We start from the raw sequence: 56699 nt of genomic DNA on the forward strand, positions 1-56699 counted from the left end.
ACACATTAGTTACTTATATAAAATCAGATCACATTCCTGAGGAGCTTCGGGGATCGGGCCCTGTTTACTCCACGGGCCTTCCCTCAACCCTTCCTACTAGCTTCCAGATTAAGAACCACCAATCAGTGGGCTGGCTACTCATTCCTGAGTCTTGGATCCAGAAATTCTTTTTCTTTGAGGCAAGTGTTTGTTTCTTAAGGTCTTATGACTCCTCCCTGAATGCTGGGCTGTCTGTGCCTTCCCTAGCCAAAAAGAAAGAAAAGGTAAAACAAAAAACAAAACAAAACTCGAGCAAAACAAAATCAAATTTAATGGTCTTAAATGCAAAAGTAAAAACAAACAAAAAACACAAAAAAGCAAAAGAAAATTAACAGAACAGAACAACCCAAAATGTCAAGGCAGTTATGAAGAGAATTTTGAGGGTTAATCTTTAAAACTACAAATCAAAGGTTTTTGTTAATAGATAACTGGCAAGAAGTAAGTACTTTTCTGCTGAGTGTCCATACGAAAGCAAAATTCCAAAACAAAATTTGACTAAGATAGAAAAAAAATCTAGCACTCACAAGGAGGGATGCGAGAAATACAATGCTCAAATGTTTATGGGTTATTAAAAAATAGAGCTATCTTATGTAGTCAAGCTATGTTAAATGCTCTTGGAAACTGGAGAAATCATTGTGAACAATAGTATCTGATGTGTGGGGCACTGTGCATGCAATGTGTGGACAGAAATTCGGGATGTCAGAGCAGCGACACATTTTCAGGCGTGCCTGGAGCTCAGGTCTGACTCTGGAATATACTGGAGTTTCCCTGAAACTCTTTGGTCCATTCCCATTGGTGCCTGGGCTTATGAAACACCTTTGTGTCCTTCTCTGGAGGGCCCAGCCTGGCCTGACGTGTGGGACCCTCCCCTCCCTGGTGGTGGCCCACGTCGGACTGGCCCGCTGCCACTCCCAGGACCACTTGGCAGAGCCCAAGACTGAGTGAGCAGGAGGTGGCAGAGGGACCCACTTGGGAAAGCCATTTCCTGTCAACCAAAGCATACATTGCTTAAAATGTTGAAGCGGTTGAGAAAACGCACACTCGGCATCTGTCTAACATCTTTAGATTAAAAACTAAAACTAAAAGATCATGTTTTTTAATCCAGTTTGTGGAGACATCAAATGAAACGAGTGTTAGACAGTCTTAGAAGTAAAGCATGCTTCAGTTTCACCACCATCCAGAGGGACTGGTTAGTCAACGCAGTCTACTTAGGTTTCTGTTTAATATATATTTTAAAGGAAATAACTTAAGAAACTTAAAATTGGTCTAACATTGTGGGATTTCAAACATTTGAACATGTCGGTTGCATCCCAGAGTATAAAAACCTTTTCACTTCTCATTTAGACTAAGACAAACACTTGGTGAAAATTGGCGCAAAATGAGTTGTACACTAACAAAAAAGTTTCAACTTCTTCACTCTTAATTATCTATTCCGTACAAAAAAAGCATGAGCGAGTTATTTGTGGGACTTGTTGGTTTTGAAGGAAACCTGTAAGATTTTGTCCCCCAGGCGGTAGCCATTCAGACTTGCTATGGCCATTGCAGCTTCTTCATAGTTTGTCATGGTCACAAAACCAAACCCTTTGCACTTGTTGGTGTTGAAATCGCGAATCACTTTCACATTGGTGACTGCACCAAAGGGGCCAAACATCTGCCAGAGGATCCCCTCATCAGCGTCTTGCCCAAGGTTGTAGATGAAGATGCACCAGCCTGAAGAAGCGTTTCCTGGGACATTGACACCAGAAAGCCCACTCATGTGATCTACACCCATAGGGGAGAACCTAGCAAACAGAGAGCACAACGTTCAGGTCAAGGTCAATGCAGGCCAGCACAGGAACGCAGGAGGGTGGGGGCGGCCAGGATGGGGACGGACAGTTCAGGCACTCTCGAGCACTGGGCCCCTTCCTGTTCTATGTAGCTGGGTTCCCCCAAGCTTGAGCTGCTCAAGGATGGGGTAGGTACTGTGTGTGTGTCAAAAATGATTTTTCTTAAAAAAAAAAAAAAAAAAAAATCAAACCAAGATGAATTCAGTACAGCAATGGAAGGGTGGGATCTCTACTCCGCAGGGCCTCAACTGCATAGCCCTGTCAGTGACATTTAGCGACAGGTGTGTATGTGTGTGGGGGCCTGTTTAGCTATTCCTGAATTTTAAATGATGGGCACCTCTTCCACTTCCTCCTATGAAAGCAAAAGCCCCTGTAGATGCTTAACATTGCCCATCCCCCCAGGGGATGTCTTCATGTTACCTGCATATGTGTACACGTGAGGCTGAGGAGTTTTCATTTTCCATCTTTGTATACACCCCTCATCATGACACTGCTCTCCCAGGGTCATGGCCCAGAGGTCTCTGGTTAGAGCACAACCCTGTGAGGGGCCACTTGTAGGACATAAGAACTTCCACACACAACTCCAGGCTGGCTCCACTCATCCCCCAAACCCAGGGCTGAACAACTGAAGGCTGTGAACTCAAGGGTCAAGTAGGTAACCCCAGAAACCACAGGTCACCTACTTGACCAATACATGGAACCCCTTCCACAGCAACACTTTTATTTACATAAACAACAATCTTGAAAACCATGGACGTTGCAATAAGAATTAAGATAAATAATAAAACTGTCAGTGTAGCTGTGCTGCCCTCTCATCTAAAATTTGAAAAGTGACAAACTTAGGGCCAAGTACAGTGCAACTGGAAAAGTCTAGCCTGCTCCAAAATAACATTGGGCTTCCAGCATGGGCCCCTGCAGCTCAAGCCTGCTCCCTGCAGGTCCCACTGGGGGATGGGCAGAATGCTTCAGGAGCTACTAGGTAACAGTCACTCTTCTGACAGACACAAAAGAAAAGAGACTGGCCCCTGAGATGTAGCTCACAAGCCCAAGGGTTATTTTCAATATAGTGAAGAAAGAAAATAAGTTAAACAGCCCACACCAGGATGTCTGAATTGGATAAATGTCCCTCATGGCCCTCTGGTGGTCCTGAGGCTGTCTGCGACCACAGTGACACTACAGTGTGACTGACACAAGGTCAGAAAAGGCACCCAGGTATCTGTGGGACACTAAGCCAAGCAGGTTTTCAATGAGAACTGGAAAGAGGTGCCAACTTTACAGTCCTGAGTCACTCATGTCCCCTGCATTTTCACACAATTATTATTGACAGCCCTCCCTATCCATGGGTTTTCCAACTGGGGTCCAACCAACATCCCAGTGAAGAAGACAGGTAGATGGAAACAATGGCACCTGTCCTGCACTTGTCCAGACCTTCCTACACATCATTCCCTAACCATACTGTACAACTATTTATGTAGCATTTACATCCTATCAGGTGTTCTAAGTCATCTAGAGATGATGTGAAGTACAGGAGGATGTACACAGGTTCTACACAAACACTCATTTTAAAAAAAATGTTTTTAGTTGAATATGGACATAATACCTTTATTTTATTTGTCTCTATTTTTATATGGTGCCAGGTATCAAACCCAGTGCCTTACGCATGCTAGGCAAGCGCTCTACCACTGAGCCTCAACCCTGGCCCCGCAAGTACTCGTTTTATATAAGGAAATTGAGCATCTAAGATTTCCGCATCTGAGGGTTGCCCTGGAACCAACTCCCCACGAATACTGAGGGACCACTATGCACTGAAAATAATCTGAGGTTCTACTTTACCATCTTTAATTAAAATGACTCTCATTATCTTTGTTGGCTGTCTTTCTCCTGCTGATGGGAACTGGTTTCTTTGACCCTAACAGGCATGAATGCCTTTCCGCCTCAATCTTGTCTCTAAGGGAACAGGAGGGGAACTGATCCTTACTTGATCTTGGGGCTTTTCTAGATGCTCCAGGACCTAACTCCAGTTCCCTGTTGTTCTGGGTTTCTCTTCCTCCCTTTCCTCAGTCGTCCTTCTGGTGGTGGTGCTCTTTCTCCTTCTCTCCTGACTCTCCCGTGCTCCTTCTTCCTGTCTCTAGCCATCATGTCTCTCTGGCTATTCCATCACTTTCCTGCTAGACCAGTGACGCTGTCTCCTGGTTTCCTCTCTTTTCCAATTCTTCTAACTGTGACCCAAGTCCCCTTCTCCTCCTCCAGCCTCCTCTAGTCCTCCAGATGCTGCAGAACTCCTGCACACTACCGGCCACACATTCCACATTTTTAGGAGCACCGCTGCTTATGCTATTAGATTGCCAAAGTTGGATTTTAAAACCTAGCTTCTGTCCAAAGATGCTTCCCCAGTCCTGTGTGTGAACCAGGAGGCTGAGACAGACCAGTTTTAGATGGAGCCAGGCTGGGAATGCTGTAACTCCACTGTCAAAATGACACTTCACAAGGTGGCATGTGTGCAAATGAGCAGAGTCTACTCAACCTGACTGCCTACCACAATAGTGAGAAATCTGTAAAATCACCAAGAAAAACTACCACTCCCAAGAGAAGCCCTGGGCCACTTCTTGACTTTCTGAGAATAAATAAATAATTAAAACAAAGTGGCAGCTTTAAATTGGGCTCTCTAATATGTCAGAAATTTTGTCTTAGGGCCACTGAGTGAACATCTGAAACCTGTTTTAGAACTCTGGATGGGGCTGGAGGTGTGGCTCAGTGGTATAGCCCAGTAAGCTCAAGGCCCTGGGTTCTATCCCCAGCACAGCAAAACAAAATAAGACCCAAAACTATCTCTGAACCAAGAACAGCTCTCATCTAAAAACACCTCCAGGGGCATTTTTTTTCTCACAGACAGGGAAGGATCTTTTTAAGCTCATGGCTCCACTCACGTGTTACTAGAAACTGCACTGGAACACTAGCCACTTGTCCTCCCCTGGCTGGTGCCATCCTTTCAATTCCAGCAAAAGACAACACCCCAAAGGAAGTATGGTCAGCCCTCTGTATTCACAGATGCAAACCAACTGTAGACTGAAAATGTCAGATCAAGTAAGAATTGATCTGTACTGATCACATAGACTTTTCTCTTGTTCTAGGTTCCCTAAACAATATAGTACAGATAACAACTATTTAAATACCTTTATATCATATCAAGCATCATAAGTCATCTGAAGATGATTTAAAGTATATAGGAAGATGTACACCATTTATATAGTAAGCATCTTGGATTTTGGTATTTGCCCTAGAACCAATTCCTTATGGATACCACGGGGCAATTGTAAATGGCTTAATGGATTTTGTACAGATACTGCTTTTGGTGAGGGGCAGTGGTAGTGATTTAACCCAGAGGCTAGACTCTGGAACTAGACTCCAGCCTTTTTCATTTTGAGACAGGGTCTCACTAAGCTATCCAGGCTGGCTTTGAACTTCCGATCCTTCTGCCTCAGCCTTCTAAGCAACTGGGATTATAGGTGTGTGCCACCATACCCAGTTATATAGTCACATTTTTGATGAAGATAGGGGCAGAGCTGGAAAATGATCCTGAGGTACAACTATCTACTAAGATCAGCTAGCATTCCAGCATCGCCCAGCTTGTATGGTCACCCACCCAGCAGGGCTATGTGCAGCTTGAAAGAGTGTGGCTGGCCCAGAATAGAGAGCCAGAGCGCCAACCTCCAGACCCACCTGAACCTCTGCGCCTGGTGATGCACGGGGCCTCCGAACCGCCTCGCAGGCGAGTGGTACAGCTGCGAGAGGAGCGCCACGTTTTTGTTCTGGTTGGGATTGGCTGCAAACTTCACTGTGATGGGCTCGGAGGAACCTGGGGGTTTATGACCATTGAAACTGGTAATTGCCTCTTCTGCTTCCGACCGTTTGTCAAACCGGATAAAAGCAACCCCTCTGGACAAACCTTTTTAACAAACCAACAAAAATGGAGTTAGGGGGAAAAAAACGCAAGGACTTTTAAAACTGAAAAGCAAAAGTCAAGTCAGTCTACTGTGGTTTAAACTGGATGTCTGGTTAATGAAATAAACAAAAATTAAACCTAAACAGAAAAGCAAATAAATGGATTAAAGAAAACAAACAATGACCAACAAAAGGTTTTAGACTTCCAAATTGAAGTAAGGACTCCATAGTCTCAGTGCCAAAAGACATTTTGGTGACAGATATCCCAGACACCCGAACCTACTTTTTAAAAGAAAGCAACATCAGGAGAGAGATGACATCCACCGTCACTACTGAGCTGCCACCTGCTCACCAATGTGGGTTCACAGACATGTGAGGAAGGGTGGGTAGCCAGGTGTGGCAGCAGGGACCAGGTATGAGAACTCCTCCCTGGCTCTGGGTCTCTGTCCCATGGGTGTGCTGTGAGCAAGGAGCGGAGGGTATGTGTGGTTATGTTTCTTCCCAATTTGCCCTGAAGGCCCCATCAGTTGATTGGTGCCTGGTTCAGTCTGTACACCTTCTCCTTCACCCCAGGAAGGCATGGGGTGGAACCAACTCTCTCCCCAGCTCTTTCTTCCCTATCATCTTACCCCTTGCAAACTCCTCTTTGAGACTATGGGTTCTCCAATGACTCCCATCTGTCCTAAGAAACAGATGAGGCCACTTGTCCTCTTGCCAAAATACTGCTCGTGCATGTACAACAGAGCAGAGCCCACCCACTCACTGGGCGGATCAGTCACTGCTGGAGCTCCCTCTGGTCCCATTCCTGAGTGGGAAGGGTGTACAGCTATCTGAAGGAAGGCCCCAGGCTAGAACCCAGTCCCTCAGCCAAAAAGCCTGAGACCTGAGGCCTGCTGAAAGTAGCATCTATCTGGTCAGCCTGGATGGGGTTTGAGATGCCGACCCAACTGGGTGAAGAGAGCTTAGGCATCCTTTACCCCACTGCCCATCCATACTCCACGGTCCTGGGAAGGAGAAAACAAGTATACCCCATCCCTTAAAGAATTTGAGGAATGGACTGAGGCTGGATACACTGAAAGGAGCAGCCAGCAGTCCATCGGCTCCTTCTGGGGAGAAGAATGATGAGGTCAAGGGGAAGACCACATTGTGGGAAGTGACGGCTACAGTGCCTAAGTGACATCTCTGGATTGAAATCATGGGCATGGTCCAGTGGGAGGGGCTGCCCCCAATTTAGCTAAGCACCCTTATTCCTAAGACCAGCAAAGGTTAAGATGGGGTTTCTTCCTTTCAGCACACAGTGAATGACAATGACCAGAGCAGGACAGCCTGGAGTCTTAGATGTTCTACTGAACAGGCATACCACCAACCCACCCCAAGTTTGCTCCCTACTTTTTGGCACCCGTCTTGTGGGACCCAGGAAGGCCTGATTGCCCTCACAATTGCGACACTGAGCGCCCCATGTAAGCACATTGACAGGGACTCACAGGCCAAGGACTCTTTCTTTACAACTGTGAGATACCAGACACCCCAAGCTAAGTCCTAGAGCTTACACCTCAACTCTCTAAATGGGACTCTCCCCTAATTCTGGGCCATCACTCCTCTGCAGTGTTGTCTTAAAGCTGTGCCCGGCTTGGCACCATAACTGTTTAAACCTGCACAAAAAATCCACCTACCCAGAGTTACTCACTGTCTTAGTAAGGTCAGACCTGGCAATATGCCCGCATGCCAGAAAACTTCTAGGTCCTGAGCTCATTTTCAAACTTCAGGTTAGAAGGAATCCCTGAAAACAACACACTTGGCAGGCACTGTTTTTATTTACTCTTATGCAGCATGAATGACAGCTTATTCCGTCCTGGAAACCTAAACATAAATCTAACTTTAGGCAAATATGATTGAAAGCTGTAGCTGGCTAGTTCTTAAACAGAGCTGCCTTCAGGTATCTATCTATCTATCTATCTATCTATCTATCTATCTATTTATTTATTTTTGGTACCAGGGATTGAATTCAGGGGCACTCAACCACTGAGCCACATCCCCAGCCCTACTTCGTATTTTAGAGACAGGGTCTCACTGAGTTGCTTTGTGCCTTGATGTTGCTAAGGCTGGCTTTGAACTCGCAATCCTCCTGCCTCAGCCTCCCGAGCCGCTGGGATTACAGGCATGCACCACCACACCCGGCTTGCCCTCAGGTTTTGTACAATGGCTTTCGAATGAAAACTGCCCAGATCAAACAAAGAAAACCTGGAAAAGAGAATAGTATTTCATATAGGAAGACAGAAATTCATTAAATTATTTGATGAAGGTATACTTTTTTTCCCCCCCCAGCCCTGGGGGTTGAACCCAGAGTGCTTGACCACTGAGCTATACCCCCAGCCCTTTCTTTGAGACAGGGTGTGGCTAAACTGCCCATGCTGGCCTCAAATGACAATGGTCCTGCTGCAGCCTTCCAAGCAGCTGGGGGTTATAGGCATGTATCACTGCATACAGCAAGGGCAGATTTTGAAGATGGCTCTGCATTTTTATTTTTTCTTGTGTTTTTAGGATTAAGAATAGAGACCAAGAAATGGCACAATCTTAGATGAGTGAACTACTAAAGTTCACAATTAATTTTAGATAAAGAAGCAAAGAAAAAATAAAAATTAATTTCTATTGGCTCAGGATGTGAAGATTCTTTTTTTCTTTTGGAATAAGACATTGAACCCAGAGGCACTTAACCACTGAGCCATATCCCAGCCCTTTTTATTTTGAGACAGGGTCTCACTAAGTTGCTTAAGGCCTTGCTAAGTTGCCTTGAACATGAGGTCCTCCTGCTTCAGCCTCCTGAGCCACTGGGATGACAGGTGTGGGTCATTGTGCCCAATTAGAATGTGAAGATGCTTACGAGAATGTCCCAGTTTCTTTCTTTGAAAGCATGTCATCTGAAGGTGAGCTCAAAACAAACCCACCTGCTACACCTCCTCTCCTTTCCCCCTTGGGCCTTACAAGGACCCAGCAAGAGCAGGCTCTGTCCCCAATGCAGATAGCACTGAGCAGCAGCCTCCTTGAGGTTCACAGCCCTAAGCAAAAGGCTATGAAGAGGGAGATTCCTGGGATACTTCGCTGCTTGGCAGAAGTGTGGGTGGAAGCATCAGAACTTTGCAGAACTGGCTGAGACTGACAAAAAAAGCCCAAGGGAGAGAGCAAGGGACCTTGTGTGCCACCTTGAGGACCATGGCCAACTATGGGGGGCAATACTAAGGTGCTATGGATACCCTGAGAGATACTTCCTTGCAGAGGAGGAAGAGGTACAGATGAGGAAGCTATCTGCAGTATTTCCGGCATGCTGGGTACATGTGTGCTCAAGATGTTGAGGGGAGCTTCTGGGAAAGCCAGGTGGTTGGGATTCCCAGTGGTAAAGTGTTTTACTTGAGAGAATCTGCTTCATTAAAAGAAGTAGTACTGAACCATGGCTAGACAACGACAGGCCACAACAGAGTATCCTGTGTGCTAACTGGTCATCCTACTTAGATGCTATGATGTGGGGTGGGGTGGGATGGGACTAACCCTGTGCACACTGGCCAGCTAACTAAATCATGTTAACTGACACTTGAATGTTAAGTAAAGGGGACTTCAGGGACCTCAGGAAAGTCTTTTGTAACAAGGAAGGGATCCCACCATGTAAACAGCTGTCCCCACTTACTCCAAGGCAAGGGCAGAATGAAGGGGTCATGTGAGGGACCTCAAATTACTCCAGCACAGAGTGTCTACGCCAGACTTCAGATTGCACCCAGAGCCCCCATGACATACCAGTGCCCTGCACCTGGGAGCCCCACTGCAGAAAGTCCAAAGCAAGCCTCAGTTTTGACAGCCCCAGCCCAAGATTATGGCCCAACAGCTCACCAGGCAGAACTGCCACCTCTGGACAGGAGAGGCGACCAGTCCCACAGCAAAAAGCTCAGAAGGATATGGCGGAGTGTGTGAGCGTCCATCACTGACTGTCACAGGCACACCTCAGAAGAGCAAGGGCCAGAGGGGCACTGCTGGTCTCTCAAAAGGGAGGTTGCCTCAGAGCTGGGATTTCTGTATCCCACCCACCCACTGTGATGGAACACCGCAGCCAAGGGTGGTGGGCACAGTTTGCAAGAAGAATGTAAAACCCAACCATGGATGACTCAGTAGGCTTTGCTGAGCCCTGTGAGCAGAGAATCTTCCTTTGAGGTCTGTCAGCAAATCCCCATTCCTGCTGGGAAGACAGTGGAGAAATTCTAAAGCAGAAGTGGCCTGAGCCCTTGTCCTACAGATGGGACCACACACAGGGCCTGGCAGAGAACATCCTGGTGCCCATCTTTAAAGCAGTGGGGCAGGTAGTCAGGCTGGAACAGCCATGGATAGGCATCTGTGTGCAGGTTCTAAGCTTATCTGTGCCTGATGGCTTCACATACAGCTCAGAGGCCCAAGACCTGTGATGAGATGGCCTAGCAAGGACCACCAGGTGGCCAGGATTGCCAGTGAGGAACTCACTGCCCTTGCACTCTGCGCTTCATATGTACTCCTTGGAGTGGGGTAACCCAATCAGGGAGCCTGAGGAAGGGCATCTGAATCAGCCAACTATGTTACCTCAGAGTAATGAAAAATGGAGACTTGGGACCATAAGAGACAGCTGCACACCATCTGCCTGCATTAGGACATGCAGTGGACAGCGGAGCAGCAGCCTTTCTACCCCATTCACAGGCCCGACTTTGGGTGCCTAAGAAAAGGTACCGGGAGTTCTTGGTGTTTACACCATAGAACACTGGCCTAATGCTGGAGGCTCCTTTTAATGCCATCTTATTAAAAGCCTCAAACCAAAGTGACTGTCTTGTCGTTTCAATTTTGCCCTTGTTAGGAGAATAACTAATGACATCTAAAAACCAAACAGTAATGTATCTTCCCTAGAAAATCTGGCCCCGACCTGGAGGAAAGCCCTTGTCATCTGTCCCAGACTGCCTGCCGTACCTGTGGTCTGATCCACAAGGACCCGGGAGTTGATGATTCGCCCGAACCGAGAGAACATGTCCTCCACATCCTTCTGGGTCATGGTCCTTGGGAGCCCGCTGATGTACAAGTTGGCATCTTTGATGACCTCTGAGCTTGGGCGAGCATATGACACCTTAAAAACAAAAACCGACTTCCTGGGATTAGGGCAGATACATAGTCAAGGCATTGAGGATAGGGGCATCTATGTGCAGGTTCTAAGCTTATCTGTGCTTGATAAAATCTAGGGTTAAGAAACAGCACACAGGACACTTTCTCATTATAAACACTTGCCACCCACAGTGTTTTCTCACTTGGGCCTCTCCAACCCCAATAAGGTGAACATTATTCATATTTCACAAAATTGAGAGAATGAGGGCCTCCTATTGGAGGGCTGTAGTCCAAACCTGGTCACCTATTCTCCCACCAGGGCCTTATGCTCACTTTAATGTGCTACACAGTGAACCAGTGCTGAGGACAGGACCTGGTCTCTGCCTGAAAAGAGCCTGTGGGGTGGCAGGCACAAGAACTGGGGAGTCCCTTCAAAAAAATGTATTACCCCCTGCCAATAATCAAGCTTGTTACTGAATCCCAGAGGGGACCCATAAGTTTTGGGGGCACCTGAGTCCAGCACTTAAGCATTCAGTATTAAATTCCTGTGCTTGAGGGGGGGGCAGGGGACAGCTGGAAAAGGTGTTCAGTGCTTTCCCTGGCCAAGGCTGATGGCTCTGTGGACCCCACAGCCTAGAACAGAAACACACTGCCCTTGTGCTCTGTGCTTCGAATGTACTCCCTGCAAGAGCATGGAATGGGAACTAGGCCACCCCTGATGAGAAGGAGCAGTTGGAAGGACAGGGCACTCAATCTAGTCAGAAGGCTGGGGAGTGAGGAGGGAGCGGGGAGCATGTGCTCTAGAAGGGGTAAGGCTTGGAACTGTGCAGGAGAAAAAACATTCCAAGGGACACAGAACCACACAGCACAGGGAACAGACGAGCTCTCAGATGACAATAGAGAAGGATACTAAGGGGCACTGGGTTCCCTCAGGCAGCTGGAGGTCCTTGAGTGGGCAGAGCTGCATATGCTGGACATTCCCTGTCAGCTTTCCTGTCTGCTCCCAGGCCCAGGGTACCTTGGTTCAGCCTTGGCTCTTCTGAGGCCCTACAGTACATACCTGGTCACTCCATTTTTTAGGTTGGGGGTTGTTGCACACACAGTACTGTCTCACCATGGCCCACAGCCTCCCTAGCATCCCTCTCCATAGAGGCTGCAAGTGTCCAGGTCAACTGTCAAGTCAGTCCTAAAGAATACCCTACTCATGCTATTGCCAGAGGACTGCATCCCCAACCAGTTACCTCCAACTTTTTTAAAAGTCTTAGTGAAAGGCACTATACCTTGACAGGATAGCTGAAGAAGAAAGGGAGCCTTCCTCACCCCCAGGAATTCCAGCTATTCTGTGCTTTCCCAAGATCAGGATAGATTGGCAAGGAGCTGTCTAGACCTCCCCGTGCTGGGCACTAGCCTCTGCAGACTGTCTAGCCTGGGCTATACTTGGGACCATTCCTTAGCTTATAATGGACTTGCAGGGGGAACAGGCATTCCCAAACTGTAATCCTTTGGCATCAGTGAAGCACAACTCAGGCTTTATTACCATGCTTAGACAAAGACCCGAGGAGAAAGCCCTTTTGGAGACAAATGTTGGAAAAAACTTCCATGCCACTTCTAGGACATCACATGTCTTCAAGGACTGTGATAACTACTTTCCTCTTCTCTCCAAGTTCAGAGTCAAATTAGAATCAAGGACATACCAGAACACCTGGTACTCAATAGGTGTGCATGGACCCTGTGGGCTCCCTGGGTGCTGCTCTAAGGCACCTTGGCCAGGAACCCTCTGTATGAAGCTCCTGGTAACACTTATTACCTCAATTTGGTCTCTTCATGTCCTGTTCTCAGGAAATCTTTTGTAAGGGGATGAATTTTGTGTCCCCATACCCCAATCCCAATTCATATCCCAATTCATATTCAGGGTCTCAGAATGTGAACTGATTTGGAGATAAGATACTTGCAGATATGCATTGTTAAGATGAGGTCACATAGGAGGAGGGTGTGCCCTAGTGTCCTTATACAAACAGAAAATTCAGGTATAGGCACACACCTGGAGAATAGAATGTCAGGTGACAATGAAGGCAGAGTGAGGAGATGCTTCAGCCAAGGAATGCCAAGGACTGTCAGTGACCACCAGATGCTGGTGCACAGACAGATCCTTCTCTAATGCCTTTGTAAGGAACTAGTTCTGCTGACACGTTGACCTTGAACTGCAGCCTCCAGAGCTGGGAGCTGCCTGGTCTGTTACAGCTGCCCTAGCAAGTTCATACATTCCCCTGACCACATGATTTCCATGAATCCCTGCACCCACTCATGACCCAGCCCCCTCTCATCCCTATTTAGTTAGCTCCACTGTATTTATCGCACTGTGTATTTTAATTAACTGATTCCACAGGGCAAAACATAGGCAATCACTGATGCATCCCCAGCACCCAGAATAGATTCAGATGAAATGCAGACATTTAGTAATCACCTGCCAAATGGGTAAATGACAATTGCTGGTGGTGTTGAGGATGCTACCTGTCTACATTTCCCCTGGTGCTCCACTCCATGGGGAATAGGCGTTACACTGCTCTGGCTCCTGATGCAGGGTCTCCTTCAGTGCAGCTGCCTCTGCTTTGTCTGTAAGAGGCACCCCTGGCTCTGAAGGTCCAGCTGCCTGGTACTGTGCTGGGGAAGCCGCCAGACACTGGTGTTTAGTGCCCAAAGTCACAGTACATCTTTATTTACTTATTTAACTTTTTTAGTTGTAGATGGACACAAAACCTTTATTTTATTTGTTTATTTTTTTAATGTGGTGCCAGGGATTGAACCCAGTGCCCCATGCATGTTAGGCAAGCTCTCTACCACTGAGCCATAACCCTGGCCGTACAGTACATAGTTTTAAGCCCTGACTTTAAAGTTGATGTTTCAGCGTTGACAACAGTGTGTACCTCAGCACTCTCTAAGAACAGGCCATGGGCCATAGAAGCCATAGGACCTGGTAGTGGGTATGGACCCATGTCATATTTACTGTATGGTAAAAAATTTGGTCTTTGGCCTGTGTTCCTGGTAGGGAGTTCCTAAAACCCTTGGAAGTCCCTTGTTATTCAGGAGACCTTGGATCACAGCTGGTCAGGGTTAGTGCTAAGAGATGGCTCAAGATGGGGTTGGTCACCAGAGAAAACAAGCACATGGTTAGAGGGTTGAAGCTTTGAACCATGACAGCAGTTCATCCACAGGGCAGGGGTGTAGAGGAGGAGGACTAGAGATGGAGTTCAGTTATGTGGCCAGCAACTTAGTCATGCCTACAGGAGACCCCAATAAAAATCCTATATACTGAAGCTCAGTGGGACTCCCCGATGGTCAACACATGACAGTGAAAGGAGGGTGATGCCCTAATTCCACAGAGCAAGGACTCTGAAGCACTGTTTGGGACCCCCCCCCCCCCAATCCTGTGTATTTCTTCATTTGGTATGCCTGAATTAAAAATAATCAGAAATGTGAGTTCTGAGAGTCATTCTAGTGAATTATGGAACCCGAATCCCCAAATTTGAGCCTGTGGATCAGAACTGCAGGCAGCCTAGGGAACCCAGAAGGGTATGTGGCATGTAAGTGAGCACAGTCTCGTTGGGGACCATGCTCTTGAGTTGCAGGGCCTATGCTAACTTGGTGGCAAAAGTGCAGGACACAGTTAGTATCGGATTAATACTGAATAATCTGCAAGAGAACAAGTTCACAACTCCGTGATGGCTTTAATCATATTGTACAGACAAGTTGTCCTTAACCCAGGGGCTCTCAAAGGCAGGCCAGGGCAGGTCATTTGAAGTCTCTTGATCTCCAAGTACCTGCCCAGCACCAGGCAATGGCCATGCTTCAGGAAAGGTTTGCTCTGAATAAAGGAATACACTCTCAAAACAAAGAACATCAGGAGAACTGCTAAAAGATCCAGGCCTGTACAGTCTCAGGAGTGACAGAAAGAGAAACAATGACGAAGGGCTGTCATGTTCACAAGGGACTGGATTCTAAAGAACTAGATAGTGATGGGAAGTAACTGGGAACCAGGTTCCACTGGCCAAAGTCAGGGCTACCAATGGTGGAGTGGGCTTTCATGGGTACTTGGCCAGAGTTGTAGGGAGAAGCAGACCTGCCCAGGCCTGCTCTCTTGGAGTTCTGTGAGCTCCTGGTTTCAGCCTTCAAAAAGGCCACTTCTGCAAACATCAATTCCAAAGAGGTAACAGGATCAGATTCACACATGGCAGGTGAGTTTTTGCATTTGTTTTTTTTTTTTTTTTAAAGAGAGAGAGAGAGAGAGAGAGAGAGAGAGAGAGAGAGAGAATTTTTAATATTTATTTTTTTAGTTCTCGGCGGACACAACATCTTTGTTGGTATGTGGTGCTGAGGATCGAACCCGGGTCGCAGGCATGCCAGGCGAGCGCGCTACCGCTTGAGCCACATCCCCAGCCCGAGTTTTTGCATTTGAGGAAGCAGAACTCCAAAATGGTCTGCTCTCCACTTTGACTTAATGCCTCAGAAACGAGAGTGAAGGCACTTCCCCAATGTGGGAGACAATTACTAAGAGGTGGGAAACCTTAGGTCAAGGATAAACAACCCAGGGCTGGGTTTGAAAAACCAAAGCCTCTGCTCAGGGGCAAACACAGGACACATGGCTGCCTTCATCAGCTTCTGCTTTGGAAAGGGCCTTTGGGAGCCTGTGCAGGGTACAAAAAAACAAGAGCTACGCTCTTGGCCTGGGGAGCTCACAGCATACTTCTCGCCCACATGGCACAGGGCCTGTTGTGAGTGAGCGGCTCTAGGAGGGTTTGGTCACTGAGTTAACCAAGATGGTAGAACAGTTAAAGAGTAGGAACAGAAGGCCACCCACCAGCCTGAACGGGCATGCTCCAGCCAGGTCAGTGTGCTTCCCTGGTAGACTAGCACAAAGGTTCCCAGGGCCACCCCACAGACTGATTGGGGAAACTGATAGCAGCCCTGGGTACCTGTATTTTATAACTTCCAGGTAGTTCTGGTGATTAGATTAGCCAAGGAAGCATGCCACAACGAAAGTACCCGACGTGAACTGAAGAAAACACCTTATTAAGGAGTGGGATGAAAAGGTCAATCTCGTTCTCAATGGCTTCAGATCAAGAGAGATGATTCCAGCAGGCGTGTATCTTAAGAACAAGAGGTCAGGGGGCACCTTGTGAAAGCTCACCCTGACATGCAGTAGCCCTGCGGATGGCTAGCTGCTGCAGGAAGCCAGGTCACAGGGAAGGGCCATGGTCAGAGAAGCCAAAAGGCAGACACTCAGGGTTGAAGAGGAGGTAGGGTTCCAGGCTGAGAGAATTACCATCCAAATGGAGGGAATGGCCAGGGGCAGCAGATTCAGGAGAGGAAGGAAAAGGAATCTGGCCTGTGTGACTAGAAAGTACTGACTATCCCAGGAGGGCCGCTGCACAACTGGCTCCCTCATCACCTGCCACCACAAACAAAGCCTTACCATAATACCTGCCACTGTCACATGTGGCTTTTCTATTTCTGGTTTACTATCTGCCGCACTTATACCCCTGGCCTCAGGTTCTACAAGGACACTGAATCTGTTTTGGTCACTGCTTGGACAATGGGTGCTCAATAAACAAGGATTCAATGAATGTTAAACAAACTGGCCAGAGAATGGTTTTGATGGGATGTGATAAAGTAGGGAGGGAGTGCTGGGCAGGGTGGGACTATGCTGCTGCCCCCATAAGCCAGAAGCCCATGGCAGGAGGGCAAAATGGGCCACACACTTGCAGGATGGGAGGCACATGGGGATGAAAAGATGCCCAGGTAAGCCTAAGAGACAGGTGGGAGGTCTATGGAGGAAACCGCTTGTGAGCCAGCATCCCCTGGAGACACTCTGGGCTAGGGGACTGACCCGGTGTACATTTCTCTCTTTTTTATTTTTGGTGCTGGGGATCTAACCCCGGGCCTTGTGCATGCAAGGCAAGCACTCTACCAACTGAGCTGTATCCCCAACCCTGTACATTTATCTTCATGGGACACTTTATTGGTGGGGCTCAGGGAGGCCACAAGCCACCTATATAAAGTCTGGGACGGTCACCACTGAGTGCATATCTGACGGAACCCCCAGATTCCCTGAAAGCATCAGGCCTTGGAGGAGTAGTCATGCTAACAGTCCCTGAGATAGTGAGAGAGGGGCCAACTAGGACTTAGCCAGTGCAGAAACAGATGAAGTGTGAACAAATCTCTTTACCTTAATGGTTTTTGACTGAAGCCTCAGGCCATTCAGCGTGTTGATCGCTCTTTCCGCGTCCTTGGCAGTCACGTAGTTCACAAAACCATAGCCCAAGCTGTGTCCTGTGGAGAACAAGAGGACACCAATAAACCAGCAGGCAGGTGACAGTCATAAGAACAGCCAATGGGACTTTTCAACTGGGGAAAAGGGCAAAATCAGAAAAGAGAAGACCCAGGTGACACACCAAAATGTTAAGAACAGTGGCATCTAGGGGCCTGGATGGTGGCAAACCTGTACATTTTTGCAATGAACATAGATAACATTTATAATTTTAAACAAGTTATTTAAACAGTAATAGCATGCTACTGACTGTATCTGTAGAATGCTGACGACAGTACCATGGATGCTGGCTGGGATGACCTGGGTGGGCGAGGACAAGAAGAACCACAGAGGGATAGACTAGGGGGCAGAACCTGAAGGATGATGGTCTGTGTCCCCATTGATTCACTGCCACCTCATCCCCCAAAATGGAAAGGCTTGCTGAACTCTGGCACCACCTAGTGCCTGTTCCATTTACCTTACCAAACATAAGGCCAACTGGACCTAGTGGGAGGAGCAAGACAGAAAAGGGAACACCCAAGAAGAAGCTAGAACTGAGAGAATCCCAGCTAATTTCTAGGACTTCTCCCAACAGCACAACAGGGTTTTGCTAAGTTACTTAGAGCCCCAATATTGCCAAGGCCGGCTCAAACTTCTAATCTTCCTGCCTCAGCCTCCTGACTTGCTGGGATTAAAAGTGTGTGCCACTATTGGTCCACTGTACCACCACCATTGGCTCAAGTTTAGGGGAGTCATAAGGATGTAAAAACCCGAGTTCTTCGAAGAAAATTAGGGTGACAGGTAGGGTGATCCCAGCCTCTCTTTGTGAAATACACATGACAAGCAGGACACTAAAGAAAGACATGGAATGGCAGGAGGAAAGCCCAGAGAGACAGCTGCAGGGGTGTTAGAAAGGAGCCTCAGGGCATGTCCAGTCAAACCCTTTCACTGAAGGAGAAATGAGAGGCCCAGAGATGAGCACAATCCACATCCTCCCACCCAGCTCACGCCAAGACCTGCGATGCCAGTTAGCACCCACTTCATTCTGTTCCAGAGACAAAGCAGCCCCCTGTGACAAAGGCCTGAGCCATGTAGAGCAGAGATCCTCTCGGCTGCTAAGCTGGCTGCAAACAGAACCCAGACCTCTCTCACTGATAACAAGACCACAAACCTAGCACTCACCCACTGTGAGAATCTTAGGATCTCTACCTCTGTGTGGCTCCACGCTTTTGTCACGAGATTTCTGTGTCTCCAGTCAGCAGAGCAGAATGAAGCAATGAAGTGGGTGCTGACTGTACCACAAGTGTCTGCATGAGCTGGGAGGATGTGGATGGTGCTCATCTCCAGGCCTCCTTCCTTGCTGATAACAAGACCACAAACCCAGCAGAGAACCTAACCCAGTTTTTATTTATTTTAAAAAATTTTTTTGGCAGGGGACGGGAGTTCTGGGGATTGAACCCAGCAGCGCTTTACCACTGAGGTGCATCCCCAGCTCTTTTTTTTGGAGAGAGAGAGAGAGAGAGAGAGAGAGAGAGAGAGAGAGAGAATTTTTTAGTATTTATTTTTTAGTTTTTGGCGGACACAACATCTTTCTTTGTATGTGGTGCTGAGGATCGAACCCAGGCTGCACAGGCGAGCACGCTACCGCTTGAGCCACATCCCCAGCACCCCCAGCTCTTTTTGAGACAGCATTTTGCCAAGTTGCTGAGGCTGTCCTCAATCTTGCGATCTTCCTGCCTCAGTCTCCCGAGTTGCTGGAATTAAAGGTGTTTGCCACTGCACCTAGCCTAATCCAGTTTTGCTACTTTCTTTTTCAAATAGTTTAATTTTTTAAGATAGTTTTAAGATTTACAGAAAAATTATAAAGGTAACTAACACATGTAGAGTTCCCAAAGCCCCATCCCCTCCACTTACTCTCCCCTATTAGTAACATCTCATATTAGCAATGGTACATTTGTTATATTTAATATATGAAACCACTACAGGTATGTTATTAACTAAAGCCCACACCTGGTTGTCTTTAACTTCTCCTTTAAGGTTTTTTCCCTTCCTAGGACTCCACCCAGGATTCCATACTACATTTGGTCTTTGCATCTCCTCCGACTCTCTGGGCTGCGATGGTTTCTCAGACAGTCCTTAGTTTTGATGACCATGACAGCTTGCAATAGGGCTGGTCAGTATTTTGTATACCCCTACTTTGGGCCTATCTGGTGTTTTTTCTCAGGGTTAGACTGGATGATGGACTTGGGGGAAGAAGTCACGGGGTGAAGTGCCCTTCTTATCATGTCCTATCTTGGGCCAAAGACACAGGCCATCAACATGACATCGCTGTTGATGCTGAACTTAATCACCTAGTTGGGGCAGTGGGCTTGTCAGGTATCTCCACTGTCAAGTTCTCCCCTAGCCCCTACCATATTATCCTCTGGAAGGAAGTCTTAATGTGCATCTAACACTTAGGAAGTAACCCTGTGAGTTATGCTCCTTCTTCTCCTCCTTCACAGTGTGCCAGCTACATGCATTATCTACAATTCTGTGCAGGCCATTTTCTTTTTTAAAGAAAAGAACACCTCTTCTGAAACACTTGTGGAAAAGAGGAAGGGAGAGAAATAAAAGAAGGGAGGGAGGGAGTAGAGAACAAAATCTGATCCTCTACACCCACATTTCTAACAAAAACTTCATGGGTCTGAGGGATTCAGTTCCACAGTCCTGTCACAGTAAGGAGCTACTGCAGCAGCCAGGGACCATTGAGCACAAGCAGTTCAGACTAGAGTCTGAGAGCAGATTGTCTGTGGCAAAGACTACCAACCATCACTCTAGCCAGGCTGGATTTATTTATATACATACATATACATACATACACACACACACATATATATATATATATATATATTTAGTTACACATGAACATAATATCTTTAATTAACTAATTAGTTAATTCATTTTTTAAGTGGTGCTTAGGATCGAACCCAGGGCCTCACACATGCTACACGAATGTTCTACCACTGAGCCAAAACCCCAGACTGAATTTTTATTCCCAAGCACCTGCTCTAACCCTTCTCTGCTGGTCCCACTGTGCCCAGGCCAGAGAGCTTGTCCTATCTGTCCACAAACCCCAGAGCATCTCAGCTTCACTCTGGTAGGTACCACTGCTTTGGGGCCTTCTTGTCTTTCTGATCCACCCATGACCCTGGACCACCTGTCTCCTTTGCTGCCAGTTCCTTAGGTGGCCTATGGGATTCTAGGGAAAATCAGACACCACTAAGGACTAGTGTCCCAGGCTCTGTCCCTATGTCTTCCACAGTTCATCCCTGCCTACCCCATTCCTGCTTCCTCACTTCCCACCAACTTGGTGGCCCCCCTCCTAGCTGGTCCCCCAGGGTGGGTCACTGCTGCCTCTGGGGTGCCAGCCCATGGGTCTTCCTGAACTCTTGGCAGCGCTGGGTACTGCTCACCTCTTTGGATGCCACCTCTTCTAAGGCATGAAAATACCACCAGGTTTTCTTCTCCTGACTATCCTCCTTGGGCTCCTCAGTCATATGAACCTCCTGACTATGCTTGCACCCAAACCTGCCAATGTCACCAAGGAAATCACTCATCCTCAGATGGTCACAGCTTTGTGGGGCACCTCCAAATGCACACATCTTTAAATCCTGATGCACCATGGGGATCTGAAAGATCACTATAGTCTGGCCCAGTAGTGCCATGACTCCTGACTCAGGCTCTTCCCTCACTCGGGAAACAAGGTATGGCCCTAGGAGTAGGCAGCACCCAGAGGGGTGCTGTTCTTTGTAATCCAACCCCTTTGCTCTTTTTGGGATAGAATGTTCCATGGAACCTCCCCTTGTGTGTTCCCTATATAAGAAGAAAGAATCCCAGTGGCTCTCTCTCTCTTTCCACAGACCCCTAAGGTCGGAGAGCTGTCATAGGACCCAAAGAATAAGGTATTTCTCTGTTTCTGTGTGATTATTTCATGCAGCCCAGTTAACCTGGAGCAACCCTGAGTGTTTAGTCATAAGATGCAATACAGCTTCCTTGGCCTGCTTCTTCTCCATCCTCTTCAATGAGCTGACATGCAATTGAGCACCTATTATGGTGTCAGGTCCTATGCCTTGCTAGGAAACTAATGAGCAGAGCCCCCCAAGATAAAGCTTGGTGGTGAGGCCTGCCTAAGTCACAGCTGGGGATAACCAGGGCCCCTGAGATGAGCAATTCGGTGGAGAAGATGAAGCAGGGAGATGAGGGAAGGAAAGAGGAGGGGACAAGGAGGGTAGGACAATAAATCTTACAGGTAGGATTGAATAAATCTTACATCTAGGATCTGAAGATGTCACAAGCCTGTGCTCTCCTGACTCTCACTTCCCAGAATTGCAGAAACACAATTCTGGCTTCAGGTAAGGTTCTGGGCTTTGGTTCTCTGACTTGTCCATCATTAGCATTAATCTCCAAGAAGTTAAAATTCAGATGTCAGTGGTGATTTGGTATATCTAGGTGGAGCCTTAGATTTACACTTTTCCAAGTCCGCAGATGATGTAGGGGTCACTGTACACAGCATGTGGAGACACACTACTCTGGAGAAAAAGAGGCTGCTTCTCCATGAAGCATCATTTGTGTGGTCCTGTCAGGCTTCCCTAGGCAAACCTGGACCAGTGTTCTTGCATTGCAAACATATTTTTCTCTGACTTTATACAAGGGTTAAGACTGAAGAGACAATTTTTGGCCACTTGTCTTATGTTGCCAGACATAATACTTTATTCCCTTGATGCTTCTTGGAACTGGGAGCCTTGGCTTGATCTGTAGTGCGTAGCTAAGAGAGGTGAGGCCTCCTCTGCAGTGTGAGATGGCAGATGCTATGAGCTCATTCTTTTAAAGGTCTGGGGGCTCCAGGAAATACTTCACTGAGAGACAGAAACTGGATCTTGGGGTGGTGAAAAGAGTGAATTAATTAGGTAATAAAAGTAAGAAACAGGTAAGGGCCCCAAAAGAAAGAAAATGGGCAAAGAATAAGAAGAGTATGTTACAAAAGCAGAAATACCAATAGCCGGTAAATAGATGAAAACGATGATGAACTTCACCAGAAATTTGAATCAGTGCCACGATCGAATGTCATCTGTTACTTCAGAGGCTGGCAAAGAGGAGAAATCCTGCTAGGCTCTGGGGACAGCAGGGTTGAGTAGAAGAGAGGGCAAATTGGCAACAGGGACCAAGAGTTCTTAGAAGGAACAATCTCCCGTCCACTGTTTCACTTCCACGAAGGCTTTCTATGGAAATAACCAGCGAGCAAAGATATATGCCAGGATATTTATCTTGGTAGGACATAATTATAAATATGAAAAAATGGAAAACAGATTACTCTGTACCCACTGTGGTGATGGGATAGTGCAATGCTCAGTGACAGGAAATGTTCAGATGCAAAGTTTACTGTATATCTTGTGGGGGTGCCAGCTCACTTCTATAAAAGTGCAGGATTATTTATGATAATTACTTAAAGTCTGGAAGGACATGAACCCAAAAGGTAACAGTGGAAGGATTATTGGTAACTTAAACCTTCCTTCCTTTTTATCTCATGCTTAAATTTTTTCTGTAAGAAACAAAGACATGGGCTGGGGTTGTGGCCCAGCGGTAGAGCTCTTGACTAGCATGTGTGCGGCACTGGGTTCAATCCTCAGCACCACATAAAAATAAATACATAAAAATAAAGGTATTGTGTCTTCATTACAACTTAAAAAAATTATATATATATGTATACACACACACACACACACACACACACACATATATAAATAAACAAAGACATATCAAGGAATAAAAGTGCGTAGGCAGGCCAAGTGTGGGAGGGCATTCCTGCAGAGGGAACAGTGTTTGGGAAATACAGAGAGCCCAAAAGTGTGCATTACTGGGAAATGACGGCCTCAGTGCAGCCTGAGAGAGTGGTGAGGGAACAGAGGATGGGAAGAAGGAGCATCTAGGGGTCTTGAGAGCCATGGGTGGGCTTCATCCAATTAGAGGTACATGGCCAAAAGACAGAAGTCAAGAGGGCTTGAGGCTGGGTCCATGAGGTTGAAGGGTGGACTTCCACTCCATGTGGGTCATAAAGAGTCACTGCAGAAAGACTAAACACCAGAGCCAAGAGTATGGCAGGACTGGGCAGGAAAGTACCGAGCAGCAAAGCTGGATGCCAGAGGCTCCCTGAGGCTAGCATTTATGAATGGGACAGCCACAACACACACCATCAAGGGGACTTGCCCCTGGCTGGCCAGAAACATTCTGAATATTGAGGCCAGAACACTGGACATCCCTTTTGTCCCTGACCCTCAACAAAAATATGGTAAACGAATGATGTCTGCCAGCATGCACTCTCCTCAATCCCTAGCTCCTTTCCCTCTTCACTTACTCAGTCACTCATTCAGCACTGCGGCTTCGTGTAGGGCTACAGAGTTAATAAGGCTCCTGCTTCCTGGAACTATTGATGTACTAGATGAGGAAGTTGTAACCTCAGTGCAGTGTGGAAACCTCTTGGTGCAGGCCTTCCTGGTTGCTATGGGAACCCATAAGCAGAACATCTGCCACAGACCAGGCAGGGCCAAGAAAGGCCTCCTCAAGTAAATTCAACTCAAGACCCAAAGGGTTTTAGAGGAGAAGGCTGAGAGGGTCACACTCAGGTTAGGGAAGATGTTCCTTCACTGCAGTGAGGAGATGATCTGGAAGGAGGACGTAGGACTAGTTAGGAGGTCACAGTGATGATATGCAGGCAAAGGCAATGGTGTGCTAAGTAGGATGGTGCCTAGGGAGATGCAGGAAAGGGGTGGACTGAAGAAACATTAGGAGGATGAGTGTTAGGTCACAGGTCAGAGGCTACCCTGATTTCCAACCACAACCAGTGGGTGAACAGTGGTGCCATCTACCAAGACAGGAACACTGGACACAAGTGGCCAATTTGCAAGATAAGATCAGTTTTGGATACAATCCATCTGTGGTGATGAAGAACATGGAGTTCAGGAGCACTTTCTGGTCAAGACAGAAGTGGCAAACTTGGGATATGCTGAAGCCAAGGGGATTGAATCTGCTCCTCCAAGTGCCAGCTTTGAAAGAAAAGGAGGGCTATGAAGTAATTAACCCTGGGGACTGCCTACCTTCAAGGCTGTAAAAAGGAATAGCTGCAAGAGAGAAAGCAAGTGAGCACGGCTTCAAAGGTAGAAAGATAGCCAGGGTGGGTGGTTTACAAAAGCCAGAGTAAGCCAGAGTAAGGGGATGCTTCTAGAAGGAAGTCATGGGGAAAAAAAGAAAAACAAAATGGAGTGGAGATGGAGAATTTGACAGTCTATGCATGGAAGAATATGCAGATCCATGGCTCTCACCTAGGGGCCATTCTGCCTCCAACAGGACACAGAGCAGTGTCTAGGGACATGATTGGGTTTTTACAACTCCAAGCAGATGGAGGCCAAGGATGCTGCTCAACACCCTTCAATGCACAGCCTGGCTCCAGATAGAATTATCTAGTCCTAAATGTCAATAGTGCTGACACAGAAAACCCTTGAGCAAGAGGAAGTTGGAGCTGGGCATGGTGGCACCTGCCTGTAATCCCAGTGGCTTGGGAGGCTGAGGCAGGAAGATTGAGAGTTCAAAGCCAGCCTCAGTAACAGGGAGGTACTAAGCAACTCAGTGAGACCCTGTCTCTAAAGAAAATACAATAGGGCTGGGGATGTGGCTCAGTGGTTGAGTGCCTCTGGGTTCAATCCCCAGTACCCTACCTTTGCCAAAAAAAGAGGAAGTTGGGAAGTCTAGAAAGAACTCTTAAACAATGATGGGGTGATCCTGCAGAGACCCAGACAAGCTATTGGTTCCATTATGAAGTAGGAGGTAGTCATCAGCTGAGAGTGAGTGTGGTTATAGGCCAGAGGAAAAACACATTGAAATGGTAGTCATGGAGGCTGGAGACACCCATAGAATAAACTGAGTAGGCCAGGATTGGACTCAGCAACATGACTATCTGGCTGGGGGTAAAAGACTTTCTTGCTGGGGTGGGCAGCTGTAGTTCTGATCAGTATAAAGCAAACTAGTGTCACAAAATGACAGACAGTGAAATTTAAGTCCATAGCCCCAGGATCACCTAGTGAAGAAGTTACCATATGCTGGTAGCAAGAGGAGAGAAATGAGGCTCAGCAGGTACAGTGGTGCACACCTGTCAGTCATCCCAGAGGCTTGGGAGGTGGACACAGGAGGATCGAAAGTTTGAGGCCAGCCTCAGCAACTTAGCAAGGCACTAAAAACTTAGCAAGACCCTGCCTAAGAATAAAAATATAAAAAGGGCTGGGGATGTGGCTCAAGTGGTTAAGTGCCCCTGGGTTAAAAAAAGAAAAAAAAAAAAAAAAAGAAGAAGAAATGAGGGCTCACTGAGCTTTAGATAAAGCTCCATGTGAGGACTCTAAAGATGACGAAGTAGAGCTGGGGGCCCATGTAAATCTCCTCTACAACCCCTAGCTCGCTGACCACTGCCTAAGAAGAAGATAAAACTTATCTCTGAATTTTCATATCATACTTCCACTGGATTCTTTGGCTCCCAAAATCAGTTCATCAAACCTAGTTGTTCTATTTGCATAGCTTATATTTCTCTGAAAACCACAACAGATCAATGAACATCAAAGAAGTCAGATAAAGTCAGGTAACCCTTACAAATCAGATTCTAATGCTGGGAATATCAATTGTGCTGATATTCCCTTCCACCAGAACACAAATGGGGAAAGGCAAGACTTGTTAGAGGCACTGAGGCACTGGAGAGTTTAAAACCTTTCTGACAGGATTCTTCTTCTTCTTCTTTTTTTTTTTGTGTGTGTGTGTGTGTGTATGTATGTATGTGCTGGGGATTGAATCCAGGGGTGCCTTACTTCTGAGATGCATCTCTAGCCTTTTTTTTTTTTTTTTTTTAATTTTGAGACAGGGAGAAAAAAAAAGTTGTCCAGGCTGGCCTCAAAGTTGCAATCCTTCTGTCTCAGGCTTCCAAGTAGCTCAGATTATGGATGAGTACTACTGTGCCTGGCAGGACAGGATTCTTATTTAGAATGGTGTTCTAAAACATTCTAATACTGTTCAAATTTTCCTTCTTCTTCTTCTTCTTTTTTTTTTAATATGTGGTGCTGGGGATCGAACCCAGGCTCTTGTGCATGCAAGGCAAGCTCTACCAACTGAGCTATATCCCAAGCCCAAGTTTTTATATGATCTAAAGTTTCTCTTTAGAAAGTGTTTATTAAATAAGACTCTCAGATTAGGATGAAGAAGAGGCTTTTGGGTTCAATGCCTCCATCTGATGAGCTAATTCTCTGGATAGCCATTAGACAAACTTTATAGGGGTCATCCAGGGGTCAGGTGTCTTGAAGTTACTGGGAAAATGTTGAAGGTTGATGAAGCTAGACCACGAGTACACTGAGTTCAATATGTTACTCTTTGTTCATGTATATTTGACATTTTTCATAACAAGAATGAAGGTTGTTTTTTGTTTTTAAACTTTAAATTTGTTTATAGGATAGAGAATCCTCACTCCTAAGAGGACTGCTCATTCCCCTCATTAGGTAGGGGAGGTGGGGGAGGTGAGAAGGAGCAGGAAGAAGATGAGAGCTCCTCAGAACAATACTTCTCTGAGGAGAAAAGAAAGAAACAGTGCTTTGGAGCACTGGGTCTTTTCTTTGCTGCAGAATCCCCAAAGCCATACTCTCAGAATGGAGACCAACTCTTAGGTAGGGCCTCAACAGAAACCTGGCCTTCTCCAAACACCTGCAAGCCAGGGAATATCAGGCCATAAGCGCTGCCACCTCTGTTTCATGGACAGGGACAGGGAGCCTAGAAGTCATACGGTGAGGGAGCAGAGGAGCAGGGATGTCAGTTGCTCTGCTCTTGCCCCACAGTGTTCAAGCCGGGTAGAGTGCAGAAGTTCAAGTTGATGGCGTGAAAATGAACGACAGGGTCCTGCTGCCAGCTGGACTGTGCATGGGGATCTGTAGAGACACAGGCACAGGCCTGACAGTACCTGCCCACAGCAGGGAGTCACTCCCACACATGGACTTGATTAACCTGTGCAGAACAAGCTGTTGGCCCCTTTTAGCTTTCAAAGTATTCTGTTTCTGCTGGCTCCTCAGTTTTCCTCTGCTCTCATGTCTTAATTTTGTATGTGTACTCTGTTTTACAAAGAATCTTTCATCTTTTAGAAACCTATCCAATCTTATGCAAGGGCAGTGGAAAAAGAGAGTTTGAGATTAAAAATGAAACTTGACAGCCATTGCTCCACAGCTATGGCTATTCTGCACTGAGGAATGTGACAGAGTCACAGGCAGGCAAGTGAGTGCTTAATAGGACAGCCGCCGGTACCTGCTTCATAAAAACCTCTCATGTCTTTACCTGCTACTTTATCCCGAATAAGTTTTGCAGATTCAACTTCACCAATGCTGCTGAATAGACTTCGCAACTCGTCCTGGGTCATGTTCTGAGGGAGGTAGTTGACAATTAGATTTGTTCTCCCAATGTCGTCCCTGCAGTCTTCGGCCATGTGGTCTTCATAACCATTAGACATTGTATTTCTTAAAAATCTGTAAAGAAAAATAAGATCAAGTAAGTTCCAAATGTTCACACTGCAATATATAAAGGTAAAACTAATGACTAGGTTCATACTTGGGAGATTTTGACTATGGCAACAGAAAAACCTGACCATGAATGCTCATGGCAGCTTTACACATAACTGCCCAAACCTGGAAGCAACCTGAACACTTCTCCTCAATACATGGACAGAAAATAAACTCCATTCCTATGGTACATCAGAAAATGAAGTATTATTCAGTGTTTAAGAGAAATGAGCTATTAAGCCACAAAGACCAGGAGGAACTTTATTTTTTGTTTATTTTTTATTTTTATTTTTTGGCGGGCTGGGGATTGAATATAAACCCTCGCACGTGCCAGGCAAGCACTCCACTATTGAGTTACACCCCCAGTCCAAAAGGATGAATTTTAAATGCATATTGCTAAGTGAAAGAAACTATGACATTCTAGAAAAAAGGCCAAAGTATGGAGACAGTAAAAAGGTCAGGGATTGTCAGGGATGAGGATGGAGAGGGACGAATAGGTAGAGCACAAGAGATTTTTAGGGCAGCAAGGGTTCTGTAGTATTTTCTAATGGATGCAGGACATTATATGTTTGTCAAAGACCACTTGACATATAACACAAAGAATTAAGATTGATGTGAATTACAGGCTTTAGTTAATAACAATTATCAATATTGGCTCATTAATTATAACAAATGTACCACACTAATATAAGATGCTTTTAGTCCCAGGTGTGGTGTACACAGGAGAGGTCTGAGGGAACTCACTATAGTTCCTGTAAACCTAAAACCACTCTAAAAAGTAGTCACAAAATAGAACAACTCCAAGTTCACCTACGTCCACTGACAGGGCTTTAAAGTAACTTAGACCCAATTCCAGTACCATGAATCAAGTTCCTGTGAAGAGTGTTTGGGCTTTCTCTCAAAAGCTTCTGGCTGCTTTCTCCCTGTATCCAGTGCTGATTCTGGCTGGCTACTGCAAGCCTGTGATGTGTACCCCAACATCCCAACCACGGCCACCCTGTCTGTTATCACGCAGGCAGGCAAAATTCCTTGTGCCCTTTAGCTCCAAAGACCCAGGGACTGAGCTGGAAAGAGGTTGGTGTTTCTCTACCAGTCAGAGGAGACTGGTTTTCATGGCTTTCTTAGAAACACCCAGCCTGCCACAGTCTTCAATTTCAGTGACCAACATCGAAGCCCAAGATGGATTTAGAGAAATGTCTGGAGTGATGTAGCCTAGAGCAGGAAGATCACTCTTCTTAAGTGTAGCCTACATTGGCAAGTCAGAGTGATGCCTAACATAAGCAGTTCCACGTCCCTGCCTCTGAATATGTAGGCACCACCCACCTACCACCCAGAGGTCTCAGAGGGCAGCCCCCCTTTTTCTGGATCCCTGATGTGCAGTGTTATGTTTGAATACCCAGAGCCCACGGTCATAAGCCCTTCTTTAAAAATAGCCTTGCCAGAGTTACATAAAACTCTAAACATCTCTTGCAGAGATTTCCCACCTAGCCCTTGAATCAACACTAGGAGAGGAATTGGGCCTGGTTGCTTTATTCCTGGTGGAAATGTTCAGGTCTTCCCTAGCCTACCTACTCTCAGGCAAATGTGCATAATTAGTACACTTTCCTAGCATTTCTGCTACTTATTTGAAGGTATCTCTGTTCCTTGCTCTTTATAAAGTAGGTTCACTTCGAAAAAAGACTAGAAAGTTAAACATCATAAAATTAAAAACTTTCTGTAGGGCAAAAAGCATCATAAACAAAGACAAGCAGCAAAAAACAGAAAATATTTGCTGCACATTATTTACATCAAGGGTTCTCACAGGTTGGGCAATTCTGCTCCCAAAGGACACTGGGCAATTTTTCTGCAGCCATTTTTGGTTAGCACCACTTGGGGGCAAGGATGCTACTGGCATCTAGTGGACAGAGGCCAGTTTGCTATCAACTAAACCTTCTGCAAGGTGCAGAAGAATGCCCATAACATCCAGCCTGAAATGTCAACACTGCTGAGGTTGAGAAAACTTAATTCACAGCATCTAATTTAAAAAACGCAACATATTACATAGGCAGGCAAGACACAGCAAAGTGGACAAGGATATGGTCTACAACTTATGGATGCTGGCAATTCCTATGATGCTAAACCCATGAAAAGCTCAACTTCATGAACAATGAAGAAAAATAAAATGAGACGCTGCTTTCTGCCAGTCAGAAGGAATAAAATCCAGGATAGACAAAATCTACTGTAAGTAAGGATAAAAGGGAGAGACAGACTCATTGACTGTTGACAGGAATGGAAGATGGTCCAACCTTTTTGGAGGATAACCTGGCAGTGCCTACCAAAATTTTTCAGGTAAATGCTACCACAAGACTCAGAACTGAAGGAATCTATTCCACAAAAACAAGCACACATGTGCAGGTTAATAAGCAAGAACACAACACACTCTATGGCTTGTAGAAGTATAAAATTGAACATAACCTACATATATATTAAAAGGGGATGGCTAATAAATATCAACTTTCAACAGAAAGTATTAAAGTTTAATCAAGAAAACCTCCATGAATCTGTTAAATCATCTGTGGCTGTGAGATTTTAAAATAGATCATGAGCTATAAATGATCAAAAATAAACAAATGAACAAAAACATCTGCTGAAGCCTGATCCAAAGAACACAGGTTAATGTGAAATTAACCTATGAAAAATTAAAATGCACAATGAAGTTTTGTTCAAGATGTATTCAAACATTTGTCTTCTTTTATCCTTTAAAAAGTTTTTAATTGTAGACGGACACAATACCTTTATTTTATTAATTTTATGTGGTGCTGAGGATGGAACCCAGTGCCTCACACGTGCTAGGCAAGCATTCCACCACTGAGCTACAATCCCAGTCCCCTTTCTTCTTTATTTTTTCCTCTTTCCTCTCCTCACTTTTTCTCTAAGAGTTAGGCATCTCCTCTTCTGTTTTTCCCTCATCCTGCTTTCATGGAGGATAAACTGGACAATGGTTACCCCCACTCTTATCATTCTCCTTGCCTGGTAAAAAGTAGACCTTCTAACATGGGACTGCTCACCATGTTCTGCAGGATGAGTCCAGTCCACTGCCTGTTTATATAAAGTTTTATTGAAACACAACCACTCTTACTTGTTTACATACTGCCTGTAGCTACTTTTTGCTATCATGACAGAGCTGAGTAGTAACAACCTAGTACCGACCATATGGCCCACAGAGCTGAAAATATTTACCATCTGGCTCTTACAGAAAAAGTTTGCTGACCTCTGTTCTAAAATGCAAAAGTTTCAGCTTTACTAGAGAAAAATCTTTTGGATTTTGTGACATTGAATTAGGCAAAAATTTCTTAGAATACCAAAAGCTTTCTTTTCTAAAACACTGATAAACTGGCTATCATCAAAATTTAAAATACAGTGCTGGAAGAATTAAAATCCAGTCTGGAGAAAATATTTGCATAAAAGAGCTTGTATTCAGTGTGTGTGCACACACATACACACACACCCACACACTCCACTTTTTCTTTCAGTGCTAAGGATCAATCCCAGGGCTTCATGCATGCTAGGCAAATGCTCTATCATGGAACTACCTCCCCAGCCCCAGAATGTTTTTTACAAGTTCTCAAAACAAACAAACAAAAATCCAATTTCAAAAATACCAAAAGATTTGAACACTGCATCAAGTAAGATAGACAGATGGCAAATAAGTATATGAAAACATGTTTAACATCACTAATCATTAGGGAAATGCAAATCTGGGGGGGAATGCAAATTAATTATCAGAATGGCTAAAACAAAATTAAATAATAAATGATGACATAATGGACAATGTCAAGTGCTGGGAAGAATGGGGAGAAATCACACCTTTCATGCACTGCTGATGGGAATACAAAAATATAGTCACTTTGGAAAGCAGAGTAATGGTTTCTTAGTTAAATACAGACTTAGCATATGATCCAGCAATCCTACTCATAGTATTGGTGCAAGAGAAGTGAAAACTATGCTCATACAAAAACTTACATACAAATCCTTATAGCAGATTTATTCAGTCACCAAAATTTTGAACACCACAGATGTCCTTTAAGCTGCTCACAGATCAATTATGATATACCATACAATGGAATATAAGTCAGCAACAAAAAAGGAACTACAAATTCATGATACTTTTATAAATCTCAAATACATCATGTTAAGTGAAAGAAAACAGACTCAAAAGGCTACATACAGTTTGATTTCATTTTTATGACATTCTATAAAAGGGCCTAAGCACTAAGCACTGATGGTCCCCAACTTATGATGGTTTTAAGACTTTTCCAGGCTGGGGTTTGGCTTAGTGGTAGGGTGCCTGCCTCGCACATGTGAGGCACTGGGTTTGATTCTCAGCACCATATAAAAATAAATAAATAAAATAAAGATATTGTGTCCATTTACAACTTAAAAAATTTTTTTTAAAAGAGTTTTCAATTTTATAATAATTTGAAAATCTCGTTCTCACTTGGATTATGGATTTTATTCTTTTCCTGAGCTAGTGGTATGCCATCCAATACTCTCTTGTGATGCTGGACAACAGCAGCTCCCAGCCAGCCATGTGATTATGAGGGTAAAACACCAATACTCTACAGTGTACTATATGGTGGTAATAGTGTATTACATGCATTTTTCAACCATCATTTTCAAATAATGATGAATTCATCAGTATGTAATCCCACTATAAGTCAAGCAGCATCCATGTAGGGATAGATCATGGTTGCCAGGAATAGGGAATGAGGGGAAGAATTGACTAACAAGGACAGCAAGAGGCAATATTTTTGAACAATGAACTTTCCAGTATCTTGATGGTAGTAGCAGTTACACAAGTTTATGCATTGTCAAAACAAACTAAGCCAGGTATGGTGGTACGTGCTTAATAATTCCAGCCACTCAGGAGGCTTCAGGCAGGAGGATCAAAAGTTTGAGGCCAGCCTGGGCAATTTAGCAAGATTGTTACAAAATAAAAAGAGACAGGAGTATAGCTCAGTGATAGAGCCTGTGACTAGCAAGTGTGAGGCCCTGAGTTGAACCACAGTTGTGGTGAGGGGTGGGTCCCAAAGAACAACAAAACAACAACAAAAACAAACAAACAAAAAAACCCTTCAAACAATCCTATACCAAAAAGAATGAATTTTCCCCACATGCAAATTAAAAAATAATGATTTCAAAAGACAACTTCTGCTTTTCTACCCTGCTTCACAGCCCACTCTCTTGTCCTGACATGCAATCAAGGCTGAACAGCCCCATGCAGGCTAAGGCTCTGGCCAATGCAACAATGGAGAAACAAACCCCCCAAAGTAGTCTCACTGGGGTCATTATGCCCTGCTCTCTACGGCCCTGTCCTTGATCTTTTTCTTTTCCCTAATATTTTTTTAGTTGTAGTTGACACAATATCTTTATTTATTTTTATGTGGTGCTGAGGATTGAACCCAGCGCCTCACACGTGCAAGGCGGGCGCTCTACTGCTGAGCTACAGCCCCAGCCCCTGTCCTTGATCTTTTCCAAGTCTGCATGGCCTGTGACCTGGGCCCAGCCAGTCTTGGTATACACTGGATCTAACCACAACCTTACCACCATAACCAGGCCTTGTAATCACCCAATTATCAGTGATTCCCAAGTCACTGCTGCCTCCTGCCAGTTCCAAGTCAATTTGCTCAGCCCCTCTGGTTTTCCCTGTTGGCAGTCACAACCCACTGAAGCTCAGAGGTCACACTATTTTCCTGGTTCTCTTTTGAAATCATTATTTTTTTTTAATTTGCATGTGGGGAAAATTCATTCTTTTTGGTATAGGATTGTTTGAAGGTTTTTTGTTTGTTTGTTTTGTTGTGGTGGTGGTTTTATCGCGCTATTAATAAGTGGCAGGACTTGGTCTGAGCTGTTACTACAGAGCAGTCTCCCCAGCATGAATCATAAGATTTCTGTGATGAGGCGCCCACTGGGTCCTGCCTTGGCCTTGCCTGCCCCGGCTTCGCCCCAATGTGCCATCCTATTTTGGGGCCTGTTTTGGCTTCTCCCTTTACACAGCACATCCACCATCCTTCTCCCTGCTCACCTTTTAAAAAGTCACCTCCACCAGAACAACAGGTGGCAATAGGTCTCAGTGCCTTATGCCATTGCTGTAAACCTTTATTACTGCTCTAATCATTCTGCACAGTAATTTACTTGCTTTGCACCACTGTCAAGGGGAAAGCCTTGAGGGCCGAGGGCACACTAGTATCGTTTAAGGGTTTCCAGGTAAACCTAAGGGGCCTGGCAAATCCAGCATACATTACACAAAGAGACTCCCCATCTTCTTTGGAATCATGTGTATCAGGAGCATATTTTTTTATGCTAAAGAAGGCCAGTCAGAAACTGTCCTGTCATTCTATTAACACATTTATTAACCAAACTTTCTTGGGATCATCAGTAAACATTATCCCAAAGAATCAGAGTCAACTGCAGGAAGTAGAAAGGGAAATTTTGTGTTAAGCAAAATTATTTCTGCTGATTTGGAAAGGTTCCCAGTAACTGGAAGCATCAGGGAGAGAAGTCTTGCTTAGATGATCTCAAGGTTTTCAACTCTATCACAACTATTTCAAACAATTTTGGTTGTGCTTGTGTGTAATACCAGTGATATCCACATGTGTGGAAAACTTACCCAACACAGAAGATACATGATATTTATACGTGACATAAAAGCATACACAGGTGGTCTACCAGTAAGTTTGCTTTCTATTAGGTATACATAAGAATCTGTCTCACTTTATAGTGATGGAGCAGGCTTTTTAAATGACTTAAGCCAGAACAAAACTAGAACAGTCAAATATACCTTCAAGCTCAACCTTGACACTTCACACATCATCTGACAGGGCTTGGACTCAATTTCTAAGGTCCTTTACAGATGTAAAACTCTGAGTCTTCAAGGTAAAAGTCTCAGGTCACCAGGAAATGCTCTGGTGCCAGGGAAAACTAAGGATACCACCTGACCCAATTACGAAGGCTTGGGTGGATACACCGCACACAGCAACTTACTGGCCTCTGTCTGCAGCCTACAGAGGGGAAAGCAGCCTGGTTGGGGCGGCTCCTGCTAAGTTAGAGCAATTCTATATCAGCCAGACTGAGAAGCCAATGTGGGGGCAGGGAGTGTGTGTGTGGGGGGGAGTGTGTGGAGAAGCAGGTCAGATGCAGCCAGAATATGGCACAGTCCAAATGCTCTGTGCACCATAGGGGACCTGATCAGCTCCAGAGCCCTGCTAAGAGTCCCAGCTCTCTCTAGCTGTTAAAGCTCTGTAACAAAAGCAACACAGCATAGCAGGAAAAAACATGGGCTCTGGAGTCTGACAAGCCTGAGCTCCAACACCAATCCTACTGCTGACCAACTTAACTACAGTAAGTCACTTTCTTCCCTGAGCCTGTTTCCCAACATTCAGATGGAATATCAACACCTGCTATACAGCACCTGGCACTTGATAAATGTGTTTCCCAACCTCCCTGTCTCTAGATACAAGAACCCTCATCTCCTCTCTTCCTAGTTCCTCTTCAAATCCCTCCACCCCAAATTACTCCAAGGGTGACACCTCCAACCTGTCCTTCAATTCACCTCTCTCCATTCTTTGTACCTCATCAAGCACCAAATCCTGCCAGTTTGACATCTGAGATATCTCTACCCCGCCCCCACCTCTCTGCCATCATCCTTAATCAGATCCCTGTCACCTCTTGCCTAGACCAACTCCTAAGGGGGGGTCTCTAAACCCTCCAAAGGCTCCTCTTCCTGTCTCTCAGTGTCTTGTTCACAGTGACACCAGCCTTGCCATTGAGTTGTTCTGTGCTGTTCCCTCTCCTGTGAACACTTCCTTTGGCATAAAGGTCTCTTTGATGGGTAGCTACATCCAGCCCTTTCTGAACCCACTGCTAACCCTGCCTTTCCTCAGCACAGATGGAGTGCCAACTACGTGCCAGGCACAGAACAAAGCACAGGGCATACAAAGCACAAGAGCACTCTTACCCTGCCACACAATCTTCCAGGATCACTTTGACCAGGCTGAGAAACTCACCTGACCCTTCTGGACCTGCCTGGTCAAACCAGTCCACACAGGGCTCCAAAACTACCTCTTGGTGCCTTCCTTCTCTCTTACTCTCTCAGGCCACTGGCTACCCCTAGACAGCCCTCCCCACACCTCTCTGGTCACAACAACATATTCAGACAAAAATAAAACCTCAACAACAGATAATCATTCCTTTCAACACATCACCAGAGACAGGCCTCTTCATCCTTAAAATATGGCACATCAAGATCTCTTCTCCCAATCCAAGTTCTAAGTCTTTAAGGAAGCAATTTCTTCTTCTTCCCAGTGATAATGAACACGCAGCTAAGTTCTGTGTTTCCAAGCTACGACAGTGCGAGTGCTTTGCGACTGACTCTGAGGCTCTGGGTGGAGCGGGGATGGATCACTGGGCATGCGAGTGAGTCTCTGTGCATAGACCCTGTGCCTTGTCCCACACCTAGCACGTGGTTAGCACTCCATCTGTGCTGGGGGAAGGCAGGGTTAGCAGGGGGCTCAGAAGTGCAAGCAGACTCTTCTGCCACCTTCCCACTTACTGCACTCTGCTCCAGCGATGTGTTTCTTGTCTCAAAACTCACTAAATCACAACTCTTGCCTTCTTGGTTTCTTTTAACAACCACTCATCTTTGGGTCACTCAAGTGTATGCACTTGCTCACTTCCCACACCTAAGCACCCCCAAGTCCTGTGACTCTGAACCCCTAATTATGTCTCAGCACTTTCCTCTCTGTCCTGACCACTGCAGCCTTGAGCCATATTCCTAACTTTTCTGACCTGAAGGAAAGAACTGCCTCCTAATTGGTTTTCTGACCTTCAGCTCTCTCTCTCTTCTGCTCTTTCTATGCATATCTAACTGCCTCTTTGGGGACTAATGGTGCTCAGTAGTCCCTCATAACACACAAGCCCTATGCCCAGCAGACCTGCAATTATGGCCACTATTCACTTCATCCTTCTTACCCCAGAAGTACCACATCCCATGGGTTTCTATAATAAATGGAGAAGTTTCCACCTCCATGTTTATTTGCCCCTATGATCCTGCATCCTACAAAGCCCTTCCCTCTGGCCTTTGCCTGACCACCAAACCTGTTCTCCACTCTGGGATTCTGTGCTCACCTAAGTCTGGATAACAATTCCATTTTCTGTGCTTCCACATCAGGCCGTGTATAACCATCACACTCAGCAGAGTGGCTGAAATGATCTACACAGCCATCATATATACCACTGGCTCCCTAAAGCCTACTGTAGGGCTTGGGACACAGCAGTAGAGCAGAGAGATTCATTCAAACCAGGAAAGCCAGGCTCACTTCCTTCCATAGGCTTGTTTCCTTTGGTCTTCCCCTGACTCCACAGTCTCAGGTTAGGCTCTCTACTTCACTACTGCCATCTAGGGGTGAGAAGCCAGCATTGCGCCTCTCTAACCATTCAGCATTCAATTTGATTCAATAAATTGAATGGGATGAGAACACAAACGAGGAACAGTTGATTCCCGTTGGGGTGGAGAAACGGCGGCAGTCAGGGTTGGCTTCAAATGATGAGTGTGCTCTGGGATGGGCTGTGTAGATCACCAGGTGATAGAGAACAGCATTCCAGACAGAGGAAGAAATAGGCATAAAGGGTCAGAGTTGGGAGTCTATATGCAGATGGGCAGAATAGAAGGGAGGGTTTGAGTATGTAAGAACTGGCATTCTAAGCTCAGGGCTTCTGACTCTCTTTCAAGTTACTCAAACAGATCAACAAAATTTGCTTTTTCCCACTCAGAGTTTTAATAAGGAGGGACAAAACCAGATCCACATTTACAAAAGACAATCTTGCTGCACTGTGGAAAGAGGACAGAGACGAGAAGCAGCAAGTGAAAGAAGTGACGGAGCAAGCATCAGAAGACAGCATTTTCATAATTCTTTCCTTTTCTACCTGATGCTCTGTTATCCCAGACTCAATATAACCAAAATGAAATTCTGCTCCCTCAAACAAGTGCTTCAACAGAAACATTATTTCCTGCCACATCTGGAGGTGTTTATATATCTGGGCCTCTTCGTGGACCCCCAAGTTTCAGCATTTTAAAACAGACCTCAGCACAGTTTTGCACACAGATATTCAATGGCAACAGAATGGGACTCCCTAAAACACTGCCTGAAAGGGTGCCCTAGACCCCTGTGATTATAAGCAGTGAAGCCCAGTGGTTCAGGGTAAGCATCAGAGTTCAAATCCTGCCTCAGCCACTTTAGTGCATGAAACAAGTTATACCACATGATCCATGTAAGCCTCAGTTTCCTCATCTCTAAAATGGCAACTATAACATTTCCTACCTCTAAGGCTGGAGACAAATGTCTGTGAAATGTCAAGACTATGGTAATCTGTCAATAAATACTGGCTAAATAAATAAGTACTGACAATTATTTATAACATCAGGTATTCCATGTTGGCCATGCACAACACAAGGGACTCCTCACATACTTAAGTGTGCACAATACTTTTGTCCTTACCATTTCAGAGATAAGACGACTAAGGCTAAAAGCAGCTGAGCTTGTTCAAAGTCTTGGGAGCATCTCCCATGGTAGAGGGAACTTTTAAGTTCAGGGATGGTTCTTATGGGGGTGGGGAGGATGGAGACACCCCAGGTGTCATCTGGAGATATTCTGGTCCTCACAACTGGGGGCAGGGACAAGGATGTTGCTAGCACCTAATGGGTTGAAGCCAGGGATGCTACTCAACTTCCTGCAATGTACAGGGCAGCACTCCACAACTAAAAATTATGTGACCCCAACAGTCAGTAGAGCTGAGTTTGAGAAACTCTTTTCTGGCTGGTTCATCCTCCCCATCTTCCCCCTTCTGCAGCACTGGCCATCAGGATCTCATATGAACACTTTTGATGAGGGGGCTCTGTCGCTCCGGGGGCAGCCCCATACAAAAGTTCTTCTCCACCTGCCCTGTAAACAGTAGGTACCAAAACCCATTTTAGTAAGCCTAGCAGGAGAAGACAAGGCAAAAGGAAGACCATCCGTCCCCCATTGTTGAATGCCGTTTGTTTTCAACATTACATATATTTTACAAATCTAAACATCCCACGCCCCACTAACAGCATTGTTAGAAATGGCGATCAGAAAAAAAAAAAATTTTTTTTTTTTTTTTTGTTTTCTAAGACTCCCATAGGTACTGAAAGGTTTACACACTTCTAAAAGCACTTCAGACCGGCGGCGGGGCTGACAACGACCACAAAAGAATCTGTAGGATTTCCCGGGGGAGCGAGCCCGTGGGCCGTGACCTCTGCGCGGTAAAGACTCTTGCCCCACTCCCCCGCCTCTGGCTCCACTCTCCCGCCCCCGGATGCCGGGCTTCCAAGACTACCGGGGCCACCGCTGCGGAGCCCGGCCCCCAGGCGCGTGCCCACGCCGAGTCCCCCTCGCCCGCCTCTCGTGGCGCGCGAGGAATCCAGTCCTGGGCCTGTCGCTGGCCCCCACGCAAGCCGGCTCCCGCCCGCCCGCCATTCTGCCGCGGCCCGCGCGCGTCCCCTCCCGCCTCGGCGCGGCCTGGGCCTCGGCCGGTGCAGGCCCGCGGGCGCCCGCGGCCCGGCCAGGCGAGCTCAGGCCTGCCGCGGCCTACCCTGTCGGGCGCCACCGAAGGTTCCCCGCCTCACCTGGACGCGGGCGGGCGGGCCCGGGGCTGCTCCGGGGCGGGCGGGCGGCGGCGGCGCGGCGCTAACGGCTCCGCTCGGCCTCGGTAGCGGTGGCGGCGGCAGCGGCGACGGCGACGGCGGCGGCGGCTCCTCCTCAGCGCGCACGACCCGCTCCGGCCCGCGGCCCGGACACGCCCCCCCGGCGCGCGCGCCCATTGGTCGATGTCCGCCACAGCGCGCTGTTCATTGGTCGGCGTGGCTGTCGCGGCACCCTGGGGCGCGCGGCGGAGGCGGGACTTCCGGTCGGCGCCGCCTGCGAAGAGCTCGGCGGCCGGCAGAGACGCGGGTGGCCAGCGATGGCCGCGGAAGGGGCGAGCTGGGGCCCAGTCCACAGAGACTGACTGGGCTGAGGATTGGAGACCCTTGTCGGACGTATACCGTGTGTTTCTCACCTGTCTGTTCCGCCGCCGCCGCCTCCCAGTAAGGTAGGAACGGTCAGCGCGCCAGGGGTAATGGGGACAGGACCCAGGTTCGAATCCCGGCCCCCGCGTTGGCGCACTACGTGTGGCTGGGCACGAGCTGACGTCACCACACCAGGCCTCAGTTTCCTCATCTGGTGCTGTGAGGAGGCGGGGCATGGTCGTGGTCACCACTCCATCAATTTAGTTATTAGAGCAAGCCGGTTCCCAGAAGCTCAGTCTCTCATTCATTCATTACAATTTTATTGAGAGCCTACTAGCTGCCACATACTGTCTGGGCAGCAAACAGATAAAAACGTACCTGTCTGTTTGGATTGACATCCTGGGTCGGCGCTGTCCAGGAGAAATACGTACAAGCCACATGCTTAATTTTAAAATTGTCTAGTAACTGATATTCTCAATCATTGCTGTGCAGTAGAAATTTAATCCGGCCACAAGTTTGTCAGTTATACCTACAGTTTAAATTGATTAAATTGTGGGCTGGGGGTGCAGCTTATAGTAGAGCACTTTCCTGGCATGTGCCAATCCCTGGGTTCCATCCCCAGCACTGCAACAACAACAACAACAAAATTTGTTGATTAATTAAATTATTACCTATGTTTTAAAAAAGTAAATAGTTGCAGGTGATGTCCGATGTTAATAATATGTTTTATTTAACACAGTGTGTCCAAAATATAATTTCAACATGTGATCATTGTAAGAAATTAGGAGATGTTTTACATTCTGAACTTCTTTTTTTCTTAATATATGCTTTTGAAAGCTTTTACATTTCAAATTGAACTGACTGCATTTCAGGGACTCATCAATCATCTATCACCTGTCACCACCTGTGCAGTGGAGATGGGGAGGCAGAAGAGAAAGCAAGTGGATCCCACCTCAAGTGATGAAAAGGGTAAGAAGAAAAATAAATTGGGGGGCTGGGATTGTGGCTCAGTGGTAAAGCGCTTGCCTAGCACATGTGAGGCTCTGGGTTCAATCCTTGGCACCACGTAAAAATAACGTAAAGGTCATTGTGTACACCTACAACTAAAATAAATATTAAAAAAAAAGTAAATTGGGGAAAGGGCAAGAGAAACATGGGGTTGCAATTTGAAAGAGGGTGGTCAGCAAGATTGAAAAGATGGCCTCTGCAAAAGGAACCAAGGAGACAAGAACACTGAACAAATAATCACATTCTTCATTGTTCAGTGATATCCCGAAGAACTTTCTGATAGGATGGCATGTTCTATATCTCGACACTGTTTAATCCAGTAGCCTCTGTCTCCATGTTGCTTGTGGACATTTGGCTAGTGCCACAGAAGAACTGAATTTTTAATTGTATTTAATTTCTAAATAGTCACGTAGGGATAGTGTCTGGTGTCGTGGATGGCACAGGTTTAATGCTGTGATAGCAGATGCTCAGAACTGAGTATGTACTTGATGCTGAAGGCTTCATGTACAATCCCCTGTGGTGAGTGCTATCATCATTGTTACCACGAGTAAGAAGGAAGTCCTTAGTTCGGACGAGGTAGTACTCGTCTATAGTCCCAGCTACACGGAAGGCTGAGGAGGGAGGGTTACTTGAGCCCAGAAGAACCAGCCTGGGTAACGTAGTGAGACCCATTTCAAAAAGAAAAATAGAAAAAAAAAAAAGCAGTCAAAGTCCATTCATTCATCTATACTCTATTATTAATAATAGACTATTTTTAATTACCGTTTCAGATTCTCAGGGATAATAGAGTTACCATTATTCACTCCACCTGGTTCCTGTTAGTAGCATCTTTTATTAATATGATGCCATTAAAATGGACCAATACTGATAACTTTGGTTGTGTTCTTTTTCTTTTTTTTCTTTTTTTTTTTTTTTTAGTACTGGGGATTAAACCCAGGGGGTGCTTAACCACTGTACTCAGTGATACTTTGTTATTGACTAAAGTTTATAGTTGATTTATACTTAACTTGTTTTTCCTCTGATGTTCTTTCTCTCCTCCAGGATCACATCCAGGATCCCATGTTACATGTAATTTAATTGTCCTATCTAATCTCTTGCCTGTGGCAGATTCAGATTCTCCTTGTTTTTGATGGCCTTGACAGTTTTGAGGAGTGCTGCTCAGGTATTTTTTAGGATGCTCCTCTCTTGGAATTTGTCATGATAAGCTGTGATGGTGGGTTATTGGCAGTAAGACCAAAGAGGTCAGTTGCCATTTGTATCATGTTGTGCCAGGTCCAGCAGTCAACATTATTTGAGTCTATTGATGTTAGCTTTGATTACTTGACTGAGGTAGTATTTGTCGGGTTTTTCCACCATCAAACTACTTCCACCCCTTTCCTTATCGTATACTTTGGAAGAAGTCAGTAAGTGCAGCCCACACTTAAAAAATGAAGGGTTATGCTCTGCCTCCTGAGGGTGAATATCTATGTAATATAAATTATTTAGACTCCTTCTGCATGGGAGATTTATTTCTTCTCCATTTATTAGTTCATTCAATCATCTAGTTATATTGGCAAGGACTCCTAGCTATTTATTTTATGCTGTAGGTTATAACTCAAAACTACTTTATTTTGTTGCTCAAGCTGTTCCAGCTCTGGCCATCTTTTGGCTCTGTTAATTGGCTCCTGTGACCCTTGGGTGTGTCCATCATTGGGTTTTTTGTGTATTTGGTTCCCTCCCACTCTCCACAGCATTTCCTTACTCCCTGGCATTATAAGATGCTACAGTTCTGGAATCAGCCATTCCTGTAAGGGACACTGGTTCTTTTTTCAGAGAATGGTATTTGAAATTGAGATCTGGGCTCTGGGAGTGCCTGTGGCTAAGGGGTGTTGTTTCTTTTAGATCATCAATACTTTTTAACTGCCCATAGTACATGAGGTGTGAGTGCCCAGCCTCAGGGACACAACAGTAACCATGTCACACGTGGCATCTAATCTCATGGACCTTGGTCAACTTGAAGAGACAGGTTTGAGAGCATAGCTCCCACACTCACTAGCAGTGTGGCCTTGGACAAATTGTTAATCTCTGAGCTTCAGCCTCCTACTCCATAAAATGGGGATGATGTACTTCCTGAGGGCACTATGAGAATTCAATGAAATAACCCACTTTTAGAAATTCTGGAACAGAGCCTGACATGAAGTGCTTATTATGTCTTATTCTTATGAAGAGTAACAATGAGTTACACAAATGACTATAATCTGCAAAAGCCAGAGTTCCAGAAAAGCATGCAATAGGAAGAGTTAACTAATTTGGGGGTATCTGGGAAGGCTTCCTACGTCAGCAGCCTTGCAGCTGAGGCATGAGGAAGCAGAATGTTACAGGCAGAAAAAAATAGCACATGCAAGGGCCCTGAGTCAGGCGGGGGCCCAGCACACTCAGGAGTAAGAAAGGGCCAGCTGTGGAGACACTGGCCACAGACTAGACTTGTGGAACTGGCAGGGGCAGGTCCTATGAGGCCTGATTGACTGGTGAGTTCGGTCCCTGTCCTGAGACAAGAGAAGTGATTGTCCCTGTGCACATATCTGGTAAGGGCAGAGTGGTGCTCTGAACCCAGATCTGCTCAGTCTTAGAGATCTTTTTTTACTGGTTGAGATTTGAGATATGAAGTTGTTGTCTTCTGTTTTGAATTTGTTTTTTGTTTTCGTCAGAAGCATAGTATCAGCCCTCAGGGTATCAGGAATCAGAGCGCACTCCAGCCAGGGTTATTCCAGGTTGTCCTTGCCACCCCTGCAAGTCACCCTCTCTTCCTCCAGCACAAGCTGTGGAGGCTCCCTAAGTCAAGATACACCGAGAAGGCCCAGTTGGGACCTGGGACACTGTTGCCCTGAGGGAGAAACAGCCACATCGGAACACAAATCCATCTAGTGTGACAAGGAACGGGCACAGATAGGCCTCTGGTGGAGGGTAACATCTGACCAGATTAAAGCACAAGAGAGGGTCTGCTAGGTAGAGGTGGGAAGCTGGGACTGGCAGGAACAGAGGCACAGATGTCCAGGAGGATTGTTCAGGGCCAGGGGTGGAGGTGGGAGGGGAGAAGGGAGTGACTTGGGACTAGAGAGGTGTGTGTCCCCAGCTTTGAAGGGCCCCAGAGAGTCAGAAAAGTTGGAACATTATCCCCTAGACTAGGCATCAGCAAACAATGATGGGGTTCTGCCCATGCCTGTTTTTGTGCAGCCTGGAAGTAAAAATGAGCTTTACATTTTTTATGTGGTTGGAGAAAAAAAGAACAGTTAGTATTTTGTGACATGTAAAAATTCCATGAAATGCACATTGCATTGTTCATAAAATTTGACAGTTACACAACAGAGCTGCTCCCCTGTGCATTGCCTATGGCTGCTCAGAGCTACCGTAGCAGAGGTGAAGTTGCCCCGGCAGGGCCTGTGTCAGAGGTGCATACTGTGCATGGAACTGACCGTTTTGAAGTTTGTAATAATTATGAATACAGGGCCCCACACTTTTGAAAATTAGGTAGCCAGTCCTGGCAACAGGCCATGTGCACACAAAGCATCAAATATTTGCTCTAGGACCCTTTCTAGGAAAAATTTGTGGATCCCCGCTGTGGCAGGCAGAACCATGGCTCCTTAAAGATGCCTGTGTCCCAACCTCCTGGAAACTGTGACCATGTGACCTCATACAGCAAAAGGGACTGTGAAGTGATTGGAGTAAGGAACTAGAGATTGAAAGATGATCCTGGGTCATCGGGGCCCAGCGTCACCACAGTGTCCTTATGAGAGGAAGGCAAGAGGGTCAGAGGCAGAGAGGAACTGGAAGACACAGCAGTGCTGGCTTTGAAGACAGAGGAAGGAGCCACGAGCCGAGGGATGTGGGCTCCTCTAGACGCTGGGAAGGGCAGGATGTGGGTGGGTTCCCCCTGAGCCTCCAGGAGGGACTGACTTGCTAACATCTTGGTTTTTAGCGTGGTGAGTCTGATTTCAGACTTCTGAAGCCCAGGGCTGAGACATAACGAGTGTGTGTTGGTGTGAGCTGCCAGGGTTGTAGTGGTTAATCACAGCACCAGCAGGGAGTAACAGGCAACAGGCCTCTGAGAGAATTCATCCTTTAGCCAAAAGGATTTTTAAGTGGGAGACTTATGTGATTTTTGTCTTTCTTTGTCGGAAGGAAGGGAACAGAAGTAAACATGGAATTCAGCCTGAGAAGGAGGGAGGCGCAGAGGCTGTGTGCACGAGGCAGGTGGAGTGTCAGAGCACAGGTGAGCTGGGGAGTGATGGGGGTCGAGAGGAGGGGGATTCCAGATGTTCACAAGGTGACCAGTCAGATGTGGACACAGGTGGCTGTCAGATCAATTGAATACAGAGATATGGGGAAGGTCATTCTATCTCAGCCATTTATAGATCTCAGTATGTGGGTTGGGCTGACTTGGGGGACGTCAGAAATGGATGTAATGAGATAAGTTCACTGGTCAGTCCCCGGACAAAGCTGAGGCGGAACAGCAGGAACAGCAGCCAGGCAAGTTCAGACAAGCCCAGAGAACCTTCAGGAGGCTCAGGATCTCAGGGGACCTGACTTAAATCTGATTCCTCAAGTGCTAGTAGGTCAGTCACAGGGGAAAATAGAAAGCTTGACTCGTTTTTTTCTTAGGCAGCTGAGTTGACTTTCAGGTTAGCAACAGCGTGGCGCTGTTTCCCTGGTGAAGTCACACTTGAGGTAGCCTCAGTCCCCACCTTCCAGGCATACTTCATTCGCCATTCCTGTTTGTGTACAGTGTGACCCAAAGGGGTCAGCCCTGGAGCAGTCACAGAAATGCTGGCTTTCCCTTAGGAATTCCTAGGCTAATAAATTCACTTCCCCCAGCTCAGGGTGCTTATCTGTGAATGCAGGTGTTACAGCCACCTTGAAACCGTGCAAAGCAGAGACCGAGTACTTGACACATCATCACAGCACCCATCCAGTAAACACAGCTGTGGTCAGCATCCCCAAGAACAGCAAGGGCTGCCCACCTGTGGTCTTACCATTGCAGCTGTAGGTAAACGTGGGTCTTGGAAGTCCCATTTCCCAATTCATCCCATGTCATGTTCCCCACGACTAAAACACTCAGGGTCACTCCAGGGGAATGGGCAGCACGAAATAACCACGCAAGGGACAGAAAGAGAAAGAGCGAGCTCTTGCTGAACCCTTTTATTGAAGAGAAGCCATTCAAATGAGGCCAGGGGTCAGATTTCAGGGGGCTGAGTCTAGCTTCCTGATATCTGCTGTCAGCAGGTTGACTGACATCTAGGAAGGCCACACCCAAAGGCAGAGCAAGAGAAGGGGATACACAAAGGCATTTCCATGGAACATTCTATCCCAAACAGGACAAAGGGGTAGTATCACAAAGGAACAGGTGAGTGTAGCTCCATCCATGGGGTGACGCCTACATTTGAAGATGTGTCCTCAAATTTCTGGGACCAAGGCAATGTCCAGGTCACTCATTACAAGATGTAGTGACGGTCAAAAGCCTCTCCACTCCAGGCCGGAAGACACAGATCATTCAGAGTGGCTCCCCACAATCCCACTGGATCCAGCCTGTGACACTTGCATCCAGTGTCTTTGTGGCGAGAACAGCAGTGGGTATTTTATCCTCTCTAGAGTCAAAGGATAGGGAAAGCCCCACAGCTCTGGTTCCTAGAGTCATTGGAGTAGCCTGGTCTGTCCTGTTGTCCCAGAGCAATATTGACCTCATTCACTCTCAGCGTCCCCAAGTGGACCATAGTCAATAAGTCACACTCTTGCCCTCCCTGCTTCTACAGGGACTTAGTTGGCAGGAGCCACCACCACTCCTCTTTGTAAGATTTCTGTGTTGTTTTTGTATTTAACTTTTCTTTTTCATGTCATGAGTTCTCTTTCTTGTGGTGTCTCTCACTGTTTCCCATGTGTTTGGTGGTCTTTTGCAGGCTCCTTTGTATTTTCAAGTGAAAATTCAGTGGTTTCTAATGTAGTCGCAAAGGAATGCGACTGCCAGCACTCTCATTCCAGAACATTCTCATCTCTCCAGAAAGAAACCCTGTGTCCCTTAGCTGTCATTCCCTGTTCCACCCCCCACAGCCACTAGCAACAGTTAATCTGCTCTCTGACTCTCTGGATTGCCTCTTCTAGATACTTTGTATAAATGGAGTTTTATAGTATGTGGCCTCTTGTGACTAACTTTTTTTCACTAAGCATAATGTCCTCGGTGTTCATCCATGCTGTAGTGTGTCACTGGTTCATTCCTTTTTATGGATAAATAATATTCCACTATATGAATAGACCATGTTGTGTTTATCCGTTCATCCATTGCAGGACATTTGGGCTATTTCCACCTTTTTTTTTTTTTAGTTGTAGATGGACACAATACCTTTATTATTTATTTATTTATTTTTATGTGGTGCTGAGGATCGAACCCAGTGCCTCACACATTTGAGGCAAGCGTTCTGCCACTGAGCCACAATCCCAGCCCCATATTTCCACCTTTTGACTACAGGGACTAGTGCTGCTATGAACATTCATGTATAAGTTTCCATGTGAACATAATGTGTTCTTTTTTTTTTTTTTTTTTTTTTTTTTAATATTTATTTTTTAGTTCTCGGCGGACACAACATCTTTGTTTGTATGTGGTGCTGAGGATTGAACCCGGGCCGCACGCATGCCAGGCGAGCGCGCTACCGCTTGAGCCACATCCCCAGCCCCATGTGTTCATTTTTCTTGGGCATATACATGGGCACTCTGTTTCACTTTTTTTTTAATATTTTTTTTTTTTTTTAGTTGTAGATGGACACAATATCTTTATTTCTTTAATTTTATGTGGTGCTGAGGATCAAACCCAGTGCCTCACACATGTAAGGCAGGCGCTCTAGCACTGAGCCTCAGCCCCAGCCCCTGCATTTCACTTTTTTTCCACAATACTGGGAATGGAACCCAGAGCCTTGTGCATGCTAGGCAAGTGCTCAACCACTGAACTGCACCCCCAGCCTTTATTTTCCACTTTTGAAGAACTGTCAGGCAGGTTTCTCCAGTCTGCTATTTATAAATGAGATGAGGACTTCATATGCTTATCAGTCATGGTAAGCAGTTTACAATTTTAATGTCTCCATCCTAGGCTAGAGAAATAGCTCAGTGGTAGAGCTCATGCTTAGTATGTGCAAGGCCCTGAGTTTAATCCTCACCCCCCAAGGAAAAGAAGGGAGAAAAGGAATTCTAGCCTTGTTCCTCATCCAGCAACCTAGAGGAAGACCCACAGGCATTGCCAGGTCTTCCACAGGTCAAGCAGCCTGGATTCTGGGAGTTTGGACACCTCTTTCTCTTACAGATGAAGCTGACTTGGAGGTCTGGTGGAAGGACTAGTCACTGTACATCAGGGACTCAGCCTTAGTGAGGGGCCATCTGCAAATCTAGAGACTGACCAGGGCAACTGCACCCTTACAGCAGGGACAGGGACCTAGGAGCAGGCAGCTGGACTGGATGTGCCCAGGTGGGAGCAGCAGCCATCTCCCTAGATCAGCTTTCCTACTCCCAGAGGTAGGGCCCATGAATTTGCCAGAGTTTACTTGCAAGATGGCTGCAAGCTGCAAGAGCCCCTGGGGAAGGATGAGCACTTAGGATTCCAGGTTCTGCCCTACCCTGGCAACTTCCACACTCTGTATCACAAGACCCTCTCAGTCCCTCAGATAGGAGACCAGAAAGCCAGATAAAAAACCACAGCTAGTAGCTGGGTGCAGTGGTGCTCGCCTGTAATCCCAGTGGCTTGGGAGGCTGAGGCAAGAAGAATCACAAGTTCAAGGGCAGCCTCAGCAAAAAGCGAGGTGCTAAGCAACTCAGTGAGACCCTGTCTCTAAATAAAATACAAAATAGGGCTGGATGTGGCTCAGTGGCTGAGTGCTCCTGAGTTCAGTCCCTGATAACCCCCCGCCACGCCCCCAACCAAAAAACCCCTGCAGCCCGAGCATTTCTTGGAGCACTCCACAGGCTCACCTCCAGGTGTTCAGAATGAAGAGCAAGTTACTGGATGTAAGCAAAGGCAGATGTTTTCAGTCCATTTAAAGCTCACACAAACTGATAGGAGCCAAAAGGGCAAAGGCCAGGAACAGATAACTCACCAAAAACAGGAGTCCACTAACCTGAGCCTGGGTTAGCAAGTGCCAAGGTTGGGGCCCAGAAGTGGGGATTGGCCAAGGCAAAGGCTTAGTCCAGCACAGGCAGGACCAACCCTCACTTCCTCAGGGGTGGTGCCCACTTTAATCAGAAAGACCCTTTGAGGACATTTACCCACCATATTATAGGGTTTGTGGTCTAACAATGAAAATCACTGGTGAAAGGGCTACCCACAGGAGGGCATTTCTTCCCATCTTTAAAAGGTCATCGTCAAGTGGAGCCTAGTTCAAAGCCCAGAGATGGGACTGGTTTGGTGAGTCAACGTAGTTTCCACTAGAAACCACAGTGAGGAAGCCTACAACCTGTGGAGTGACAGTGGCCCCCAAACCCTGCGCCAGGCGCAGTCCAGATGTCCCTCAGCACACACTTGCTCACACACTCTGTCTCTGAAAAGTGGCCAAAAGGGGTGGGGGCTGGGATCAGCAAACCCTGGAACTTGGGTGTGGAACCTCAATGCTCCAGTGCACATGGTATAAGAGAAAGGAGCAGGGTCCCAAGTAGCACCTCCCCCCTTCATGGCCTTACTTATGGCTGCAAAAGGTAAGAAGGGCAGTGGAAGAAGAAATGGGGGACCAGCTGGTGGGCTCCAAGGGCAGCACACAACAACGGACTGATGAGAGGTGTAGGGGTCAAGAGAAGAGAGGAAGGGGCTAGAGGGACAGTCTGAAATTGGCCACTCAGGGGGAGGAAAGGAGCCCAGGAGGGTGGGTTCCTTCATGTTGGCGTTGGTGGGTGGAGATTTCCACTCCATCCAGTCAGGGCCCCACAGCTTCGTATGGTTGAATTGGAGGGGAAAGAGGCATCCTTAGTAGTATGGTTACCGCTGTGGCTTCAGGTGCAGCTGAGAGGGAAAGGTGGGGATGGGGAAAGCACCTTTATCTTTGGTCCATCTGTTAGACAACTCATCCACTTGTCTCACTGGGTTGCACTTTGGGTGGTGGGCTCTGCTACAGCCCAATGGGTCTCAGCAGGAGAGCTTGGGTGGCCCTTGTCACCCACAGGCACTGCTGGGTCTTCCACATGTCAAGGAGCCAGAATTCTGGGGGCTGGACACTCCCTTCTCTTGCAGATGATGCTGGCCTGGAACCCTGACTGGGGGACCAGGGACCATACATCAGGACTAAGGCTCAGTGAGGAGCCCCTTAGAAGTCCAGAGGCTGACCTGGGCAACTGCAGCATTGCAAGGACAGGGACTGAGGAGCAGGCAGTTGGATTGGGTACACCAGGTGGGAGGGGCAGTCCCCCCCTCTCACCTTCCCACTCCCAGAGGTGGACTCACCTCCAGGGCCCAGGCTTCCCTGGGCACATGCTTGCCTTCCTCTTCCTCCCCCAGATCCCTGCTGCCTGCCTTCCTTCCTCCCTCTGGACTGTCACCTCTGTCCTGCCCCCAGGAATGCTGCTGTTCTGCTCTGGCAGAGAATGGCTGTGAGACACCTAGCATAGGATCTGGCTCTCCACTAAGCTGTCAGCAAACCGAAATGCTGCCCTTCCTGGTCCCTGTGGCCTGAAGGAAAGCAGCTCAAATGTGTCCATCTTGGCCTCTCCAGCTCCCTACACCGGGCCTGGTGCTCAGTAGGTGGCAAAAGTCTGTTGACCAAATGAACAGCAGCCAACCCTTGCTCTTAGTGGCCAAGAAAAGGATACCACCACCCATGTTCATTACAATCCCACACATTGTAGCTGAGCCCCCACCCTGTGGATCAGGCCTCCCCAACTCTACAGGAAATGGGAGGGCACCCTACGCCCACTTCAGGGGGAATCTGTCAGAGTCCAGAGGTGGCAGTTGTAGAGGGGATCAGTGACATGAATCATGTAGAGGAGGCAGCATTAAGGAGCTCAGAGAACAAGGCAGGGCAAAGGAGGGGCACCCTCCACCCCAACTTGCCATCTCCTTCACTGACCCATTGCCCACTGACCATCTTTAAATGAACTAGCTCATACCTTCATCCAGTGACTGGCACAGGGTCAAGAAGTTTCCCCAAGACATTGTCCTCCCCTGCCTCAGCTCTCCCAGTATATCAGGGGCCTGAGACCCAGAGGCTGCGCTCATCAGGCCTTTGGGTGGGAGAGAAAACATTATTATTATTATTATTACTAGATCTATCTTCCTCAGGGACCAGGCGTGCCGGGACTTCACGTTCCAGAATAGCAGCATGTTCATCCCACACAGATGCTTCTATTCCAGGGGCAGGCCAAGGTCATGAGGAACTAAAAACTGCTTTTCCCAGAAAGGCAGTTGGGGAATATTGAGTGGAAGCCTTCCAGCTGTCTGTGGGGTCAAGCCCCTCTGAGTCCAGTAGAGGGGGTGGAAAGCTGTAGGCAACATACTTTAAAGAAGGGCATCTCTCTTTACACTGTGCACATCTGGGCTGGGTGACTCCTTGCCTCAAGGGACTGTCTGATGCATGATAAAGACATTCGGTAGCATCTCTGGACCATTCTCCCCCGTTGCAACAGCCAAATATTTCTCTGGGCATCACCAGGTACCTCTTGGGAGCCCTGGTGAGAATCATCACTGTGCAGATGTTGAGGGCCTTGTGCCACATTCAGGTATGTAGGGAGCCTGCTATTCACTTGGATGTTCTTTGATGCAGGGGACCAAACCCAGAACCTTCTGCATGCTAAGCATGAGCTCTACAGCTAAACTATACTCCTAGCCCCAAGCCTCCTGTTTTATGTGCCCTGTCCCCTCTGCCTGGAGTCCTGCCCCAAGCCCTACCTGCCATCTTCCAGAACTGAACCCACATCACCACTCCCAAGAATGTTCTGTGGACCTTCTTATAAGTTTGATCAACATGGTATTGTGGAAGGCAAAATAGTGCCTCTTCCCCAGATGTCCACATCCTCATCCCCAGAACCTGGGATTGTGTTCCCTTACTTACAAAAGGGAGCTTGTGGGACTGAAGATATGACTCAGTTGGTAGAGTGCCTGTCTCACGTGCACAAGGCCCTGGGTTCAATCCCCAGCACCGCAAAGAGGGGCGGGGGGAGTTTGTAGATGGAATAAGTTAAAAGAATTTGAGATGGGGGGTCATTCTGGATTATCCATGGCCCAGTGTCATCACAAGGGTCTTCATAAGAGGAAGACAGGAGGGTCAGAGCTAAAGAGGGAGACGTGGAGGTGGAAGCACAGGTCAGCAACTGGAAGACACAGCACTGCTGGCTCTGAAGACGGAGGAAGGGGCCACGAGCTGAGGGATGCAGGCGCCTCTAGAAGCTGGAAAAGATAGGAGAGAGAGGTTCTCCCTGAAGCCCTCAGAAAGAACCAGTCCTGCTGACACCTGACTTTGGGGCTTGGACCTCTGGCACTGTAAAATAACAAATTTGCCTTTTTCTCGCCAATTAGAAAAAAATAAGTTACCTACAAAGTCTCCGTGTTAGCTTTGCATTGTTAAAATAACTGGGGCTGGGGTAGTGGCTCAGTGGTAGAGCACTTGCCTAGAATGTGTGAGACACTAGGCTCAATTCTCGGCACCACATATAAATAAATAAAGTTCCACCAACAGCTAATAAAATATTTTAAAAATATATTCAGAAGCCTGGGGCAGATGATGATGGGGTATGGGTGCTCCAAGAATCCCATTTCCTGGTAGAACCATGTGGCTCCATTCTAATTTATTTTCTTTGTGGGGAGGGGTTCTGCACAGAATTTAAGAGTTGCACACCGCCCCTCAGACTTGACCTCCCCAACCCTGTGGAAATGCTGTGACAAGGTGGAGGCCTCAAAATGCAGAGGGTGGGGGGGGTGGGGGGCGGGGTGCTTGGCTGGGACTGCCCTGAGGGAGGTTACAGTCCTATGGTGACAACCAGAGGGAGCTGCAGGTTCTGACAGAGTTTCCATGGCTGGATGGCCTCAGCCCTATGGGAGGAAAAGATTGGACCTGCTTCCAGTATTGGCGGCCTTGGGCTTCTGTTTGATTGGCTATTGGAGGTCCCCTGCAATTCTGTAAGAATGTTAGGATCTGTTTTTACATTTCTGAAAAAAGAAAGAAAGAAAACATTAGTATTCTGGTACAGCTTGCTTTGAATCTGTAGACCAATTTAGGGAGTATTGCTAAATTAATCCTGGTAGGTCTTCCAATCCGTGAACATAGGATGTTTTTCCATTGATTAGGTTTATTTAATTTTTTTTTTTTTTAATCAGAGATTGAATTCAGGGGCACTCAACCCCTAAGCCACATCTCCAGCCCTATTTTGTATTTTCTTTTTTTTTTTTTTAAAGAGAGAGAGAATTTTTAATATTTATTTTTTACTTTTCCGCGGACACAACATCTTTGTTTGTATGTGGTGCTGAGGATGGAACCCGGGCCGCATGCATGCCAAGCCAGCGCAATACTGCTTGAGCCACATCCCCAGCCCCTATTTTGTATTTTCTTAAGAGATAGTGTCTCACTGATTGCTTAGCACCTCTCTGTTGCTAAGGTTGGCTTTGAATTTGCACACAATCCTCCTATCTCAGCCTCCCAAACCACTGGGATTACAGGTATGTGCCACCATGCCCAGTTTTCACAATGCTCTTTAGTGTTTGGTGTATTAATCCTGCAACTTCTTAGTTAAATTTATTCCTAAGTACTTATTCTTTTTGATTCTATTCTGAAATTGATTTTTAAATTTCCCTTTCATTGCTCAATGCTATTGTATGGAAAGACAACAGATTTTTGTTGGTTAATCTTGTATCCTGCAAATTTCCTAACTTCATTTTTTAGCTTTAATAGTCTCTCTCTCTCTCTCTCTCTCTCTCTCTCTCTCTCTCTCTCTCTCTGTGGATTCTTTAGGATTTTCTACATAGGAGGTCATACCATTCATGAATGGAGAGTCTGTCCTCCATGGGTTCTGATCTAGATATTCAACCAGTTGTAGACCAAAATATTCTTTAAAAGTTGCATCTATTCTGAACATGTGCAGACTTTTATTCTTGTCATTATTTCCTAAACAATGGAGTATAACAATTATTTAGATAGAGTTTACATAGTGTGCATTCCAAGCCATCTGTAGATGGTTTAAGTATGCTGGAGGATGTGTACATTTTTTATGTAACTGCTCTGCCATTTTATATAAAGGACTTGGGCATCCATGGATCTGGGTATCTTCATGTGTCTTGGAACCAGTCTCTTCAGTTCCAAGGGGTGACTCTAGTTTTGCCTCTGTTACCCCTCATGAATGGGATTACTGCCTATCAAAGAGCCAGAGTGAACGAGGTAGGTCCTTTTATCCTTCTGCCATGAGAAAATGCAGCATGGCACTATCTTGGAAGCAGAAGATAAGCCCTTAGCTTCAGAACCAAGTGCAATAAATTTCTATGATTTATAAATTACCCTGCCTCAGGTGTTGTTTTACAACCACACAGACTAAAATAACAGGTCTTCCCATCCATTCCCTTGACTTAGGGTGTGGCTACATGATTGGCTTTGGCCAATACAACCTGGGTGGAAGTGACCCCCACCAGCTCCATTTGCAAGGCTGGAGAATCATCATGTGCTTCTGGTGCTCCTCGCACATTCCCATTGCCACGAAACAAACACCTGGGAAACTTCCAAATGAAAAGACACATGCAACAGTCATGAATCCAATTCACAGACCAGAGCAAGGCCCTGCAGGGCTGCAGTCACTTCCTGGACCCACAAGGGAAAGTAAATGTTTGTCCTGTGACAAGAAACAACATAAGCCTGCTTCAGCTGTCCTGTTGCAATCACGAAGTCCTCTCTGAAGGATGGGACAAGCATATTGCTTGTCACTGTGAGGCTCAGGAGGAAAGCTGTACATAGTTAACCCTGAGCAGGGAGGGCACACAATTAGACTGAGCGGAGTGGGGAGGTGGCAGGTTGGGAGGGCTGGGCCTGCGGGAGCTCCCCTGGGGCTGGCAGGAAGGAGAGGTGGCCCATTGTAGAGGGTTTGCTCAGACTCTGTCCACGAGGGTGCATCTGTTCCATGAGACCCGATGGCCGCAAAATGGAGGTGGATGTGGATACATGATACCATTTCAAGGAATGAAGCCAGGTAAGCTCAACGTGGGGCCCAGGCTGTCAGGGTAGCAGGGCTCAGAAGCCTAAAATAAAATCCAGGCCAAGCTGGCTGCCTAAAGATGCTACTGAGTGAGTGGGGAGGGGTCTCAGGCTGAGGGCCCTGCTTGGCAAAGGCTGGGCAGGAGCCCTGGGGGAGCAGCAGGAACCACAGGGGTGATGAGCCAGTCTCCCTCCCCAGTCCCTTAACTGGCGTGTGCTGAGGATGACCGGAAGCCAGGGAATTGGGGCAGGAGACATGAAAAGGTAGATGGGTAGAAGCCTGTTGCTCTCCTTAAACCTGTGGGCACCAATGGCCTCCTGGACCCCTTCTCATGCATGGCTGGTATGCACTATACTGCCAAGGTCCCCAGATTTGAGATGACCCATAAGCAGGACTCCCATGGGTGCAGTCTGCTGCTTTTGCCTGCACTTTTGGGTCTCCTGCCCAGTGCTTCCCTCTCCAGTGCATCTTCCGCAGGACCTTGGCAATGCTCAGACATTTGACCACAACCTTCCCCTGGCTAAATGAATTTCGGCAGCTCCCCTGTCCCCGTGATGAAGGTCACCTTCCTTGGCTTAGCATGTGAGGCCCTGAATAGCCTGTCCCTCCCACCTCATCTTCCGCTGTCCACCCCTGCCCCGCTCTCCCACCCCGGCTGTTGTGGAATTGGCAGCTCCTTCTAGCATCCTGTTCTGCTGGCCTCAAACACCTGCTCATCTTTCAGGTCTCCATTCAGCTATTGTTCCCTATGGAGGCCCGGTGGGTGCCCTAGGCATCCTGCACCCTGCGGCTACCTTCTCCAGGGGGCTGACCTCCAAGCCTTGCTGCATCCTGTGAACATCCTCTGGAGAATGGAGTGTCTGTTATTCCCCTCATACCCACCTCCCTGCACATTACTTGCCACCTGTTTTTAAATGTAGACTTTACAATTATACAAATATGGGGAGCCCAACGGATTAGGAGATGATTGACATTGAAAAGATAACTTTGTTATTCTCAGTTCCCAAGAGGAGGGGCACACCATGCCACACAGGGCCACGTGGGGCAGCACCAAGGGCCCATGAGGAGGCAGAGGGTACAAAGGAAACCCGTAGGCACAAGTCTCCTCCACAGAAAGGAGCAGGTGAGGCAGGTTAAGGAGCTTAGGCTGGCCTTGTTTAAATCATTTCCTAGGATCTGGGCACACAGAAGGGAATTGTCTGGTACCTGGCCCTGAAGTGACTAAGGCAGGTGGATCAGAGCTGGGAATGCAGCTCAGTGACAGGTTTCACCAGCAGCACCACAAAAATAAAAATAGTTTTTTTTTAAATAAAGATATTTTTGTTTTACATTTAATGATCATTAGTAAGCTGGGTGCAGTGGCACTTGCCTGTAGTCACACTCCAGAGGCTGAGGTCTGAGGACGGCTTGAGCCCAGGAGTTCAAGGCCGGCTGCGTTAGCTTTTCATTGCTGTGACACCTGAAAAAACTACTTAACTGAGCAAAGACTCCTTTTGGCTCATGGTTTCAGAGCTTTCAGCCAATGCTCTGCTGGCTCCATTGCTTTGGGCCTGAGGGAGGCAAAACCTCATGGTGGAAGGGCATGAAGGAGGGAAGATGTCCTAGTGGCAACCAGGAAGCAGAGAGACAGCGAGGAA

General features: G+C 46.7%; 1 protein-coding gene and 2 long non-coding RNA genes across 12 annotated transcripts; 1 reads left to right on the forward strand and 2 right to left on the reverse strand.

The window, feature by feature from the left end:
* Positions 1–287: 287 nt before the first annotated feature.
* Positions 288–39678, reverse strand: ELAVL1 (ELAV like RNA binding protein 1). Its single transcript, XM_081284988.1, has 6 exons — positions 39508–39678; positions 27601–27788; positions 17134–17237; positions 10782–10935; positions 5586–5811; positions 288–1820 (listed from the first exon to the last, which is right to left on the reverse strand). The coding sequence occupies exons 2-6, from the start codon at positions 27770–27772 to the stop codon at positions 1496–1498; spliced, it is 981 nt and encodes a 326-aa protein (XP_081141114.1). The 5' UTR covers positions 27773–27788; positions 39508–39678; the 3' UTR covers positions 288–1495.
* LOC308644176 lies at positions 2008–2929 on the reverse strand. Its single transcript, XR_014020914.1, has 2 exons — positions 2791–2929; positions 2008–2740 (listed from the first exon to the last, which is right to left on the reverse strand). It is a non-coding gene; the product is annotated as an uncharacterized lncRNA (long non-coding RNA).
* Positions 39679–39785: 107 nt separating the features above from the next.
* Positions 39786–54356, forward strand: LOC308644586. 10 transcript variants are annotated; one of them, XR_014021044.1, is made up of 6 exons: positions 39786–39971; positions 40761–40857; positions 41938–42058; positions 45055–45145; positions 51543–51609; positions 52116–53765. It is a non-coding gene; the product is annotated as an uncharacterized lncRNA (long non-coding RNA). The 10 variants fall into 10 exon arrangements; XR_014021045.1 differs by having other exon boundaries at positions 52128–53765; XR_014021046.1 differs by lacking the exons at positions 51543–51609; positions 52116–53765 and adding exons at positions 46153–46276; positions 46827–47360.
* Positions 54357–56699: the final 2343 nt, after the last annotated feature.

This window comes from Spermophilus citellus, assembly GCF_964194105.1.
Source record: "Spermophilus citellus genome assembly, chromosome: 3".
Lineage (NCBI taxonomy): Eukaryota > Metazoa > Chordata > Mammalia > Rodentia > Sciuridae > Spermophilus > Spermophilus citellus.

Bases quoted from the DNA above. Each gene is read 5' to 3' on its own strand.
- ELAVL1 (XM_081284988.1), bottom strand. From the start codon at position 27,772: ATGTCTAATGGTTATGAAGACCACATGGCCGAAGACTGCAGGGACGAC. The intron at 10,936-17,133 runs GTAAAGAGATTT...TTTGTTTTTAAG, and splicing joins TTCAGTCAAAAACCATTAAG to GTGTCATATGCTCGCCCAAG. The intron at 5,812-10,781 runs GTACGGCAGGCA...TTTGTTAAAAAG, and splicing joins CCTTGTGGATCAGACCACAG to GTTTGTCCAGAGGGGTTGCT.